This window comes from Ruditapes philippinarum, unplaced genomic scaffold (assembly GCF_026571515.1).
Source record: "Ruditapes philippinarum isolate M1 unplaced genomic scaffold, ASM2657151v2 ctg6186_1_1_1_1, whole genome shotgun sequence".
NCBI classification, from domain to species: domain Eukaryota; kingdom Metazoa; phylum Mollusca; class Bivalvia; order Venerida; family Veneridae; genus Ruditapes; species Ruditapes philippinarum.
In genome coordinates this window covers 11717-83805 of record NW_026858967.1, presented here as the reverse complement: position 1 = coordinate 83805, position 72089 = coordinate 11717, and the positions used below count along the sequence as shown (strand labels likewise).

Sequence of the window (72089 nt, the reverse complement as noted above, 5' to 3'; positions counted from 1 at the left end):
GACCATCAAAGCCCGTTTTTGAACATGACGTCGCTGCGTATCCTTGGCAACTGTAACGGGTATTTCAACGCCGTTGGCGGACAAAATATCTTAAATCCTACAGCATTCGACGGAAATTATTTTTTTCCTTTAAGCAGATATAAAATTTATTGTTATACGCCGAAAATTGTTTGAGTAATTGAAAGAAAATTGTCAATTTTGTGTAAAATTTGACGTTCAGTTTAGCCGCAATTTTCGGCTTTAAAGCGGCTTATTAAAAAATTCCTGAAATAAATTTTTGATTTTTTTCTTTAATCGTCCTCTAAAACATATACTTAGTCAAAATAACTAAAAAAATTAGGGGGTCATCGACTCAATTTTTTCGGTACACGTGGTTTTATTTCCCCCACCCCTTCGGATAAAAGTCACGCTATCACGGGGCGTTTGGTTTTTTGATGTTATTAAAACGATCGCCCTGTTTCAAAATCCCGCTTTTTACGGCATTTTACGCTATTATGACCACTATGGAAAATATATGGATACAATAAAGGGTACGGGAATTCCGTATATTATAGATAGACAGGTAAAAATAAGTGAAATTTGATGTTCGGGACAGTATATCATTCAATACGTATATGACACCGTACACTCGTAATATGCGGGAACTTTGAATGAAGTTCGTATTTACTAAAATACGTTTTTTTTTTTTAATTACACGATCAGATATTACCAAAATATGTTTTTTTTATTCTTGTAAATACAGATTTTGTATATAAAACAGTGAATAAAGATAAACTTCAGAATTACCCACTTTCTACAAGAGGAAAGAAATAATAGTCTGATCTGACATTTGTCAGAATAACATTAAATAGTAAAACTTTGAGTAAAATGTAATATTTCTCGGTTTTATTAACATGTCAGTTGCATACTGATTAAATGGTCGGTGAACAGAACATATAAAACATCGACAGATCCTCTAGAGTGCCCGTAGCCTGTACAGAGAAAAAAATGACAATATATATTGAAATATCTTTATTTTGTATAAAGATTTACGACGCACACTCATTTGTACAGTATCTAGCTCAGGGCCGCCGGTTCGCTCAAATCCGCAGACGTGTTTTTACAGCGTTTCATTATATTTCATGTTTAAAGTACTGTTTCTAAATTTTCCTGTTCAAAATAAATTCTACCATAAATTTGGCTATACAGTGAATAATGAATATTTGCAAAGGCCGATTTGATAGTAATGTTTTTAATACAGCGTTTATGGTGAATCCTCAATTAATCGTCATTTTTAACATTATGATATTCTAAAATGATAAGCAAAACGAGAGAATATGTATTACAGATACTTGTAGAATCGAACATGCTACATCTGTAATCCAACACCCACTGAGCTAACGTTTCAAGCTTGACTGTTTGCTTCACACTAATATAATTGACTAAGTTTCATTTATGAACCGTATATTTTAATTTGTCAATATTTCGCCAATTCTGTCAAATTGTTGCAATAGTTTTTGATTACAAGTGAAATTCAAATTCTGGTTTTTAATAGGTGAAAAAAAAATACATATCACTCACGGTAATGCAAAATGTATAGATTTGCAGAATTTCTTGTAGACTACGTATTAATTTATGATTGAATTTCCGTAAATTTCTAAATTTACATAAAAATATATAGTTGCTTTTTGTTCCTTAAGGCATATTTCTCGATTCAAGCTTATGAATCTTATTGTATTACAATATCAAAAAGGAACACCGCAAATGATTACTCTCAGCTGTATTTATTTTTGTTTGCGCAGCTTACGCGTTGCCGTTGAACGCACCTCATTTTCTTTACATGCGTCTGTTTACAATTCCTTATGAAGTTATTAATTATGCTTAAAAATAAGGAAAACATCGTTTGTTTTTCGTACAATTTGAAGAATTTGCAATGGAACATTGTTGTTGTTGTTTTATATGTATTAGCAAAACTGTAGAACAATTCTCCTGATAGGCTGAACATTATTGCCGCACTTTGAAGTCTCAAACGTATCTGCATACGTCGAATTTCGTTACAAAATTACACACGGGGTGGGGGAAATAAAATCACGTGTACCGAAAAAATTGAGTCGGTGACCCCCTAATTATTTTAGTTATTTTGACTAAGTATATGTTTTAGAGGACGATTAAAGAAAAAAATCAAAAATTTATTTCAGGAATTTTTTAATAAGCCGCTTTAAAGCCGAAAATTGCGGCTAAACTGAACGTCAAATTTTACACAAAATTGACAATTTTCTTTCAATTACTCAAACAATTTTCGGCGTAAAACAATAAATTTTATATCTGCTTAAAGGAAAATATAATTTCCGTCGAATGCTGTAGTATTTAAGATATTTTGTCCGCCAATGGCGTTGAAATACCCGTAACAGTTGCCAAGGATACGCAACGACGTCATGTTCAAAAACGGGCTTTGATGGTCAACTTTGACGTCATGTGTACAAAAATTGGCTGAAACTATTGAAATAAAATCAACGAAATCCAATCAGAAATATGGTCAATTTTTTGCATGCCAATTTTCAAGACGCTACTCGAAAGTTCGCAAAGTGTCGCGTTCTACCTTAAATGAAATTTCCTAAATATTAACTTAAATATTAAAATCTGTGTTCCCCACTGGTAGCATCATTTTAGTCGAATTTGTTATAAAGTACAAGGAGTCATGAGCTGCAAAATAAGTTCGACAATCAACGTTAATTGACCATGATTATTTATTTATTAAACAAATATGAATGATCGCTTGTTTTAATAATGAAAGCAAACAATTCTAGCAGAAGAACAAGTCACATCTTCCGACCTAAGTTCCGTTACAAGAAATGTACTTACTGCGAATTTATATTAGACCAGACTTTGTGTTATATAAGCGGCCGACATTTTTAAAAGTTGTGTATTTCACGGGAGGAGAATAATAATTGTGTTTGATTCATATAGAGGATACTTTTTGTTTTGCATGTAAGATATATTTCAGTGAGTGAACACCAGATGCAATATTTTCACGAATGGCGTAGCCACGAGTGAAAATATAATAGCTGGTGTTCACGATAAAATATATTTCAATCTTATACGTAAAACAAATAAATTTTCTTTTTATTTCATGTTTTTATTATAATAAGTGATTTTAAATATTGAGTGAGACAAACAAGAGCACCGCTAGGCGGAGCATAATATTTCCGAAAGTGTTTTTTTAAGTAAGGATGAAACATTTGTAAGACATTACATAAATTAAATAAAGTATTACCTCCTTCTAATAGCAATCCTCAAATAAAGTTAAAATTTTGTGGGCCAAATGGAACTTAAGTTATACTCTGTAAAATGTTTTCAGTTTTGAGGTAATAGCGACCTTGAACTTTGACCTTGTGACCCTAAAATCAATAGGGGTCATCACCCAATATGGACAATCATCCCATGAAGTTTGAACCCTAAGGGCCAAATAGAAATTAAGTTGTGTTCTGGAAACTGTTTTTAGTTTTAAAGTAATAGTGACCTTGACCTTTGATCTTGTGACCCCAAAATCAATAGGGGTCTTCTACCCAATATGGACACGCATCCTATGAAGTTTGAATACTGTGGGCCAAATAGACCTTAAGCTATGCTCCAGAAACTGTTTTCAGTTTTAAAGTAATAGTGACCTTGACCTTTTATCTTGTGACCCCAAAATCAATAGGGTCTTCCACCCAATATGGACAATCATCCTATGAAGTTTGAATATTGTGGGCCATATGGAACTTAAGTTACGCTCCGGAAACTGTTTTCAGTTTTAAACTAATAATGACCTTGACCTTTGACCTTGTGACCCAAAATTCATAGGGGTCTTCTACTCAATATGGACAATCATCCCGTGAAGTTTGAATATTGTAGGCCAAGTAGACCTTAAGTTATGCTCTGGAAACAGTTTTCAGTTTTAAACTAATAGTGACTTTGACCCTTGACCTTGTGATCCCAAAATCAAAAGGTGTCATCAACCTAATATGGACATTCATCCTATGAAGTTTGAACACTGTGGGCCAAATGGAACTTAAGTTATGTTCCGGAAACTGTTTTCAGTTTAAAGGTAATAGTGACCTTGACCTTTGACCTTTGGACCCCAAAATCAATAGGGGTCTTCTACCCAATATGAACAATAATCCTATGAAGTTTGAATATTGTGGGCCACATGGAACTTAAGTTATGCTCCAGAAACTGTTTTCAGTTTTAAAGTAATAATGACCTTGACCTTGTGACCCCAAAATCAATAGGGGTCTTCTACCAAATATGGGCTATAATCCTATGAAGTTTGAACACTGTGGGCCAAACAGAACTTAAGTTATGCACCGGAAATTGTTTTCAGTTTTAAGGTGATAGTGACCTTGACCTTTAACTTTGTGACCCAAAAATCAAAAAAAAGGTCTTCTACCCAATATAGACAATCATCCTATGAAGTTTGAATATTGTGGGCCAAATGGAACTTAAGTTATGCTCCTGAAACCAAATTGCTAACGGACGTACGGACAGACGGGCGGATAGTCAGACAGACGGACGGACGGACGCCAGGGGGTATAACATATTATGCCCGACATTCTATCGAGCATATAGAAAAGGATTAGAGCTCCACACTAAATACCGTATTCCGGTATATACCGACAACGCACTTGAATGATAAAATGTTAAAAGCTTGCCTTTTTACCCAACGGAATGAACTTTAACAGGTCTATTTCATCTTTTCACACCGATTTATGTATGATAATGAATGAGAAATGTATTTATCGGCGAAAAAACGATATTTGTCTTTTTTGTGAACATGATTTCTGCAAACGTCTAGAGGTACTGCTCCAATCCTGTATTGAGCTAAATCCTTAAATATTTCTTACTGATTTTGCCGCGTAACGTCGTGCATTCTCCTTGATGACGCCTTCACATCATGGCGTCACATCATCAATTTTGAAATATAATAGTTTTGTTAAACTTTCTCTTATTTTGTTACATTTTAACATGAAGCGATATTTACGTATGACGACATTAATTTTATTTTTGCCTGTTATTCCATTTAGTAATGATATAGAGGATAGTTGTTTGTTTGTGTGTAAGATGAAATTTTATTTCATCGAGTGGGCTTTAAACACTGATTCTCATAAGAATTGTGAAATTGACAGATCAAAAGTCGAAAAAATCGATCTTCCTAATAGGGCCTAATTTCGAAGATTTCGAAAAGTAGAACCCTTAAATGAGAAAATTGTGAAATTTTTTGAACATCAACCAAATACTTTGCGAGTATTACTCTCTGAAAGAAGCAACCATAGTTGTAAAATTGATCCTATTGTAATGTACGCTACTACCAGTTTATTAATTAAAACATTCCGAATTTCATAAGAAATATTAAACATATCCACTTCAGAGAACTTTATTTTTGCCATATATTCATTACATTTATAAAATAACAAAATATTTCACTATGAAACGCTTGAAATATTTTTTCCTTGAGCTTGCAATGTTATCGCAATAAAACGCAATTCTACAAAAGTACGTTTATTTAAAATGTAAAATTTTTGATGATTGATTTCAATTGTATGATTCCATTTATTTGTTCTTATGTTTTGTTTAAACTTTACTTCAATAATGATAATGTGACGAAAAAAAACTTTGCAAACAAACTACATGACTAAAATTTTGTGGTAGAGTCTTTTTGACAGAACATCAATTGTCTCGGACATTACGTAATCCAGTAAAAATATTCGTTGTGGGTAATAGTAATAGTTATTATTATTATCATTTTATTATAAAATATCATTAAGTGTGTTCATTTAAGCTTGAGTTAATAGCATGGGTAAATAATATTGTACAAACGAAATAAATTACGAGTATAACTATGTATCCGGCATACAAAAAAAGTTTTATTACCCTTCCAGATTTTTTCCGCCTTTTTGATTGGATATTGATCACCCGAAAGAAATTGATATTACCGAGCCAGACGGGTAATATACACATTAAATTTCCCCGATGGGTACCCCACGTTGTAAACAACATGCGCCGTGCGATGCGCGTACGGTTTGATTTTACGCGATATAAATTAAGATTTACAAGCACTTTTAAACTGTCAAATGATAAATATTTACCAAAATAGAGTAATGATACATAATCTCGTCAGTATAGAAAACAAATATGACCTTGTGAAAGCTTGATATTAATTTCAAAAAAGTGCGTTCAACAGACTACTCCTTTTCTCTTGTTTACATCCGTTATGTTCGAAAGATAATACGTCATGTATTTATGTGACGTCATGTTATGGTGAAGGGGTATCCTAAAGGGAATCTTATTTCGACGGTTCATTTGAATTAGCAATGATTTATTTTAAAATCGTCTTAACTCGGCACGGGAAGGGTAATAAAATTATTATTTTGGTTTTGGAGTGATATATGTGGATATATTACCTGCCAAGATAAAATATCACCCTCGCCTAACGGCTCGGGTGATATAAAATCTTGACAGGTAATATATCCACATATATCACTCCAAAACCAAAATAACATATAATATACCTGTCCTTATATTAATATCAATGTCATAAAACATATTTACTGAGATCTTGGGTATATATGCAGCGTACAGAATAACAAAACATATATTACAATTCATGCCTTTGATATTATTAAGGCTACATCAAATTGTGAGATTTGAACAGAACATTTCAAAAAGGGCATCTTACTAGCCAATATTGAGATAAAATGTATTATAATTGTTAATTACTATGTGCTTCCTACGTAGTTTAAAATATTTCAATTACAAAGAGACAACATTGTCTTTTCCTCTTCTACACTTGTAAGTGCAATTGCTACTTATTTCTAATACAGATTTCACTATACATGACTGTAGAGATGAAGAAAATTTTCAAGATCTGCGTGTAATGTTCGATACTAATATTGTAATGTTTGATACATCGTTGTTATATGCTGTAGACGCTATCATGTGTATAATATTGTAGATGATATTTTTTTAAACATGTCAGCAACTATGTTAATAGTATCTGACAATATTTTCAGTTATTATATGTATGTTTATAATAGTAGTTTTTTTACTAACGCGGTGAAACGTTATTGGGGTTTGAAACTGATTTAAATGATTGCCTCATGAGTATTTACGCATTTAAATTACAAACACCTATTTACTTTATTTAGACAATATATAATTATGGTATATTTTCTCAAAACAAAAGCAAAATCGCTGAAAACATTAACAAATGAAATGTATAGATTGCCATCAGTATAATTCAGTAATGTCCGATACGAAATGTAGTGAACATTACAATACCTATTATGAAAGGCATATCACTTATAATCTATATCTAAACAATTTCATCAGAAAACCTTGCATACAGATTCTGGCTTTAGAAGAAAATAAATATTAAACGTATTACATCTTTGTTTTTTGTAGTTACTAGAATCTGATATTCAGTTACTAGATTCTAAAGCCTTACTTATACAAAATTGAGAAAATTTGATTGTTACTGTAAAAATACAAAGGATGTATACATTTATGCTGCATGTATGATTAAGTATAACACAAAAATGACTATAGTCTGTCCCATCAAATTTGAATACTCCATTTTTTGTTTAATATAATAGTAACATCATTAAAATTAATGTCATGTTAACCCTGACGTCAATATCTCTAGGCATGTTTTTCATTTTTTTCATAAAGTCATTAATATGGTCGAAATGTTAAAATTATATTTTTCTCCGTTGACTTACGTTGTAACCTGACGTGACGTCCATTTCAAAATGGCGGCACCCTATAGAAGTCATTTAGGGTTCGTCTCACAATTAGCGTGAAATGTTCTCGGTTATTGTAAAAAAATGATAATTCTTATATACTTACTGATCAATAGCTAAATGTTCTCATTAAAATGAAAAATGAAAACAAAGTCGGTGTTAAAAAGACAATTTTATTAGCAAACCATTATTTAAAATAATCAAAATCATTTGAAGTGAAAATATCAGTAACCGCTTTATTAATTCTAACACACAAATATTTCTATAATTACCATGATATACTGTCGTATTTTATACTGTCGTATTTTTATATTCTTTTTAAGATAAAAAGAACAATAAAGTGATTTGATTAGATAGCTTTTCAATCAAGCGCGTATCTTGAATACCGCAACGCGTGGAAGGGGAGCGGGAGACACTAGCTAGAAGACTTTAAAATGGTTCTTCACTAATTAATGTTTAATTTACATATTTCTGTGGTTGTCTGAATTCTGTCCATTAGTATGTGTCACGTCTATTCAAAAATAATTAAAATTGACCAGGTACGATGGGATACAAAAAAATGTAACCCTTTTTATTTCGGGTGCGATGTTCGTGTGCTAAACCTTTCCTTCACAAGAAATCGCCAACAAATACTACATTATCATGCAAATCTGACAAGAAATATATAGAAAAGAGAACTGATTCACCACTATACATTCAGCATTTGTTTGCTTGTTACCACAGTGTCTACTTTAACTTACTCTCTCGCTAACGAGAGAACACAGACTCGCGTCCAAGGAAAATGTAAACTATAAGAATGTAATATCATGCTTTCTAGTTTGAGCAATCAAACGTAGGCCTATACACTTTAAGCTCGTAAATGCAGATTTAACTTTCCATCTCACAATTTAACAAAATGTCCAGAAATGCAGGCAGTGATTTGATATTATTAAGAGTAAGTTTGAATTGAAGTGTTCAATAAGCGACAATAAGTGCGGTTTTTTATTGCAGACTCAAAGTGTTAGCCTTCCTAAAATTTGAAAACATTCAGTGAAAAAACAATAGATCTAGCATATTTTTCGCGGCAGAAAAAAAAAAACAAAAACAACGCGTATTGTATATTTTGTAACTTAAAAAGTAGGATTTACAGAAGTCTTTAATAAGTAATAGATATACCATTGCTGCGTTGACGATTTCTGGGTTTGCGTAAATTATACCATAATCACGTGACCTTTCTTATGCCTTAACCTCACGAGACGAATCTGTTTTAACCTATAGCTCCGCCCAGAAACACTTACTCCTTCGATCTTCATAACTGAAAATTATACCATAGTCTGGGTATGGTATAATTTACGGTTATTGGAAATTATACTTGGAAGAATTTTACATAAGAAGTGCTGAAGAGCTATAGGTTAATAAGCGATAATATGTAGGGAAATCATTTCTGAGAAATATATAAAATAGTTTTAAAAACATAAAATCAAAACGAATGTTATATGTAATTAATGGAAGAAGTATTGTACTGTTATATATATTCATGCCATTGAGTTTAAGATTATCTAAATGTTATCGAAAGTCTTATTATAAATATATGAATTGAAGGTGTAATTTTTACAGTTAAGTTGCAAAATGTGGGTATACAAAAATTATTTAAAATGCAATCAAGGCAAATTTATCTCAACGCTTGAAATTATCTGTTTTGAGGTTACATAGGCCTAACCGCCCTCTGTCAATGCCGCAACTGGAAGCACGAGGCATTTTTGTTACGTCATATATTTCGTAAATTGTTGTTGACGTAATAAAGTTTTTTTCGTCAGGAATCCATTTTCAAGAGTTATAAACATTGTGAACTAAATTTGATGGGCCGTTCTTGAATTATGTATTTGGAACATACTGAATTATGATGTGTTTCATTTACATATTTCATTTGCTAACCCAGATAACTTCACAAATGGAACAATGCTTTAATAATGAGACGGATTAACAGTTTAAAAAATCTGGATCATCATAAGTGTAGGAGTCATGTCATTCAGGAGTTTTGAAGCTACGGAGCTGGATAGAAACTTGCAATGAAGGAATCGAAGGAATCTTCAGAATGCGAATTTGTGGTGGCGTTCATGTAAAGATCTATTTCGAAATTCATAGGGATTCTATTCAGCTTAAAAGTAAGTGCAATTTCTTGTCCTAATCCGTGTGACTCGGTGTTCTTGTTGTTTATTTTTCATTTTTTAAAGTTTTCCATCATGCATTGCAACTAAACTGTTACATCTTGTAGATAAAGCTTTGTAAAATAATCATGAAACGACCCCGAGAACCTCATGTATATTTTAGAAACATAACACGTGCTTTCTCCCGTTCATCTTCAAATGAAGAGTACTTCGGCAATGGCTACGGAAAATAAACAACAGAGATTTACCATAGAGAAATCAAAATTTGCTTTCACAAGAAAAGTAGACACTTTACTGGCATGCGAGCAGTTCCCGTACAAAAATCGTAGTTACTTAAACATTATTTTTTATAACGCTCACTCACAAAAATTTTAATGTTACACATCACTATTCAGCTCGTCACACAAATCATGGAAATTCCATCATGTTCTAAACATAGAATAACCCTTAGTTATGAGGCCTCATATGGGGTACCGAAATTATCCATTATTTTGTATGAAGAGAAGTAGTTCCCGTACATAAAATTTAACCCATTATAATTATACAATTTTGTTATATCGGACCTATTTTTCAATTATAATTGTTGAACAGACCATTTTCTAAGAGATAAATAGATGTAATTCAGGAAATAGAGCGTAGACTAAACGCTGGTATCAATTACCCGGTACCGTTACCCCAACGCATTCTCATGCAATGGCATGCTTGTATGCATGATATTTTACGCATCAAAGCCATAAAATTATTTAATATAGTAATATTGATCAAAATTCTGATAATTAAACAAGTTTTCACCACATTGCCTACTTATCTGTAAACAGATAGTATTAGTGGAAAACCCTTTAACAGGCCTCACGTGTAAGTATTTTAGCGCATGCGCGCAAGGACGGAATCCCCCAGAGAAAACAAGGTCACGTTTTGACAACGCACAGGTGAAAGTGATTTAAAATGAGACTTTTATACGTACTGCCGAACTGACACTTAGATTTTGTCTCTTTTATGCATCTGCTTGATTTGAAATGAATTTTTGAAGATTGCAAGTAAAAATCAAGCGTTTAAATGAAAAATACGGGTACTGCTTCTGTACGGGAACTACTCGCATGCCAGTAGAGAAAAATCCTGAAAAATCTCGAGGGTGACTTTTTTCTAGTTTACAAAAATAGTTTAATTTTTATTCAACCTCGTTTTGTTAATTCACACTAGGCAAAAGTTCATTTCCATTTTTAATGGGACAGACTATAGTTTAAGTCCTGGTTAATTGAAAATTAAGTATACTAAAGCCATGTAACGTTTTTGTATTTTCTGATCGCAAGATCAGTAAATACAAAGCTTACATCCACGGTCTAACACAAAATTTCCTAACAGACCTAACAACGCAAAGTAGTTCTCACTCAAAACTGCTTAAAAACCAGCAATTTAAAAGAAAGAATAATTTTTAATGTAGGCATTTAACGAACTACAGTGCATGAAAAGTTTAGATTAGTCAATAGAAATATGAGGTTACAATCACAAATTTCGCGGATGAATATCTTTTTTACCCAATGAAAAATGTTCGGTTATTTCCGTAAAACTTAATCAATGAAAATGCTAATTTTAGCTATGTCGATTACCGAATACTCCAGAGCGTAGTACACAAATAAATCTGACTGTCGAGTAGTGGAATATATACATGTCGGACTGTTTTGGCGAGAAGATTTTCGCTAAATTATTTTCATCAGTATTAAACAACAGGTTTATCGTGAACAAAATACCTCGAAATTAATAAGGATTACAAACACGAAATGTAAATTCTCAATTTAGAATTCAATGTATTTGTTTTTATTCAAGCTACTTACGTATTACTTCACTGTGGTGCAGAGGTAGCGCGCTCGCTTAGGGTGTGAGAGGCCTAAGGTTCAAATCCTAGTCGAGGCAACTTTTTTTTTTTTTGAAGTGTCTTTAGCCACGATATGCAAGGATAAAGTGTGGCTGTCATAAAAAAATGAAAAATGATTTTTGATGCAACTCTAGTCATGCAAATTTCCATATGTATCAATCTCAAATTGTTATAGAAAAAAATCTTAACGCAGTCGCTGCGTAAGATGAATTATAGTATATAAAATATGATAAACAAGATCGACAAGGAACGGCGGCATTCAAATAAACTTATACAGGAAAATACATACAGATAGTCAGTATGATTTAGATTGCAAATATCAGAAAATACCACAGAGCTTGCAGCCCTTTGATTATTGTATTGAACATTACAGTTGCGTACATTACAGACATATGTGTATATAGATATATTAAAAGATTCGTTGGCACAATTCTTTCAGATTTGGTTATTATATATCCTTCCAAATTTAAATCATTTATTAATTAAAAATTCCTTAATTGGGAAATAGTGCATAGAACGTACTAATTCTTAAGTAGCGAACATTACATGCTTAAGTCATCATCTGGCACAGGCTGTCAAAGTAATAGAATCTCGGTTAATTCTTAGAATTTATCATAAGAAAGATAAGTCTGGCTATAGTAGCATAAGTATTTAATTGTAAATAAACATATAAACGACTTAGATTACTAAGTTATTTTCAGTTACATGTATGTACGGCACTTAATTTACAAGTCGCGTACATTACCGATACAAGTACATTTTGGCGACAGTTCTAAAACATTCTACTTATGACAAAGATCAGTCTTTTCATGTGGGTCAAGCTTCGAAAACAGATAAGAAGACATACATACTCCTGCACAAATTAATTTTTTGCCGAAATTGTATAGGTTTTTGGGGTTACACTAGCTCAAACTTTAATAATCCAAAATGGCGACAGTCTAGAACATTACATTTCCAATTGCTTCCCTCATAAAATTTTGGAATCGAATGTGTTATCAATGAAGTCTATGGATAAAAAAATTCCCTTATATACTTTTTGCACGCTATCTATCAAATAGCAAGTTTTTCTGAATCGATTATGTTCAGAGTGTGCAGAGACATCAATTTCACAATTCGCGTGAGAATAAGTGTAAAAACAGTATACTGTTTTTAAAGTTCACGAGATGAAATAAAATTACATCTTACACAACAAACAGACAAATTTTCTTTTTATTTTATGCTTAAAAACAAGTTAAAACGAAATTTCCATAATTCTAACGATAATATTAAAACTGTTTCCCCCATTCAGAGACCCATTTAGTCTGAATTTCTCATTAAAAACAAGAAGTCTTGAGCTGAAAAATAAGTCCGCCAATCAACGTTAAATGACGGTGATATTTATTCATTTTATTAAAAAAATATGAATGATCGCTTGTTTTAATAATAAAAACAAACAATTCTTGTAGGAGAAAAAGTCCAACCATCCATCCATATTTCTGTTACTTATTGCGAATTTATATTAGACCTGACTTTGTTAATTGTAAGCGGCAGCCATTTTTTAAAGTTGTGTATTTCATGGGAGGAAAAAAATGTGTAAGATTCAGGGGGATATAATTTGGATTTGTTAGTCATACACCTTTTTAAAAGAAAGACAACTTATTTGAGGATTGTAACAGACAAGAAATAAGTGTTGACAGATGTGAAAACATTCATAAAAAGGAGCTAGGAAAATGGAAAACTTAGAAGCTTGCTCTAGAACGCTGGGTTGTTTTACTTATTTTTCGAGTGATGGCTGTCAATGCTTTTCAATTTTTCAGGAGGCATATGACAGTTATTGCTCGTAGGATACTTTAATATGCCCAAATGTCATCAAGAGCAGTTTTGCATGGGGAAGGAATGTATTTTTCAGACTGTAAAAATGAAACAAGAAAAAATTTAGAGACGAAATTTGGTGATTGGAATTTGAATGTATCGAAGTATTATTTCTTCTTTTTATTACTTTTGACATTTAGGTTATTTATCAATTTCAGCTTTGCTTTTTCTTTAAACAGCCTGACATTGTCAGAATTGTCAGCAAAAATAAAATTGAGGTACCACATGGGGAAAATCTTAAAAAAGTAGTTTCGTCATTGAAAAGAGTGAAATTATATTTTGATAATTTTCACTGTGAAATTACCAAATATAATTTTCACGGATAAATTAGTAATCCACTGAAAATCATAAAATAAAGTATTTTCATCCGCATTAGATATAGTCCAGCTACAGTGAAAATTATATTTTATGAATTTCACTGGTTGTTTATCAGAATATAATCATCTGATATATAACAGTTAAAGATTGGCAAGCATGAAATAAAGGATATCATTTGCATCTGTTAGTCATACATCATTTTTTAAGAAAGAAAACTTATTTGATGAAAGTTACAGAAAATGAATAAGTGTTGACAGTTGTGTAAACATTCAAAAAGCGGCTAGGAAATTGGAAACAGTTAAATTGTTAAAAAGCTGCATATAGTGGGATCATATGGTGAAATAATTGTTCACTTTGTGATAAAAGCAACAAACTTGGCATGTTTGTTGATGAACCAATTCTGTTCAATTTCAGCTATGGACCCATCTCCAATTTTCAAAATGGCCGCCATTTTCAAGATGGCCGCCAAGATGGCTTCCATAAGATAAAACAATTACTGGCAATGAGAATACTGTTTAATAAATTGATAAATTGTTATTAAATTTACCTATTTCATGTTGCACACATATATATCGTTGTTTATCTCTAATAAGATTTGAATTTAAGTGCTGTATTTATTTCAAAATGGCTTCCAAAATGGCCGCCAAATGCACAAAAAAGTGTTTTTTATGTACCAAAGTATAATTGATGTATTCAGTACTTCTATTTTGATTGTGTATCACTTGAAGTCATAGTAGATAGGTTGAACAAACCAAGATATACCAATATTACTAACAACACCATAAATTACACAGACCCTGAACCTCGCCCATAAGTCTATCCTCGGTCACAATCTCCACCACACAGACAAAGAGCTGTGCACATCAAGTCAGCTTTGATACATTTGCACCTCCCACGACAACCAATCTGGGGACTACAGCTACACTTCAGTAACTCCTGGCAAGACTCGGAGGCCTGTTGTAGTGTTGTCCAGAACGGCTCCCATGTATTACCCTGACCTTTCACCCAACCCCAGTTACTAGGACAAGGAAGTTCTGGGGAGGGCAAAAGCGCCTGTCCCCAGCAGTACCCAGCCTGATATGCAGTTCGTCTAGTGTGTTGTAAAAGTGCTGCATGGGTTGGTGGAATTCCATCAATAGATCTTCCTTTTCGTGTGAAGAGGTCTTTTCGCGCTTCATTGACTCCTGTAGCAGCATTTGATCGGTCGTACATAAGAATTACAAATCGCTCCAACGTTGGCATAACAGTGGCAATAGAGTCTTCTGTTGGAGTTTTACTAAGAACTTGAAATGCTTCGACAGCTTCACTAAATGCTTTTAAGGTACCCCATGCTGTCTTTTTACCTTTGCCACAGAATGATGAAGTTTGATCACATCCAGTAAACGCATGGAATGCCGATAAACAACTTGCTATATCTTGACCAAGAGCATTACAGAGTTTATGTACAGGTATATATCTAAATTGTTTTCCAGTGCCAAATGCTATCCATAGCTCTTGTACATTTATATGTTGAAAGACTGTTATAGCTATGACAACAACATCTGTGTCAACAGTGCGTACAAGGACTTTTGTATTGTTCAGCCTTGCAGCATGAGCAACATGAAGTAAAAGCCTTGTATCTGCTTCTTCGTGTGTACATGGAGATATGATACTACTATCTTCTATTGGTGTATTGCTCAGAACATCTGATCCTTTTGTGGTTATGATCTGCTTATTGTTGTCACATGTTAATGTTATCACCTGATCTGCTAAATACCCAAATAGCTCTGTTTTGTTTTCATCAACTCGAAGAAAGGCTTCCCAACTTCCAGGAATTCGTGAATCTGACTGGACTCTTCTACGAATACCTTGTCCACGTTTGCCTCTTGTTGTAGCTTTTAGACTATTTGTTATGTATTCATCCCAAACAATGTCCACTCTAGAAACACTCTGTATCTGACGCTCAACGAACGGTATAAACACATTCTGTGAGTACTCAAGGAATGTTTGACAGCCATTAGGTTTTAATATATTGATAATGGCTGCACCATCGAAAATCTTTACATCAACATCTGGTATTTCATATTCAGATGGACATACTTGCTCGAGGCAGTTTAACAATTCAGATTTACAACCAAATCTTAAATGTCCGAACTGTGAAATTGAAGGAGGATACTTGCTATTCTCATGGAGAAAAAACTCATCAAGGTCCCCTTTGCGCACCTGACAAGATACATATAACTTTGAAAAAAGTGAACAAGTGTCTTTAAGTGAAGAAATTTGTTGTTTCTCCTTGCTTTTTTCTTTAATTGCAGGCCTACTAAAAAGCGGGAATTTATTCTGCTTTATAGGATCAGTGACAGGCTTTTGTCTGGTATCAAATCGTTCAGTAATGAAGGTTTCAAATTGTTCTTTGCCAACTCTTTCAATTTGCTTGACGGTGTCCTTCACCTGATCATCGAGTATGTTCCGAGTATCTAATACTAAAAGGTCCTCTGTGTAATCATTAAAGGGATTTCCAAACTCTTCAATGACTGCACACAAGTCTTTTACTTGTTTTCCAAATCTCACTTGCGTGCTTTTGTTCTGTTCATGGTGCTTAACATCTTTATCATCGGTTAGTGAACTGTTCTTACAATTCTGCCCTTGCTCGAATTCTTGGAGAGCTCTTGCAATCTCTGGTCCTGATACCATCCACCGTAATAGCTGGTTTGAGTTTTCAGTAAGGCCAATAGCACCACCATCACCTTTAACTAATTTATTGTTTTGTTCATGAGCTTGGTCAATGGGAATCGAGGAGAAAGCATGATGAGTTTTGCGGATTACAAAGCGCCCATTTTCAAACTGCTCAGCAATATTGGGATGAATGTGATCTAAATTCATCAAATCACGAACATGTACTGATAACCATCGTGCATAGTTTGGATGATCCAGGGCAAAGAACCATGGTAAAAGGTTTGTAACTGTATCTTTGTATAGCTTGAAATTCCCTTCTCGTAATGATTTCACAAACATTAAAATTGACTGTTCTAGTTTTAATGTAATCGACCAAAACAGAAACTGTGGACTTTCATTTTCTCTTTGCGTACGCCAAGCACTAAACTCAACAGCTGTTGTACCTTGGTCTCCAACATGTGACTCAAGAAAGGACTGGTACGCCTGATACATCAGAATATACAAGGCACATGCTGTTACTTGATGAGCATGGCGGGATCGGGCAACATGAGACGCTTTAAGGAACGAATCTGCTGTACCTGCAGAAGCAATATTGGCTTGCACAAGTGCATGTGTCCAGCCACTATCCTGTAACCAATCTCCTATCGTTTTCAAAGCAGCAATCTCAATATGAAGACCTCCAAGCAAGATTACAAACTTGGCTTCACCATATATATCAGGCCAGTCCCACTGTATTTGTTTAGCTAAAGCATAAAGTGGCTGATCGCATGTCATTACTGGGATTTGTCCAGGGTTAAGGTGATGTACAATACCTGCTATGATACTCATAGAATGACGTATCATGGACACAGACTTGGCTTCATCATTGAATAGTGGTAATAAAGCACCAATGTCAACAGGAGAATCATACTCTTTCTGAGTGGCCACATTGGCATGAAATGCTGACCATGATATCGCTGTATCTTGTGATTCTTTTGACTCAACCTCATTCCTCACATGTTCCAACCACCTAAAATGGACAACAAAGTTAAACATAAGATACCTTGATTAACTTCATGACTCTTTCAGATTGAAAATATTGTCTACTTATGACACAATTATGTACAAAATCAATTATGAATACCAAACATGAAGTGTTTTTAATGTAACAGAGCTTACTTAACCAATAAAGTCTAAAAGTATGTTATAACTCTATGATGATCATGTCATTTAATGCATTACAAACTTAAACTAGAATTCTTGTTAATCAAAAAACAATTTATACCTTTCTTCGGTTTGAAGCGCTGGTAGAATTTGTTGACAGTCACTTGCAAAAGGTCTGTTTGCCTCCGGAATTCCAGATTTTCTCTGGATAGCAACAGGCGGTATGTTAGCATAAGAATCTGGAAGTTGTTTTAATCTAGTTTGTTGGTCACCTTTGTTGATTACATTGACATTGCGGGCTTCTCCAGGACACTCTCTTGTCGGATGCTGGAAAATAGAAATTCCAGTTCCATGGAATGAACCATGAGCTGTAGTGGAACTAGGATTGTGGTCAATGTTATCTACAGCAGCGGTGGTAAATATATTTCTGCGAAGAACAGAAGGACATACAATATTCTCCTGCTCAAACTGATCACAGACACTATTGCCCATCTTGGTTGAAAGTTCCAGCACCCTGTTATAGGAAATTGAAATTCCAAGATTATTGAGTTTATCAATGATACCACGTTTTCTAGTCTCGGCATGGATCATCAATCCAATATATATTGGCAATGCAGGTTCCCTAGCTATTGTGTGATATGTGGACACTGACTGATTCCTGCGACGACTGGTTGAATTAAATACAATAAGTTGTGCTATACTAAGTACATTCTGGGCATTAGAAATTTCATTTTCTTGATCGACGATATTTGGACCCCTAAGTATCATTTCAATTAGAGCTTTTAATGATTTTGGGATTGAATCTTGTTGACATTTGTCAGAAAATGTCCCATTAAAGTCATATGAGTAACTTTGATTGAAAATGTCTCTTCTTATCATCGATGCTACCTTGCTAAGAGCAATTGCTTCATCATCATATACCTTCTCAGATGCCTGTTTTATTACCTTGCCAATGTCTTCATTATGTACTAACAACACATCTCTGCCCTGTTTATGAGACTCAATGTCTGGAATGTGTTCCATTATGCGCTCCTTTAATCTAGTTGTATTAACACGGCTGGTAGTATCTACACCTAAATTGGCTAAACGTGAAGAATACATCTTGGCAAGATCTGCAAGCTTATGTATGGTTATTGAATCACTGGACTTACTCTCTTCTATATACGACACTAGTTCTGCAAGAGCAATGCCATGTAATTGTTGACAAGATTTATTTGAATCATTTTCTGCTTGCAGCTTCCTGGACCTATTGTAAAGGGTTACCAAACAATTAGAATGATACATGGCTTCTTGTGATATGAGGTCTCCCGCACTAAGTTTTGCTAAAAGAACTGTATCTTGTAAATCTAAAGCACATTGTCTAACTTTTGTGTCCATTTCAAATGTGGAAGCTTGATGAAGATCTCCAGATTCTGTATTACAAAAGAAACATTTTTTACAATCAGCCACTGTAGCTGCACCACAACTCTTACGAGTTATTTTGTTTGGTGTACTGCTGTCAGTTTCGGCCTCAACTTTTAACTTGTGCTTATGTAGCCTTGTAAGTTTCAGTTTGCTAAATTTGTTACGACAATTCTTGTGCCATTTAGCTTCATTTTTTAAGAGAAGTTCAACTACATCTTTCTGTTCCCCTAATAATGTTGAATTTATCGGTACTGGAAAATATCCAACTTCATGATAACTAGATATATCACTTAGCAGTGTCTCATAGCCTGCACCTTTAGAAACATCATTGCGTTTAATCAATGCGGGACACTGAAGCGCTTCCCTTGAATGTGTTTGACAGAGAATACAATGTAACCAATCTATTGGACAGTGTACTAGTTTAGACTTTGGTGATGTTTGTGGCACTTTAGGCGTGACGTCATATAACCTTGAACTTGAAAAAAGCACTGGGTTCTTTGTAACATTTCCCACATCTCTCTGGAAGCTTAGATTCTTACCTGAAAATATATTAATTATAGATAACATATTCAATATGTCTGTCAAATGAAGTATTTTTTCTGCTTTTGTAAATTTATGTTATCAAAAATTTCTAAAAAAATGCTTATTACATTACTTTTTGTTCTAGACTAGACTAGACAGACCTGGACCAGACTAGACTGGACTTGACTAGATAGATAGACAGGTTTGTAGGTAGGTAGTAGGTAGAAAGGTAGGTAGGTAGGTAGGTAGGTTCACAGATTCATAGATTGATGCATAGATACAAACATAGATATATACATAGACAGATACATACATAGAAACATACATAGATAAATACATAGATAGATGGATAATATCTAGACATAAAGATAGATAGATACAAAGATACGTAGATACATACATAGATAGAGGGATAATAGATAGACAGATACATGTATAGGTTCATAGATAGATATATGCATATAGATACAAAGATAGATACATACATTGATTCATTCATAGACATACATAGATACATACATAGACATACATAGATACTTAGATACATGTACATAGATACAAAGATAGATACATACATTGATTCATTCATAGACATACATAGATAAATAAATAGACATACACAGACACATACATAGATGTGAAGGGATAATAGATAGACAGATACATAGAAACATAGAACCTGAAGCTTACCATCAAGTGATTCCATGTTAATCATACGATGCCTAAATACATGAATGTTCTGACGTTACATGGTGTGGCTGTTTCAATTTATATAGAGCTGCTATACTGGATCTTCCTAAAAAGATAAATAAACTTTTTTATTTACGTGTCATTGTCGATGGAATATTACTTTATAAATTGATTTTTTTTGTTTGTTAAACATTGAAAAATATAATCTAATTAAACTGCAATGGTACCGACATATGATAATCATGTATTATAGAAAGCATTGCGGGTATTTATTTCCTTAGTTCGCCAAATTCCTATTAAAGTAACGCGGTTCTGATTCAAAATAAGAAAAAAACGATATTAATTGTAATAGTTGTACAAAACAAGCTGTTGATTAACATTAATTCGTCAATTTATCCGAACACTATTATATATCCGAAGACTATGACAGTTTTTAAAATTTTTGAGCATGACTCTTATAAGACATATCTTATGTTAAATATAATTTTAAAAGCAAGGCTACAACATCAAGAAAGTAATCCACTTACCTAATTTTCAGCAAATATTGTAAAATCTTGAAACTTTTCACACAACAGTTGAAAAAAACCTGCACAAGAAGTTTTCTTCTGCTACACACAAATGGGGAATATCAAACAAAGGGAAGTAACTATGCTAAATTCTTTATTTACTTAATCATAAAAAATAAAGCAAAACATTCTGGAAATTATCAATATAAGTATAACGAGCAATTTTGCACCGTACGTATGTAATGCACATTTTGAAATATTTTGAAAACCTAAGAAATGTCTGCGTGCCAATTTCGAGATTGTCCTATGAGCTTTCTTTGGATTTGAGCTTATACGTAGCACATATCAGGCATGCAACTCGTCAGTCAGACATGTACAGTACTGTGTTAAGTGTATAAACAACTAAAGAGTATTACAGTATTTCAAAAAGACAACAACGTGTGTAAATCTATGATTAAAAGGTAAAAATATGTGATTTTTAAGGATTTTTACCATATTTTTTTCACCTTTTTACCTTAAAACAACACAAAATTGAAAAAAATATCTCAATAACATATTTATTTTTTATCTAAATTTCAATTTCAAGACAATAGATAATAAAATATTGTAATATTCCATTTGTATTATCAAGTAATCACCACAAATATTCAACAAAAGGGCATTTTCTTAATTTTCGGACATATTGGCAGCCATCTTGAAAAATGGCGGCCATTTTGAATTTTTCAAATTGGGTCCATAGCCTATATAACCTTATATACTTTGAACTACCATTGTGCAAAGTTTCATGCTTTTATCACAAGGTGAACAATTTCACTGTTTTCAAGCACGAAATGATCCCACTAATAACGGACACTGGGCTGTTTACTTGTTCTTCGGACTGATGGATGTCATTGATTTTCAAGTTTTCATATTGCACTAGGCAGCTATTGCTGGTAGGATACTGAAATGTGTCAAATGTCACCAATAGCAGTGTTGCATGTGGAAGGAATTGTAATTTTCAGACTGTAGAAATGAAACAAAAAATTTTGAGGAGCTATTTGGTGATTAGTAATTTGAAAGAATTGAAGTAAGTTTTCTTCTTTTTATTACTTTTGAAGTTTTAAGTTATTTATCAATTTCAGCTTTGCTTTTTTTCTCTAAACAGCCCTGACAATGTCAGAATTGTCAGCAAAAATATAAATGAGGTACCACATGGGGAAATATTAAAAAGTAGTCTCGTCGAAATTATATTTTGATATTTTTCATTGATTGTGAAATTTTCAAATTTATTTCATGCTTTTCGGTGGTTTATAGAAATATATCAGTGAAACAAAGACTGATTACTTCACTGTTTGAAACAATGAAATAATCATTTTGATAATTTCACTGTTTTGAATATTTGAGCCCGTTACGTTGTTTCCTTAAAATACAAGCGTTCACAGTACTGGAAACCAACTTAATGATGTCCCGTCGTAAATGACGTCACGTTGTATTATTACTTTTCATTTAAAGTATTAGGTTAAACTGTCCTTTTAAACGTTTCTTTGCATATAATATAGAGGATATATTTTTAAAAAGACATTCAACCTAATACTGAATGAAAAGCGCGCCAAATAATAATACAGCTTGACGTCATTTACGACGTCACGTCATTAAGTTGGTACCCAGTTCTGTGCACGCTGGTATTTCACTGAAACAACGTAAGGGGCTTAAATTCAAAACAGTGAAATTATCAAAGTGGTTATTTCACTGTTTCAAACAGTGAAATTACCAGTTTTTATATCACTGATATATTTCTATAAACCACCGAAAAGCATGTAATCAAAAAAGACAATTTGTTTCGTTTAGTGTAAGATCGAATTTCAAATATATTTCACCTCGTGAACACCAAAAGTTCATATTTCACTTGTGGCTGCGCCACTCGTGAAATATACCTTTTAGTATTCACTCGGTGAAATATATTCCGATCTTACATTAAACTTACCAAATATCCTCTATACAATTTTCACAGATAAATCAGTAATCCACTGAAAAGCATAAAAGAAAGGTTAATCTATTAATGTGTGACTGTGTCACTGATTTTGTCGTATGATCTTGTTGTTTTTAGCAATACTCACAATATCAAAATCTTCAGATCCCTCTGATGCCAAAGAAACTTCAAAAGCGGCAACATGCTCAACATCAATATAATATGCCATTGTCTGAAATAGATGATACAGCAATTAAAATTATACCTACAGATAGTTTCCGTTTTTTACAATATTTACCTCCCTTGCCAACAGTGGTAGCCATTATTGGCGTCCGAGCCGAAGCGCGACGCCCCTTCTGGAATGAAACAAGTTTGCTTCTTTAAAATGAAGCATGAGAGATGTCTTTTTGCTGCTGTGGTTCGAAAATATTTGGGAATATTTTTTATAAATTACAATTATTTAACAAAATAGAATTTATTAAATATATTGAATATAGTATCATAATGAAAGATTGTTTTACACTTCATTTTTTAAAATGTTTTGAAAGATTATATGCCGGAGAAATGGACTTTTTTCATGGCGCACCCGCACTCAAGAGCAAGCCCATTGATCGGCTAATTTTTGCTAGGGTTTACTTATTGTGACGGCGGAGAAAGGGAAAGCGACAAAAATATCATATTCAGACGCTCGTTCATTGGTTGAGGTTCCTTTTTTTCCGGGGTTTCAAATTGTAACAAAAGGGAACGTGTTTTATGTTTGACTATGATACAAAAGAGAAAAAACATCAAAACACTCGACAATCTGATTAATACATGGGGGCTACGCCCCTCATACAAATCAGATGGTCTCATGTTTCGATGCTCTTTCTATTGCTAAATTTAAAATAAATTATATATTAATATATATGTTAAAAGTAGTTTCAAAATCAAAAGTTTCTTGTAAAATTCAATAAGCAAATTTTCGGTTGATGTTTCGGTAAGTATATGGAAACATTTCTACTACATTTTCAAAAACGGGCATAAAGTATTTTAATCAAATAATTTTAAGTCCAGGATTTACATAGAAAATGTTTATATCATTTGATTGGAATAAACAGTATATATAGCTGCATGCCTCCAACCACAATATTTGATGAAAATCAAACTTGAGTAAAATGTGTGCCATTTGCGCCAAAAAATCTCCGTTGCGGCCCCTATGCAAAAATCGGCCCCTATACGTTTCGGCCCTTTTCCGCGAGACATTTCGGCCCTTTTTTAATTACATTTAAAAAGGAATTTTAAACTTAAAATCGTTAGAAAAATGAAGTATATTGATTGATTGATTGCACACAAACAATATTTATTTTATATTTAGGTATGTTTTTTTTTCAAGGTGTAACAAATTAATTATCTAATTATTGCTAATTAGAGGTTAGTAATATCAAAGAAAACTTCAAAAGTTTTAAACTTATGATTTGATAATATTTTAGATTATCATTATAACGTTCTGATTGAAAATCTGTCACTTTTATTGTAAAAAAGTGTTATTTGTTAAAAAAAAATGCCTGTTTACAATGTATTGTTTGTTTTATTATAATTTAATAGTTGTTAATAATAAATGTTTAATTTATGTGTTGTTCTTTGTCTTGCTTTTTAAATGTTCAAGTTAAAAAAAAGCTTGTTGATAATAAGCAGGTGAAAATCTTTTTCAGTGTTTGTGTACTATGTTTTGTTTAATAAAGTTTATGTTCTGTTCTATTTCTTTTGATCACTACTATTTTAAAAGCCTCATTCAATTACAAAATCATAAAATTTAATTATTCAATTAATTCTCTCATTCCCTTATTTCATTCATTTCTTGAAATGCTATTAAAATTCTGGCATAAAACACGTAAAAGTAAGACTTATTCTTAACCAAATATTGGGCCGATTTGGTAAAGGGCCGAAACGATGGGGCCGAAACGTCTTTGGAAATTTGAGGCCGATACGTCTTGGGGCCGAAATAACTCGAAAACGTTCAAAAGTTTAAGGAGCAGCAAAATTTTGGCACACGGTTCACTCGGTCATAATTTTTATAATAGTTCATGGTGATACTGTAGCTATAATGTTCACTGTAACTATTTATCGGAACATGAAATAGTAAAGCACTACTAGTATTCAGAAAACAATACGGTAATCGACTTATACAGTTTAAAATATTAAAACGGTATGAGACATTAACGTGGGCTAAGTAACGTATTAAATGATATTTTCTGATTTTTCTATGTACCGATTTGTTCACTTCGATGTTAATTTTTCGTTTAAGTTAAGTCGTTTTTTGAAACGGAGCATGCGCATAACAATTTTTGTAGACTGTTCCTAATGACTTTACGCTTTACATGAGATTAATTCACTACAATCAGATACGCAAAAATGGATGCCGCCAGCAATCAGTCTGAACACTGTGGAGAGGTCTGATGACCTCTCCAAGCAGATTTTGTAAAAGGGCGACAGCAACTTCTCGGGCCTTTTCGACGGTCATAATAGCCGATTATTCCGATTGGTATTTAGGGTGTTTGATTATCAAAAATGAAATGTCCCGAACAATGAATAGCAAACTTTATTACATGCTTTTCGGTGGTTTATAGAAATATATCAGTGATATAAAACTGGTAATTTCACTGTTTTAAACAGTGAAGTTATCAATTTGATAATTTCACTGTTTTGAATTTAAGCCCCTTGCGTTGTTTCAGTGAAATACCAGCGTCCACAGTACTGGGAACCAACTTAATGACGTGACGTCGTAAATGACGTCACGTTGTTTTATTATTTGGCGCGCTTTTCATTTAGTATTAGGTTTAATGTCTTTTTAAAACGTTTCTTTGCATATAATAAAAAGAAAAATTTGTTTAGTTTAGTGTAAGATCGAAATATATTTCACCTTGGTGAACACACCAAAAGTTCATATTTCACTCGTGGCTGCGCCACTCGTGAAATATACCTTTTGGTGCTCACTCGGTGAAATATATTCCGATCTTACACCGAACTTAACAAATATCCTCTATATGTTTCGTGAAGTTTGCAGCCTAGCAGCCTGGCAGTCTAGCAGCCTGAAGTTGGTAGCCTAACAGTCTGGCAGCCTAGCAGCCTGTAGTTGGCAGCCTAACAGCCTGGCAGCCTAGCAGCCTTAAGATAACTAAGAATAGTACAAACATGAAAATAGTCGGAAATAGACCATTCCACGCCTTTTTTCAATATCGTGATCTTTATTTTTTAAGATGTTGAACTTTATCTTAACATCTTTTTTTTTATTCTGACGCTTCGAAATTTGTGAAGTAAGCAGCCAAACATCCCAGCAGCCTTGCAGCCTAAAGAAAACTAAGGATAGTACAAACATGAAAACCGTCGGAATATACTTAGACCATTCCACGTCTTACTTAAATATCGGGATCTTTATTTTTTAAAATATTGAACTTTATTTTTTTTTTTTCATTCTGACACTTCGAAATTTGAGAAGTTAGCAGCCTAAAGAAAACTAAGAAAAGTACAAACATGAAAACGGTTGGATATACATCAGTAGCACTTCCTTAGATCATTCCACGCCTTTTTAGCAATATCGTGATCTTTATTTTTTAAGATGCTTAACTTTATCTTAACATATTTTTTTCATTCTGACGCTTCGAAATTCGATAAAACAGCATATTAAACCCCGCCTATTAAGTAAGCACGAATTTCTGATAAAGCGTTATCATCCTGATAGACAATAGTGTAGCGGAAATGATCAGTGTCCCTGTGAATATGACTTGTAAATAGTGCATATGCTTAATCCTCCTTATAAATATATTATATGTATGTCTAAAATGGAAAAAGATTCTAAAGTCTTCAGGACATACGAAGGATGATCAAAAATTAACTGGACTGGGGCTGTCAATTCAAACTTATATCACAATCAATCGGAAAAGTATGCCATATCTAATTTGATAACGCAAATAGCTAGTACGTTACAGCGAATAAAAAACCCATGGCAACGCACACCCTGCGCAGCGCATTAATTTGCGCTGAAAATAGGCGCTTTATGAAGCGTATATTTTACAATATGACACAATAAGATTTCAAAATACGCCGAAACGTCATGTGCCACATTTGACGTTGTCAGAAAAATTGCTTCATTTAAACCACACTTATCTCTGCAATCACAATTTATATGTCACATGTAAAAAAAATGCGTTAAAATTATGCCGTGGGAACGTCACGAAATTCGATCAATAAGAAATTGTGTCAATAGTAAGTCGAGAAACTGTCTAAAACATATAAATAGAAAGGGATAATGGAAAAAGGGACAAGGTTAAGGTAGCAACAGCTAAGTTTTTGATTGAAATAAATGTTTAAGAAAGGGTGATTGAGAAATTGAAAATAAGAAAAATAAGGGAGAGGCAGAAAGAAGAAATTTTCAAGGACGTTGGTGACGTCAATCGCCGAGAGAGACGTTGAAAAATGGCAGGCGAGTGACTGCGGACATTATTAACGATGTTCGACAGTAGTTACGGGACTGATTAAGGAATTTAAAATGATAAATATTAATATTTATTTATCACACTGGCAAGCGGTTGGTTTATGGAGAGTTCGTCACAGAAGAGGTGGATAAAATATAGCCGTTTGCTGCTGTCGGTAAAGTTATGACTGAATTACTTTATGTTTTAATGTTTTACCGGAAACACCTAGTGAGACTGGAGCCCACATAATGTACTTTTCCAGCTTATTACACGCACACGGTGCAATTCATTGCCATTTTTGCTAACACTTGTACAGTTTAACGTGGGGACGCCACTTTTGCCTATTTTAGGTTAAAACAACTACAATTGTGTGCAAAAACGGCACCTTAGTATTTAATTCTAGTATTATGTCATGCATGATGTTAGAATATGATAAACATTTCAAGCCAAAAAACTTAGGCGTCACCGATCTCATTTTCTGCTCATAAATTTCATTTGTGTTTACTTATTTGGTAGTAGAGCAGAATAATTCAATTTTAAGAGGTATTTTGGTAATGAAAACTGATGGCTGAAGTGATTACAGATTTGAAACCTATGTGAATACTGATGGCTGAAAATAACAAAGGGCAATAACTGAAAAAATAATGCAGGGTAAGTTATCATTTTTGTGTGCTGCACGCCTCCTTAATGAGATCTATCCACCTATATATGAAGTTTCAAGTTGATATCTCAAAGGCTTTCATAGTTATGCTCTGGACAAAAATTAAGCATGAAAAATAATAAAGGGCAATAACTGAAAAAGTATGCAAGGTAGAGTTATCATTCTTGTGTGCTGCACTCCTCCTTAATGAGACCTATCCACATATGAAGTTTTATGTTGATATCTCAAAGGCTTTTTAGAAATACTCTGGACAAATTTAAGCATGAAAAATTACTAAGGGCAATCACTGAAAAATTATGCAGGGTAGAGTTATCATTCTTGTGTGCCACACTCCTCCTCAATGAGATCTATCCACCTATGTAGTTTCAAGTTGATACCTCTAACACTTTTTGAGATAAGTTCCGGACAAAAAGTATGAAAAAATAACAAAGGGCAATAACTCAAAAATTATAATGAGAAGAGTTATCGTTATTGTGCACAGCATTCCTCCTCAATAAGATCTATCCACCTATGAAGTGTCATGTTGACATCTCAAAGACTCTTGAGTTATGCTCCACACAGGTGACAAATTAAGTATGAAAAATAACAAAGGGCAATACGTCAAAAATTATGAAGGGTGGAGTTATCATTCTTATGCATTGCACTCCTGAATGAGATCTATCCACCTATAAAGTGTCATGTCTATATCTCATAAGGGTTTTTTTAGTTATGCGCTGGACACAAATTTAGTTTGAAAAAATAGTAAAGGGCAATAACTGTAAAATTATGCAGGGTAGAGTTATCATTCTTGTGCACTGCACTCCTCCTCAATATGATCTATCCACCTATGAAGTTTCAAGTTGATACCTCAAATACTTTTTGAGATATGCTCCGGAAAAAAAAATGTCGGACGGAAGGACGGACGGAGACTATTTCTATATCCCCCGCCGCCTTTCGGCAAGGGATAAAAATGGATCTTATTTACTTTTCATGTGATAAACTTGAAACCCAGATCGGTGAATGGTTTCCTCTAATTAAGAACATTTTTAATTCTGACTCCTAAAATGATATCGTTTCAGTTATTTCGTTTTAGTTTTGACTGTAAACTATGGAAGCGTCGTAGTGCCAAACCTGAAATATTTTTATCTCTTAATTAGTAGATACTAAGTCATAATTAGTAAATAGTAAGTACTAATTATTAGATAGTAAGTGCTAATTAGTAGATAGTAAGTTATAATTAGTCGATACTAAGTCATAATTAGTAGATAGTAAGTACTAATTATTAGATAGTAAGTGATAATTAGTAAATAGTAAGTACTAATTAGTAGATAGTAAGTGCTAATTAGTAGATAGTAAGTTATAATTAGTAGATACTAAGTCATAATTAGTTGATAGTAAGTACTAATTATTAGATAGTAAGTTATAATTAGTAGATAGTAAGTACTAATTAGTACATATTTAGTAATAATTATTAGATAGTTAGTACTAATAAGTAAATGCTAAGTCATAATTAGTAGATACTAAGTCATAAATAGTAGATAGTAAGTGCTAATTAGTAGAATAAGTCGTAATAAGTCGTAATTAAGTAGATACTAAGTATGTACTAATTAGTACTTACTATCTACTAATTATGACTTATTATGTTCTAATTAGTACTTACTATCTACTAATTATGACTTATTATCTACTAATTAGTACTTACTATATACTAATTATGACATAGTATCTATTAATTAGTACTTACTATCTACTAATTTTGACTTATTATGTTCTAATTAGTACTTACTATCTACTAATTATGACTTATTATCTACTAATTAGTACTTACTATATACTAATTATGACATAGTATCTATTAATTAGTACTTACTATCTACTAATTATGACTTATTATCTACTAATTAGTACTTACTATATACTAATTATGACATAGTATCTATTAATTAGTACTTAGTATCTACTAATTAGCACTTACTATCTAATAATTAGCACTTACTATCTACTAATTATGACTTAGTATCTACTAATTAGTACTTACTATATACTAATTATGACTTAGTATATACTAATTAGCACTTACTATCTCCTAATTAGTATTTACTGTCTACTAATTATGACTTAGCATCTACTAATTAGCACTTACTATCTACTAATTAGCACTTACTTTCTACTAATTAGCACTTACTTTCTACTAATTAGCACTTACTATCTACTAATTATGACATAAAAACATTTCAGGTTTGGCACTAGGACGCTTCCATAGTAAACTCTACTGATTTTGGAAATGTGATAAACATATATTTTCTATTACTTAATTCGATAAATGAAGTAGTAATATTTTATCAAACGTGTTCAATAATTCAGTACTGAACCCTAAGTGACATTGTACTGCACAGTATGAGTTAAACCTGGAAACTTAAAGACTGTTGTTTCCTTATTTCTTATACATGTATTATGTTTTTTTAACCAAATGTAAGATTGTAAGATATATATATCAAATATTTACATATACTGGGATCCTACATATTACCGGACAAAATATGAATTTTACCCAAATAATTTTGGGTTCTTTTTACAAGTAAACATTACTTTAACAAACATGAAATTAAACATTTGACCATAGAAATGTGTCTTTAAAGTAGGGCATTATAAGAGAGAAAAAATCGTGTAGACAGCTCAATTTACCGGACATAGCGTTTCAAATTTTTTGAAGTCGTGAATTGAAATTAATCTTTAAATAATCAGCCAGGAAACTACAACTATTGAAAGGCAAGGTTGAGATATTTAACAAAAACAGTATGTCACTAAAACAAGACACTGCAGTCATGCTTGTTACGAAGAGGCCAATATATGGGGTGTTATTGAAATTAACACTATTAACTCGATTAACGTATTGATTCTTCATGAATCTTAAACGTATGAAACATTTTGATATTTAAATGGAATTCTGTTCTTTGTCATACAGTTTCCTTTTGGTCATCATTGTAGCATGTTACAAAAGCCATACAATTTATTTTATTACATTTCATGTAGAGATTCCTCTCATGGACGTAACCCGTTTCCTTATATGTTTTTAATGTGGATTTCTTTGTAAACGACAACAACGAGGACTTAATTTAAAATTATTTTTATCATCAAAATATGTTACGATTGTATCCTGAGATAACGTGGAGAAGAATTAAAAGTTAAACCTATCTAATATAACCCATTTAGGGCCTCCTTATTCGGTCATGCGCAGAACAGATTATTCCCCCCGCATGACCAGGTCATGAAACAACTAGTAAACAAAAGGGCATGTTAGTAAATAAAGAACTGAATCAACCATATTTACCTGAGAGTGGTTTTGTTGTTATTTACTTTGAAATGGAAAGTATGTGTACAATTCAGACCGGATGATTTTTGAATCAAAGCAAAAATAAAAGCGCTATTCAGCAGGAATAGCTTTTGTCCGGTAAACTGATTGTCCGGTAAACATGTAGGATCCCAGTACACATGATGCGCACGGTTTATAACAATATCATTGTGGCTAAGCTCTTTTGTATCATAGGCAGAGATAAAAACACGTTCCATGTTGTTGCAATATGAAACTCTTTTATGAAATATATGAAAGTGGGCGGAGTCAAAACTCATATTTATTTTTAGGGACTTCTTTCGCCATTTTGTTTGAAAAATCTGATAAATACAAAACAACTTTTTGTTGAATTTGTATTGAAAACTATCTAGAATGATAGAAAATGGTCTAACTAAGAAAACAAATCCGAACACCAATATCTTTAATTCAGTCATTAACGCTGTACAGACGTTTAAAGAGTTGTTTACGCGACGTCACAATATATCGCTAAATATCGCGTGTAAAACAAGACAATATTTATATTACGGCGCGCTGTACAATTACAGTTGCGTAGCAAGCAAAGGTGTTCGTAACCGTTTTTCTTTGATAAACGGCTCGTGAAAATATATTCCATATTTCACTCAAACGAAAAATTATCCTCTTAATCTCTGAAGTAGCGTGAGTGTTTTAAGTAAACTGAGAAGGGAGCGTACTAAATATGACATTTCTATCGTTATCCCTTTCACTGTCGTTACAATAAGTAAACCCCGGAAAAATAATCCAATCAATAGACATGCTTTCGAGTGCGGGTTACTAAAACTGCACTCCAGTTAACGCACTATGACTGTATATGTATACGATGTATACACCCCCCATGTAAGACAAGTCGCGTGCTTTAAATGTCGTCATTGACGCGCGACTTTAATGAATGAATCGCGTTCTTTGGATGACGTCATTTTTCCGTTATGAATGAAGTTGTATGTTCATACGCTACTATAAGAAAAAAGTGCGTAATGAGAATATCAGTTTTCATAAATTCTGTTCCGAAAGAAATTGACATGTAATATGCAAGAAAAAGAATCAAACACCGGCTGTTGGTACAGACGGGAATATCTAGCTCTCGGGAAACTGTTTAGCGAAAACTCGGCAGAGCCTCGTTACCGCTGTAAACAGTTACCCTCGAGCTAGATATTACGGTCTGTACCGGCAGCTGGTGTAAGATTCTTATAGTTTTTCATGTTTAAGAAGCAGGTTCTGTTATTCTTACGGGAATTTCTTTTTTGTGTTTGTTGTTAAACCTCGAACTCAAGGTCTTTTTAAGTCCCAGGTTGAACGTAAACTAATCTACCAAAGGAATTACAATGGAAGGAAAATGGAAGCGCAACTCGAAAATCTCTTTGCATAAATAATCATATTATGTTAACTAAACTAAAGAAACACGTTTCTCTGATGTCAAAGTGCTCTGCTTTGTAAACAATTTTTGTCAATTCTTCTATAAAAATGGTAATAGCAATTATAAAAGTTCCAAAATATGGTTGTTGTGTGTATTTATCATACATTCTATGTAATGTTGGCGTATTTAGTGGTCGTTTTGCACACATTTGTACGTGATTTAACCAAAATTAGGCAAAAGTGGCGTCCCCTTGTCAAACTGTACATAAGTGATTGCGCAAATGGCAATGAATTGCACCGTGTGCGAGTAATTAGTTGGAAAAGTACATATGTGGGCTCCAGTCTCACTAGGTTTTTTCCAGTAAAACATTATTTAAGCATAAAGCAAAATTCAGTCGTAAACTTACCGACAAAATCAAACGGCCATATTTTATCCACCGCTTCTGCGATGAAATTTCTACCCCGGCTTCGATGGACCCACTGCTTCTGCGAAAGCTCTGGCCAGTGTGATTATTATGTTTTTGGTTTACAATTGTATAACTCATTTTACTATTCTTCGTAATAGTCTTATCGTCATTTTTTTTAACAATTTAACAGTCCCATTCAAAATTGGTTATGCGTTATATGTTTTTTTAAATAATGACAATTTTGTTCTTAGTTGTATTTTTTTTTTATTTTCTCGTAAGTATGATACATTATCATGCAGCAAAATTATATTAATATAAGACATATATAGAGGATATTGAATTAGTGTAGTTTAATACTAAATTTATTCAACGAGTTCAATAAATTTAGTATTGAATCTACACGAATATAATATTCTATTTATCACATATATAAAATAAGAACAGTAAACTGTTAAAATGAGTAATCTTTCAATGACGCGCCTATAGTGTAATGCTAACATTAGCGCGCTTTAACGCTATGTTTATATATAGCGCAAATGACGTCACGTCAAAGTGTTATTACACTAGTGTAATATCGTTTTTATTAAATAAAGGATATTTGTTTAGTTCATTGTAAGATCGGAATATATTTCACCGAGTGAGCACCAAAAGGTATATTTCACGAGTGGCGCAGCCACGAGTGAAATATGAACTGTTGGTGTTCACAAGGTGAAGTATATTTCAATCTTACACTAAACTAAACAAAGTTTCTTTTTATTATATGCAAAGAAACGTTTTAAAAACACATTTAACGTAATTCTGAATGAAAAGCGCGCCAAATAATAATACAACGTGACGTCATTACGACGTCACGTCATTAAGTTGGTACCCAGTACTGTGCACGCTGGTATTTCACTGAAACAACGTAAGGGGCTTAAATTCAAAACAGTGAAATTACCAGTTTTATATCACTGATATATTTCTATAAACCAGTGAAATTACCAGTTTTATAAACTGATATATTTCTATAAACCACCGAAAAGCATGTAATAAATGGCTTTATTATATACTTATAAATGAAATATTGAGAAATATTGATGAAATAAAATGCGTATTTTCATTTTCCGTATTTTCACTGTAAAAATTTATTTTTCACTGCAGTGAAACATATTTTCCGTATTTTCACTGGTGTCTTGCCGGACTACTTTCTTTTAAATTCTGCCAGTACTCAATATTTATGGGAAAGTCTTTCAAATTTTAATGTCCAGAAAGAGAAAAATGTATATAATAAACCGAAAATTCAAGTTTTTTCTATAAATACATGATTTATTTTCATCTTGTGGTATGAAAATTACCATATTTCACTCGTGGCTACCGCCACTCATGAAATATTTATTTTTATACCACTCGATGAAAATAAATCATGTATTTATAGAAAAAACTTGAATATCCTCTATTTATTACACTCCTGCGCCGCGGTTTATGTGATAAAATAGTTTATTTCATGTGCAATTTTCCAGCAATCAAGTTACAGAAGGAAAGAACGGAAGTTTGAGTCATTACAAGAGCTCATTTATTATCATACAGTCTATAACACCGACTTATACAGGCAGTGAATCAGCCGCAATTAACATGTGAAACACGTATTGGCCTACTTCGAGCTGCTCCGTTAAAGACTATACACTTGTGACGTTGTTAACGTCAAATTTTAAAGTTATACCGTGCGTCGGGTCGCTTTACATGTTCATTGCATTAACGGCATAACATTTTCAGTTGTTAATGTTTCTTGTTGGTATTTTTCGTTTCATATAGGGGATATGATTTATGTTCCGTGTATTTTTATGTAAATGCACCTTACATGATATCCCCACATATAGGTTCAAATCGTCACGTGGTTAAATTATTAGGTATATGAAAATCCATTATTATACGATTGCATGTCCTGAAGATTTTAAAATCTATTTCAATTTTTACATATACATTTATAAGGAGGATTAAGCATATGTCTTATTCACCGTGTATATCCAGTAACGCCGGGATGTGAAAAAAACCGCACGATTCGTGCAATAAGTAACGCAGAATTGTGCAATAAATGGCTGTAAGTAAACTGGCCAATATATTTTTTATTTAATCGAACTGGTAAAAGGAATAGCCGCATACGGCTGCGAAGACCTCATAAAAACGACTTGAATCACATTTTATCAGCTTATTTCAATTTTCTTTATCACCAAAAGTTTAGTAAATGTCACTTGCAAATCGAAATTATACGTTATAATATGCATTGCTGTACTTATAAGAGCCATCAAAAAGCCAAAATCTCGCTCAAAACGGTGGTCAAGTCATCATTTTCACGAATGATCTGCCATATATTGCACAATTTTGCGTTACTTATTGCACGAACCGTGCGTTATTTTCACATTCCGGCGTTACTGGATATACACGGTGTTATTTACAAGTGACATTCACAGGGACGCTGATCATTTCCGCTACACTAGTCTAGTTTAATCAGGATGATAACGCTTTATCAGAAATTCGTGATTACTTTATAGGCGGGGCTTAGTATGCTAAGTGTTCTGTCCCATGATTCAAATTATCGAATAAATTTTTTTCAGTAGATCTATACAGTAATTGTTTTAAATTATACAATATATATTTTTATAAGTTATACCGTTATACCAGACATCGAAATCCGTATTGTATACTTCAGAATCCGATATATAATTAACAGTCATCGAATATTTGAAAATATATACGTTTTAATTATTGCATGAAACAATGCAATTCTGGCGTAAAACTGCATGGTATCTGCATGGTATCTGCATGGTATCTGCATAAAATAATATTCTTCCGCGCTATCGAAAAAATATATAATTTAGTTGAAATTAATATTCCTGTCGTTACATACGATATAGTTTACGTTTAATTGCTGTAGCGCCGATATATGTCCAAACGTCGAAAATGTCCAAACGACGATAAATGTCAAAAAAATGACGATAAATGTCTCAATCGCCGATAAATGTCCAAAACTCCTTTAACGATAAATGTCCAAAAATTAACGAAAAATGTCGCAACAAATTAGGTGCTCATAAATGTCCAAATCGGTTAACGATAAATGTCTATCTTTTCATATGTTAATTGCACTTATTTCTATGATCAACAGTAATGCATCAGCCAGTTATAAAGGTTTACATAGGGATTAAAAGTACCGATTTAAGTAGCGTTCTCACCAGCATCCCGGCAAAGCCCAGGACCACCCCAGACGATCCGGGAAGAAAATATTGTTGCAGTCTCAATAACCCCGGTAAAATACGACGATACCCAATTTCCATACCTATAACAACCAGGATGAACTCCGGGCCATCCATGCAGAGTCCAGTTGAAACTACGGATAATGCAGATAGTAAGTCAACGACGGATGACCTTACACGATATTCAAACGCTGTTAAGTCTTCGATCAAAGAGATCATAAAAGCTGAGATCCATGCTAGCACAGCCCCGGATGATGTCGGCAGAGTCCCGGATGATCCCGGCAGAGCCCCGGTACGGTCAGATAGAGTGCCGACAATCACCGGTAGAGCCCCGGCAGAGCCCTTGATCATCCCGGACGTTGCCGACAGTTACGGACGTACCCCGGTCGTTCCTGAATCACCCGACCGACCACCGGGACTCTCTGCTTGCTTGTGAGATTGTTAAAAAAAGTTTAAAAAATGTATTTGAAAATAAGTTGATTGTTGGATACAGTCTATCTCCCTTACTTTTTAAAGGGAAAAAAATAAGTTGAACCGAGGTGCATTGTACTGGTGCTTTACACCGGGCACTTAAAAGAACCAGGGTCGCCTCTGGAACGGGGCGTCTTCTGTATCATACACTATCCCCCCTCCCCCCCCCCCCCGAAAAATAATATACTAACAATCTTCAGGGGACGTTTGTCATATGGGCAACCGGTACCAACGATAAAATAGTCAAATAAAATAAGTTATTAATCCCCCCTTCGAAGAAGTGGGGGTTTATTGCTTTGCCCATGTCGGTCGGTCGGTCCGTCCGTCGGTCCGTAGACCATACCATTTCCGCTCAATAACTAGACAATGCTTTGGCTGATGGTCCTCATATTTTTATCAACTGTTTTTATCAACAGATTAAAATAAATATTACACAGTATTCGAATAGTAACATTATAATTGCTATATGATGGTGTCATTTAAACATTTATAAGATTTTATGCCCACATAAAATAATTTATGTCATTGGTCCGTCCCTATTCTCATTACTGTACAGAATATAACGGGTCAGGTTTTAGCCAAGTACGTCTTAGCCAATCGATATCAAGACTTAAATCATGTGATGTTAAGTAACCAATGATTACATTAGATCTATCACAAAGAAATAATTTTGGCAAGGAATGATTCTCGCCTTTCTGTATTACTAAAATCCACTCCTCCAACTCAATCCTCCTCTTTCAATTTTTGATGTTGATATAAATACCATTTCATTTATTGTTCAGTCGTTTCACTTATTGTTTATCTCAAAATACTTGTGCAACTGTTCATGCAAAGATTTATAAAACTAGTCGATGTTATATTATCTCTTTCAAATATTTTTCTATTTGTTGTCATAAATACTTATGATCTAGTCATATGTAATACACTTATTCATGTATAGAATGTTTAAAATATTTTTCAAGGATGGAGCCCTACATCAAGTGGTACTAGACACAAGATAAAAGGGCACAGGTTTCCAAACTATGGTTTTTCCTGGGCGAGTGATCAGCAATCCATTTTATTATATTTATGTAGATGGTTTTTGGTTCAACTTTGTCATCTTTTATAACTTTTGCTAAGATTGTTATCTATTTGAATTACATTACAATGTTATCATAATCTGGCGGTTTTTACCTCCAAGTTTGGTTATTTCGATACAAATATGTACATGCCATGTTTGTTATTATGTAACATTTGTCATGTTTGTTATTATGTAACATTTGTCATTTATGGCATTTAATAAATGCCCTATTTCATTTAACCTAAGTGTTGTGTTTTATCTCATACCAAACAAGTTCGTCTTGCCAGTTATATTTGCTTGACCTGGACAATACATAAATATTATTATACCTCAATATGTCCTTCAATGTAAAACTCCCATAGGGCTACAATGTGTTCTGATCGAATATCACCCTCCTAGAATATTTTCCCCGCGGAATATTTCTTATATCACCTTGGAGCACAAAACTCTTACATAACTCATTCATAAAGCGATAATGCCTTAGTACCCAGTTGGCATAATGTTATTAATTTCCTAGTCTGTCTGTCTGTCTCTTGTTTTTATCTATAAACATTATACTATTTTTGTGTATATCGAACATTTACAGATCAAAATCGCTATAATTGTGAAGTGATGATCTGTATTTTCTTTCAGGCAAAGACTGCTGACCTAAGAGTTTTTTTTTCGGTATAATAAATAAATAACACATGGCTGTCGGTGTGATAGAGGATATTGCCAACCCTTGAACGGGCATATTACCCTCGGCTGCGCCTCGGTGTAATATACCAGTTCTCGTGTTGACAATATCCTCTATCACCCCGACAATCATGTGTTAATTATATATTATTATACCTCAATATATCCTTCAATGTAAAACTCCCATAGGCCTACAATGTGTTCTGATCGAATATCACCCTCCTAGAATAATTATATTCCCCGGGGAATATTTCTTATATCACCCTGGGGCACATAACTCTTACATAACTCTGTATTCATAATAGCGATAATGCCTTAGTAACCAGTTATTGTTTGATTTTATTAACCTGTCAATTCCATACTGATTATACGGTCAATGCACAGAATATATTAATATTCGATAAATGTTCGGTAAATTCCGTGAGATGTGCGCAGTAAGATGTGATTAAATTCATCTTGTTATTTTGAATTAGTTACACTGACCGTTATAGTGCAATAGGGTAAACCACTGGTATATTTTATCTGAATGTTCAACGTGTTGTAGGATCGAGACAGAGTATGTCCAGTATTTTTTTTCATAACTATTTTCTACATGTTTTTTAAGATATGGTTGTTCCATTTTTAATATGTTTTGCACCATTTTGTAAACACTATACATTTGTATATAACAAGAATTAATACTGAAAATTCATTCCGATTAAAATCAATAAATGTAATTATACAATATAAAATGTGACAATTCAGTGTTTCTTAGTTGGTTCATATCCGTGTAGACAAATTGCAAGCGCTTGACCATTTTCATTAAAATATACTTAAAAATAAAGAAAGAATAAGTCTAAAAACAATATCAAAAATGGGGATCGAACCTCGGACCCCTCATGCATTAGGTAATCACTTAACCGACTGTGCTATTGTGGATGTTACAAGAACCTACATTAATCTAGTGAGAGTTTTCCAAACGTAAGTGATACACTCCATATTAATTCTCGTAAAATAAACGGAAAAAACCGCAGTGGGATCGAATATGTAAATGAGTGCTATAATGTATTCATAATTAACAGGTCAATAAAATCAGACTAACATAATGCAAAAATATACATACTAATACAATTTAAATAGTTTATAAAAAAAATCTTTATTTAGCAAAGAATCCCACGTGGAAAGCGAAAAGTTCGTGCGAAACCGTTACAAGCTTGTACATGTTCACGTGTATAAAAATTACTACATATGAAAATTTTATAGATACATGATTAAAAATAATTGTAATTTTGCATCCATTAATAATAATTATAAAAATTTGATTTTGTTGTTATTTATTTTCTAATGAAGAAATAACGATATGCCTGTCTGTCTGTTTGTCTTGTTTTTATCAATACATTTTTGTGTTTACAGATCAAAATTGCTGTAATTTTGAAGTGTTGATCTGTATTTTCTCTTATGAATGTTTTGGAACCTAAGTTTGTTTTTTTTCGGTATAATAAAATAAATAACATATGGCTGTCGGGGTGATAGAGGGTACTGCCAACCCTTGAACTGGCATATTACCCTCGGCTGTGCCTCGGGGTAATATACAACTTCCGGGTTGACAATATCCTCTATCACCCCGACAGCAATATGCTATTTATATATTATTATACCTCAATATATCCTTCAATGTAAAACTCCCATAGGCCTACAATGTGTTCTGATCGAATATAACCCTCCTAGAATGTATTTCCGGGGAATATTTCTTAAATCACCATGGGGTACATAACTCTTACATAACTCTGTATTGATAAAAACGATAATTGCTTTAGTAACCAGTTAGCATAATGCAAAATGACAGCCATGTGTTATTGAAATAATATTCTTAAGTTAATATTTGACATATAAGTAATTTTTAAATGTTTAGTTTGTATCCAACCAGCACAGCAAGAAAACATACTATTACGTCAAGTGTCTATTACGGTGGCACAGATGTGACACATGGGTGTCTTTATTTATCTTGTTCACACGAGATATTATCTTGTTCCCACAAGATATTATCTTGTTCCCACGAGATATTATCTTGTTCCCACGAAATAATTATCTTGTTCCCACAAGATATAGAGGATATTTGTTTAGTTCAGTGTAAGATCGGAATATATTTCACCGAGTGAGCACCAAAAGGTATATTTCACGAGTGTCACAGCCACGAGTGAAATATGAACTTTTGGTGTTCACAAGGTGAAATGTATTTCGATCTTACACTAAACTAAACAAATTTTCTTTTTATTACATGCAAAGAAACGTTTTAAAAAGACAATTAAACCTAATACTGAATGAAAAGCGCGCCAAATAATAATACAATGTTACGACGTCACGTCATTAAGTTGGTTCCCAGTAGGGTTTCTTAATCGGACAAAAATCATAATCGATCATCGAAAATAATCGAACAACCTTTTTCGATCAATCATCGATTATATAATCGAAACATTTATGATAACAAAGTAAAAAAGTATAATGTACATAAATAAATTATCATGCTTTAATATTTTATAAGAATTCTATTTCCATGTGACCACCACTTTATCAACTGAAATAAATTAATTTTAAGATAATCTATGCTCATCCTTGAGTAAAATATTTTAATCAAATAAATTCATTAAAATCTATGAAATTATTATGTCTCACTTTCTAAAAAGGAATGAATAAACTATGTATGGGAACAAGTTAAGTTGGTCGATCTGTTCTTAACAAAACTGCCAGTTTTTTTTAATGACACTATATATTGATATTGCAACCACCTTTAGTGTGTAGAATAATTTTATACATAACATATCTTTTTGTGTGAAGTCAAAACAATGTTTATTTTATATTTACAAATAGAAGGTATAACAATTTTAAATATTTTCTAATGTCAAATTTGAGCATAATATACCTTTAAAATAGCATGCCTGATTGTCAACTATTAACTCAATGGTCACTAGTATGCTTTCATATTCAATTGAATGAAAATTATTGTTTCAAACAAAACTGGCTTTAATTTAGAGTGTTGTTATAATACAGTTAGTCACTTAAGTAACAGCAAGAAAATAAATTGCCGATGATCGATTATTAAACTTTGTAATCGATCATCGCCGATCGGTTCTATAACCGATCAATTTTCGATTATACTCGATCATCGTTTAATCCCTAGTTCCCAGTACTGTGCACGCTGGTATTTCACTGAAACAACGTAAGGGGCTAAAATTCAAAACAGTGAAATTATCAAAGTGGTAATTTCACTGTTTCAAACCAGTTTTATATCACTGATATATTTCTATAAACCACCGAAAAGCATGTAATAAAATATCTTGTTCCCACGAAATAATTATATTGTTCCCACGACATAATTATAGCCAATTAGAAGCTGTAAAATGGTAATATAGCAGTTACTTCCCCTTATTTAGTTGAACATTTACTTGATTATATATACATTATTTTCATGTTTAACCATGTAGGTTGATCTTGAAAGTGCCACACTGTAGGGACATACAAAACCTTAACTACCAATGACTGGTGTTTAATAGCGCATACCCTCATCTGGTGACGCATTTGCGTGCAAACTGATCTGGGTCGACACTGGAGGGATACATGTAAGTAGCCTTTCAAAACTCTGTATTTATAAGGTGGTGGCCCCGCAGTGGCGTTCAGTCCACCACGCGCGAATGAGTAATAATCAAATACAAATGTCTTAAATCAATGTAGCATGAGAAGGACCGTCTTCGCAGCACTTAAGAGAAAAGTCACAAAACCCATTTAACAAGTGTTGCGTATATGCTTATAACGACCGTTGTCGAACCATATCCCCCGACAAGCAAATGCGTCATTCTGTCAAGGTCTGCACTGTTCGCTGTTGAATCAGTAGGTCAGATTTTAACTGTCAATGCAGTTAACCTCTTGATTAGCTCATATGGTTTATACAGGTTAACTGCTTTGTTTGCCAGATAGAGTTGCATATGTTTCTTAACTTTTGACCACTTGACAGTAAAGGAATATGCAACTCTGTCCACGCCCCTATACCGTTCACAAACTTTCGGGACGGAACGCTATATGGGACACAAAAATATTGAAGAACACAAACGATGGTAAAACGTATTGCTTCGGTGAGTTAAGAAGGCACATACCCCCCGCGCCCCATCCGGATCTGCAACTGGCCATGCACAATAAATTATAATGAATGATAATTTTACGTCGGGGGTAAACCAGAGGGTAAAATCACGGGTTAGTTGGAATCCAATACAATAAATTACAAATTAACAAATGAAAAGTTGAGACATTTATCGTTAACCGATTTGGACATTGATGAGCACCTAATTTGTTGCGACATTTTTCGTTAATTTTTGGACATTTATCGTTAAAGGAGTTTTGGACATTTATCGGCGATTGAGACATTTATCGTCAATTTTTGGACATTTATCGTCGTTTGGACATTTAAATTTCGACGTTTGGACATATATCGGCGCTACAATTGCCTTTCAGTTCGATAAAATATAAACAAAAAGATATTTTATTAGTTTTCTTTATGCATCTAATACGATTCCGGATCCCTACCGTCATACCGTTTTGGTAACCTGTGCGACGGAAATATAAGGAATATAACGAAGACGACGATTACCACTATTTATTTCAATAAATGTGCCGCTTAAGCATAAATCTATTTTGTGATGTTCAACCTAAACTAAACTATTGAACATTGACAGAAAGGGCCAAGTTTAACCCTTTACCAAGAAAAAATTAAAAGGTTTTGAAAACGACCTTTCGAATGATTTACAATATGAAACTGATTAATGAAAGATAACTTTGTAATTATTTATACATTTGCGTCTTATCAGCCGCCATACCTTTTGCCAACTATTCACAAGTTACTTGTATGTCTTATCAGCAATCTGTTACTATTAATAGATTTTATAACAATAACATACAACGTGTAGTCACGTGATTCTTACAAGAGCACAGGGAGAATCTGTTTATAATTAGATAAAATAATGAAATATAATAAGTGGCTGAAGATATTGCAACAAAATAATGGATTACCTCTTTTCTTTCAAATCTGAACTTTTTAACTGCTCCATTTTCCATCATGTGAACATACTTAATATGCGGAACGTGATGATTTCTTTTTAGATTTTGAAAATGTTCATGCAATTCATCTGTTGATACGTCAACATCTAATTGGTCAGGAAACTGGTCGATATACCTTCTTTGTCTTTTATCTGTATCTACGACCTTCACCTTAACTGAAAAGTAGTACTAAAAGTCTTGGATGTACAATCACTCTATGGCACAATGGGCACACATTTTCCATAAGTATTTCTTACAAATATTAATAAAAACAATAAATGTATCATTTTGATTAAATATATATACATGTATCTTAAAAAATTGATAGCTTACAGAGTTATTTATTATGGATATTGATATGATTAAATAATGATATTTTGTTCTAGAACAATTTATTATCTAATACATATTGAAATGTCATTTGTGATCATGTTAGTTACTCACACTAAACCAAGGACATCCATAAGTAATTTTTCACGGTTTGTTGTCACGTATTATACCAAATACTATCAACATAACTATTCATCGTTTACAGACATTTTATTGTGGACCAAATCACTTAATTAAATAATCAAAGCACAGAAGGCGCTGAAATTGTTAGGGTCTCAGAATGTCAGAAAGGTGAAGGTTGTGAGATTATAAACCAATTTGTTTTTGTGTAGTGCCAGCAATGCTGTTTCCAGTGTTACCCAAACAAATAAAAACTAGAAATTGTCACAAGTGCCAAATATCCCCTCCCACACCACACACACACACATGCGCGCGCGTGCTTGTCAGAAAACGTGTTTTTATTTAATAATTTTGCACATAGGATGATGATAAGCAGAATGCAGTTGTTTATAGATATTTTTCAAATATTTGTGAATTTTTGTCCTACATCAATAAAATAAATTAAAGTTTGGATTTGAAGTTTTCTTGACTTCTTTAAGGGCAATACGTTCTTTCTCCCTGATATTTCTGTATTTCTACTCAGTGAGATCTATCTATTTATATAGTGTCATGTTGATACCTTTCATAGTAACTCTCATGGTATATCCTGGACAAAGTTCAAAGTATTTAAATGAACAAAGGCAATAACTCCAAAATTAGGGTAGAAAGGTTAACGGTTCTTCCACACTGCACTTGTTACATCTATCTACCTACACAGTTTCAAGTTGATACCTTTTATAGTTTTCAGGTAATTTCCAGGACAAAATTCAAAGTGTAAAAACTAACAAAGGTCAATAACTCCAAAATTTGTGATGAGAGGGTTATGGTTCTTATTCACTGGATTGCTCAGTAAGTCTATATGCCTACAATGTTTTTAGTTGATACCTTGTGATGTCCCGAACAAAGTTCAAAGTGTAAAAGTGAACAAAGGGCAATAACTCCAATTTAAGGCAAGGCAGAGTTATGGTTCTTTTTCACCGCACTTTTCCTCAATGTGAGCTGTCTACCCACAAAGTTGCTTTTTTATAGACTGATGTCCCGGACAAAGTTCAAATTGTAAAATAAACAAAGGACAACAACTCCTAAATAAGGGAAGGCAGAGTTACGGTTCATTTGCAGTGCACTCCTACTCAATGATTATATATACCTACAAAGTTTCAAGTTGATACATCTTGTCGTGTCGTCCCGGAAAAAGTTTGAAGTGTAAAAATATGGGACAATATCTCCAAAATTAGGCAAGGCAGTGTTACGGTTCTTTTTGGACTGCTTTTCTACTCAATAAGATTTATCTACCTACACAATTTGAAATTGATATATCTTGTAGTTTTAGAGCTATATCCCGGACAAGAAATCTGCAACGGGTCGACCGACCGACTGACCACCAGCTGACTCCAGTATACCCTCTTTAACTTCGTTTTTCTGAGGTATAATGAAAATAACATTTATAAGTAACAATTTGTAGAAAAAAATCCCACCTGTTGCTGGCTTCTCTACATTTCCTTGAGGATAGGGAATGGTTTTGGCGATGCACGACTGACGATTCAAGCTTATAACAAAAATCATTGCAAGGAAGATGTGATTTATTAACGAAGTCTTCATTTCTCCAGCGGATCATTTATAGCAAGTGTATCTTCTTTGTCAATTTAGATTCTGAAAAAGAGTTATAAGCTGTTTTTATTGTTGTATATGAATATTAGATTATTATTTTAGATACACATTGTACATGGTATGGAAGTTCAACTTCCAAGTATCAAATGAAAAAGCATTTATAAAGAAATAAACATTTCTTTTTAATTTTCTTATATACATAAATGATAATAACAGTTCAAACTGCGATTGACATTACGAAACTTCGGTAATCCCAAAAAAAAACAGTCTAAAATTCCCCTTCTGGCAAATATTTCCCCTTTAACTGAAGTATAAAACTTTCTAGTTTAAAAATAGATAATAATATTGTTTTGTCCACTGAAATAACCCAATAGAGGGATACCTTGATTTAATACAATTGATGTTAACTCAGAGCCTCAGTTTGAGTTTGCAACTTTCTAAAAACAGCATGGGAAATCCCTGCTGCCTTATTTTTTAGTGCACATGTGATTTGTTACAACAATATGGCGACCGATACGATGTCACAGTAGACACTAATGTAAACAATGTCACAGAACAAGAAGAAAATACGATTGAGTGACGTTTGTAATTGTTTATTAAAAATTGGATGAATTGATGACCTTGTTAGTGCAAGCCCATGTGTCCGAGTAGCACAACCACAGGTGGCAGTATCAGTGTTTGGACACCCCACCCCTATCTGCCCCTGGATCTGCCCCCTACTACAACCCTGAAAAAAAATAATTCAACACTCTAAAAGCTTACTAGAAGGTACCAAATACAAAACCACCGATGAAATAATATATAAAAAAAAAGATTTTCCACTATCAAAATTATAGTTATAGAAAGGTGAAAAGCCTACTATATGTTCATTTGCCAAACAATGTGTGTATCTTCTTTGTCAATTTAGATTCTGAAAAAGAGTTATAAGCTGTTTTTATTGTTGTATATGAATATTAGATTATTATTTTAGATACACATTGTACATGGTATGGAAGTTCAACTTCCAAGTATCAAATGAAAAAGCATTTATAAAGAAATAAACATTTCTTTTTAATTTTCTTATATACATAAATGATAATAACAGTTCAAACTGCGATTGACATTACGAAACTTCGGTAATCCCAGTTTGTTTATATAAATAAGATTTCTACATTATTTTTACTTGATTTATTGGAGAAGGAAGAAATAAATTATAAACGAAACTGTTCTGTTTCAGTTCGTTTTGAAGACGCAAAAGTTAATTTCTTTTATGATTTCCTCCACGTAGGAAAGCCAATGTTAGTATTTTACCATTGATTATTTTATTAGTTTTATCATGAAGCTAAATATAAGATTTTTCGGGGAAAAAAATCCTTAATAAACCCTTTATGATATTCAACTAATTAAAAAATAGTGACAATAAATTGACCCTCTATACCTGTAAAAACATACTAGGTACCTTGTTTTTTCTGGTATATAAGGTAATTTTTTTTTTATAATTATTTCTTTATCATAAAGAGTTGATCTAGGAGTTTTTAAAAAAAATCATTTTTAAAGGGATGGGATGATGGCAAAACCCTTTTAAAAGGAAACTTTATTATAAAATATAACTAAAAAAAGTCACTCCGTAGTTTACAATAAACATGGTCACTTAGGCGCTTGCAATTTATTATGTAAGCATGCACATTAGTTTAAAATTATAAATAGACTTCCTTGGGTTCAATTTAGTTAAAATTTTAAGTTATATAAATGTACGTAACGGAAATATAAACATTCTACAATCTATTCTTTAAAAGGTGTTATCGTGAAATTAATATAATATAGGCTATTAGCACGCTGTCAAAAGGCAAGCACCTCACTATGTAAAGCCGAGGAAGTTTTATATTATTTATAATAAATGTGATTCATTCCGTAAAAAAAGTGCTCACACACTATCCCAAAAAGTATTCCAAGCCCCATTTTCTAAATCATAAATACCTCCGAAGAATAACCCTCTTCCCGGGAAAACTTCCCTTAGAATAGCATAATAAAATGAGCTGCGTCACGACAAAACCAACATAGAGCGTTTGCTACCAGCATGGATCCAGACCATCCTGCGCATCCGCGCAGTCTGATCAGGATCCATGCTGTTCGCTCACAAACTCTATAACAAGTAGAGAAACTGATAGCTAACAGCATAGATCCTGATCAGACTGCGCGGATGCGCAGGCTGTTCTGGATCCATGCTGGTCGCAAACCCATTATGTTGGTTTTGTCGTGACGCGGTAATATTTCAATTATTGAAATAGTTTCGCTCTCTCTATATATAATCTTGTTATCTGCCCCCGTGTGAGATAATAAACCAGATTATATATATGGAAATGATTTTTTTTTCGTATGTTAATATTTATGCTACTGAAAAGGGAAGATTTCCCAGTAAGAGGGTTTCATCGGGGGAGGGGGAATGTCTGAAAAATACTTTCTTACGAATGAATAATATTTAATACAAGAAGGCAACTTCCCCCGAGACGTTTGCGTATGCTTGTTAAACTGTGTAGACAATTCTCCCGAACATTTGCCTTTTGAACTCTTACTATGTTATATGAATTTCACGTATTTGAATACAATCATTTTTAATAAGCATCGGTTGTCGTCCTGGTAATTTAATGTTAACAGTACAATATCAATATCATTTAAATCAGTGATTTAAAAAGTAATTTTTATTCACATAATTTACTGTATTCCTTTTGTGGCCCACAAAAATGAAGAAAAAAAACAAACAAACAAACGAAAATCACGCGCTTCCCTATAGAGTCAGTGTACCCGGTGTCGTACACTTTTTTAAGGAAAAATAAGAAAATTATTTTATAGTTAAAAATTCTTCTTATATTTGATATAATTTTGAAAATTACATCCTTTGCCCATAAAAACTGATGACCAAAACGTTTTCATCTTAAGTCGGTCATACTTTTAGGCGCACTTGATTTTAAGCAAAAGGAATGGGCCAAATTTAATAAATAATAGACTCGGTTCCGCACACAAGGCCATTTTATACTGAAAGGTTATTTTACATCTAAAACATGTTTTAATAAATTATTTAACATCTCTAAGTCCAGATAAGATATATTTTTTTGCAAATTTTCAGGACTACAAATAAATTTAATGCACATTCTTACTACAGTATACAAACATTTTATTTCCACAGGAAACATGTAACAGCAATGGAAACATACTTTTTACCACTTGTAGCTAGTAAAACAGACATAAAAATAATTATTGAAAGTTTTTTTCATCTATTAGTTATGATTTGTTCGATTAAGAGTTTGGTATTATTTTAAACAAAAGAATCAAGGTGAAATGACTTGGTGTTTGGTAGTTAGAAGAAGTTAATTCATGTGCATTATGGGCCTTTTTACCCTTCTTTGCTGTAGCCTGTATCAGGCTACTTCCCCAATCCAAATTACTACCTTTTTTCCCCAAAAAACAGTCTAAAATTCCCCTTCTGGCAAATATTTCCCCTTTAACTGAAGTATAAAACTTTATAGTTTAAAAATAGATAATTGTTTTGTCCACTGAAATAACCCAATAGAGGAATACCTTGATTTAATACAAATGATGTTAACTCAGAGCCTCAGTTTGAGTTTGCAACTTTCTAAAAACAGCATGGGAAATCCCTGCTGCCTTATTTTTTAGTGCACATGTGATTTGTTACAACAATATGGCGACCGATACGATGTCACTAATGTAAACAATGTCACAGAACAAGAAGAAAATACGATTGAGTGACGTTTGTAATTGTTTAATAAAAATTGGATGAATTGATGACCTTGTTAGTACAAGCCCATGTGTCCGAGTAGCACAACCACAGGTGGCAGTATCAGTGTTTGGACACCCCATCCCTATCTGCCCCTGGACCCCTACTACAACCCTGAAAAAAGAAAATTCAACACTCTAAAGCTTACTAGAAGGTACCAAATACAAAATCACCGATGAAATAATATATAAAAAAAAAATTCCACTATCAAAATTATAGTTATAGAAAGGTGAAAAGCCTACTATATGTTCATTTGCCAAACAATGTGGAACACGGGAAATCGTCGCTTCGGCGACTGAGGCGCATTCCGAAGGCATTTTGCTGCATCATTCATTTACATCAATAAAAAGAACTTGAATTCCACAGCTTACTTAATTCAAGTTAAACGAATATCAATATTATATCGATTTTTTCTATTTCACGGTAATTTTTGACTTGTCGCTGCCATTTTGGATTCTGATACCTGTGTGTTATATGCGATCTGATTGGACGTCAAATTTAGCTCGTCCAATCAGATCGCGTATTTCAACCCAGGTATCAGACTGCAAAATGGCTACGACAATTCAAGAAATACCACGAAACAGAAAAAAATGGGAATGATAGTGATATTCGTTAGACTTGAATTAGATAAGCTGTGGAATTCTAGTTCCTTTTATTAATGTTAATGAATGATGCAGCGAAATCCTGCCGGAATGCGCCTTGATCACCGAAACGACGATTTCCCGTGTTCCACATTGTTTGGCAAATGAACATATAGTAGGCTTTTCACCTTTCTATAACTATAATTTTGATAATGGAAAATTTGTTTTATATAATTTCATCGGTGGTTTTGTATTTGGTATCTTTTAATAAGCCTTAGAGTGTTGAATTATTTTTTTTCAGGGTTGTAGTAGGGGTCCAGGGGCAGATAGGGGTGGGGTGTCCAAACACTGATACTGCCACCTGTGAGCACAACATGCTCAACTGTTGGAAATAGCGAGCCTAGCACATCAGTGCCAGTAATACAGTGTAAACTGATAATAATGTACCCTCTGAATCAAACCAAGAACGCTCACATGACCAACGTAAAATACTATAAATAGGAAATATGAGTTAATATAGAGGGGCAATAAATTGATCTGTAAAAATGTCTTTTACTCCTGTTGGACAGAAAGCTTAGTACTATAGTAAACCTTAAATGCGATTGGAGGAAGATATGCAAATAAATTATGATATTTCCCCGAAATGTGTGAAAATATGATATTTTCCCCAAAAGTGTGAAAATCGCGCATTTTTTCCCCACAAAAAGGGCTAGGGCGCCTTCCCCAAAACTAGTGAAAAGGCCCTGGCATATATTTCATAACTTACAGCAAATTTGCCATAACAAAAACATACATTTCTTTTCAAATATATATTTTATAATAATCTTAACATTAAAATAGAAATTAGCATGGTTTACTTGCTGAATAAGTTGTTTTTATGTGTGACCTACACAGCCATGTACATGTATTAACATTTTCGTCTGCACTCTCCAGGGAGAGGCTGGGGTGCAAGATCCCAGATTATGTTATATCTTGTTGAAAACATGCCAGTTCAGTGAAACACAAAAGAAAACTGAATAAATTCATTTAAATTTTCAAGAAAAATGAAAAATGGGAAAGTGTGCGGGACCGGATCCTGTGCGGAACCGGGTACACTGACTTTACTTTCATATTCACGTAAAATATTCATTTTAAAACCCCAATACATAGATTTTATTTATAGTTGCAAATAACAAATATCAAAAGCTTTTATGTAATAAATCTTTTTTCAATAATAATGTCAAAAACAGAATATTAATATCATTTCTTTGAATGCCAATAGTGTAAAATATCTCTCTCTTATGAAATAACTTTGAAATCATTTCAAAGCAAAAAAAAAATATTATACAAATATGGACTTTTTAGCTGTTGAATATGATGTGATATGTACTAAAAAATTAATATTGACGGAGGCGATAGCCGAGGTCAATATTAATTTTTTAGTACATATCACATCATATTCAACAGCTAAAAAGTACATATATCTGTTTTATTATATAATTTATAAATAGCTTTTATATGGCTTATCACATCTGTCATTGCATACGACGGAAATCATTATTTTTCAGCTTGTCTACTGTTTCCATAATTTGGCCTGCTAATCCCTATTGTTCTTAAAAATGAAAAACGGTAACTAAAATAGACTAATTTGACTCTTATGTACACCCACACAAAGTTTTTTCAGAATAATAACAACAAATTTGGCGTGACGTCACGTAAAAGTCTCGCGTCTTTAAGGGATTTCCAGAAAATCTATTTTTAGAAGAAAAACCGGTGAATATACTCTGAAAATCTATTTTTAGAAAAAAAAACAGTGAATATACTCTGATATTGACCTGTTATTTTTTACAAAAAGTTGCTTGTTAGCCAATCAGGGAAAGGCATTTCAAAGCTATTTATAGATTATATAATAAATTTAGATATTTTACTTAACAGTAGATCTAAAACTTAAAAAATCATTTTCCCTTTTTTTTAAAAAATCAATATCTACTGTACATTCAATAAAAATCAATGTTCCTTTAAATAGATATTCTTTACTTCTGGCACCATTTTTCAGGTCGGTTTCAAGTCAGGATTATAAAATATCTACAGCGAATTTGTAAAATAGTAGAGAGAAATACAGTAAAGAACATTGTATAACATTAAAAACATTAATTATTTTTAAACTTTTACTTTAATAATAAGCAAATAGAAATCTACATGTAGAACTATAAACAGAATAAATATTTCTTCGTGTACCTTTAATTCTGTCAATTTCTTTATCTCAATGTTTCAACTATCTTTATTTGTTATATTTTCTGTTATCTTTTCGTTACTTTATTAAAAATTTGTTCTATTTGTTTACATGACGTCAAAATGAAAAAGTAGGTTTTCCCGTAAAAACTGGGTTAATAGTGACGTCACGATATATTAATAGTTAACAAAATGGCGGGATATTCTGTGCCTGGTATGAATTAACAAAACGAGGTTGAAAATAACATAAACCGTTTTTGTAGATTAAAAAAAAGTTTCCCTCGAGATATTTTTCAAAGATTTTTCCTCTAAAGTTTCTACTTTTCTTCTAAAAGCAAAGTTTGATTTCTCTACGACAAATCTTTGTTGTTTATTTTCCGACGCCATTCATATGAAGATGAACAAGAGAAAGCACGTGTCATGTTTTTAAAATGTACTTGAGGTTCTCGGGGGTCGTTTCATGTATATTTTACAAAGCTGAATCTAAAAGATGTAACAGTTTAGTTGCGACAGACTCTATATGATGCAAAACTTCAAAAACGTGAGTAATAAGCAATAAAAACATCAAGTCACATGGAGTAGAAATTGCACTTACTTTTATGTTTTAAGCGGAATAGAATCCCGTTGAATTTCGAAACAGATCTTTCTACGACAAATTCACATTCGGAAGATTCCTTCATTGCCAGTCTTCATCCAGTTCCGTAGATCCTATTTCTGACTTCTGAATGACAATCATGATGACTCCTAATTTTAGGAACTTTAATCCAGATGAAACATTGCTCCATATGCAAAGTTATATCTGTTAGCAAATGAAATATGTTAACGAAACACATCATAATTCAGTATTCAAATTCATAATTCAAGAACTGCCCATCAGTTTCTGTTCTAAAATCACAATGTTTATTCTCGGAAATGGATTGAATGACGAAAACAAATTTGTTAACATATGACGTAACAAAATGTATCGCGCTTTTAATAGATAATTCCGCTTTCGGAATTGTACGGTCGGTGGCATAAAAGTGACATTTGCAAATTTTTTGTTTTTGTTTTTTACTTGATTTATTTTTTATATATATTTTAGCGTCTTTGTTTTAGCGTTTTCGAAAAGTAGTAAATCTAACAGTGAACATTACTCAGTATATAGATCTAGATACAATATCACCATGCACTATATTAGATCTGTATATAGATATGACCGAGTGAACCATGAACAGAATTTTGAAGCTCCTAGATCTATATATTTTTTGACCGGTATGACTTGATCTAAATTACGCAATGGTACATTTTTTTCAAGTAATATTGTGTTGGAGGCATGCAGCTGCGGTGGCACAGATGTCACATGTGTTTGTTTTTTATTTATCTCGTGCGCACGAGACACTATGTCATGGCCACGAGTTACTAAGTCATGGCGACAAGATAATTCAGTGGTGCGTACGAGATACTATGTCATGGCCACGAGTTACTAAGTCGTGACCACGAGATAATTCAGTGGCGCGCACAAGATACTATGCCGTGGTCACGAGTTACTAAGTCGTGGCCACGAGATAATTAAGTGGTGTGCACGAGAAACTATTTCGTGGCCATGAGATACTATGTCGTGGAAACGAGTTACTTAGTCGTGGCAATGAGATAATTCAGTTCTGCGCACGAGATACTATCTCGTGCCCAAGAATTACTAAGTCGTGGGAACGAGATAATTAAGTCGTGCGCACGAGATAATTGACAAATCAGATTAAACTATTTGTACAAATTTTCTGCCTGTCAAAGTGCCATTTAAACAATTTTTTAATTGGACATTGATTTTACTTTTAGCGTTATTGTGACCCTGATCTTTTACCCAATGACATCAAAAATAATTAGGTGTCATCTACTGAAATCTTTTTAGGTTATAGACCTTTTAACAATACGATTTTTCCATAGCAACCGATGTTGCATTTCGCGCATGCTGCGTAGGGCAAAAGCGCAATAACGATAGACTACATTTAGCGTACTTGAAGGCTATGAAAGACGTGATTATAGGTTATGTCACCAAGAAAACAGATTTGTTTTGATGAATAAAAGCGGTCAGTACTTCAAACGTGAATAGTTTTCAGTATCATTCAACCGGTACGTTTTAGTACCATGACATATTTAATCACATAAAATTATGAAATTATCGTAATTTAAGTTACTTTTTAATAATGCCATCAGTGTTTATTAATTTTGTGAAGTGACAATTAAATAGTGTACGTGGCGTGCATTTTAATGTTTTACGATAAACCGGATAAATTGTGTGTTATTTCATAACCCATCTTAACCTATCAAGAGTTTCAAACATTATTTAAATATATCTATGTGTTTTAAAAAATTTCTGCTTGGCATCACAGTCAAGTCGGATAAAGGATAATATTATGTAAGCTGAAAACTAAAAATACATTAACTTTCACGTGTTCCGACTTATTTTCAGAATAATAATTAATGCACCTCTATTTTAAATGTTATAAAATTTCTTTAGTTTTTATAAGAACAATTTTAACAACAATTAAATTGACTTCTCTATTTGATAATATATATTTCGACATTTTTTTACAACAATTATCTCATTGTCATGTCCGTGATCGTAAGGGGGGATTCTTAAACAATCGTCTTTTCCGTGCCTTTTTGTAGCAATTTGGCCACAAAGCTATAAATGTATCTTTCATGCTTGTGTAAAAAACTATTTTATATGATTTTCAAATTTTTACTCGGAATTATCAACGACCTTCTACTACATTTCTGTTGTAGGGCAACGCCCTTTTGTCCTACGCAGATTGCACATGCGCGAGAAAATACTGCTTCCTGTCAATTTTTCATACGTAAAAAGGTATATATAAACCATGGCTTTTTTCTTCAAAATAATTCATCAGACAAGGATTTTATATGAAGTGTCATTGACCTCAAACATCCTTAAACATGGGCAATGTCCCTGTCATATAATATAAACCAGAACTTATTCATTCTCAAGTTATCGTATAAACAAGGTTATCAGGCCGTTGAATTACAAACTGACCAATTCTATCACAGGATTGTCCAAGAAAGGGCTATAACTTTGTCAAAATTAATATCTGATTTATGGGCCTTGGAAGGTGACTTTCTAATATAATCATAAAGACATGTATCAAGTTTAAAGTGAATATCTTCAGTAATTTCGAAGATGAATGATGCATGTTAAACTTTAAACAGGAATTTAAGGTTAAAGCTTAAAAAATTCCTATATATATAGTATAATCTGATTGCTTATCTTGTTCCCACCACTGAGTAACTCGTGGCCACAACATAGTAGGTCGTGCGCATCCCTTTATTATCTCGTGGCCACGACTTAATAACTCGTGGCCGCGACAGAGTATCTCGTGGCCACGACATAGTATCTCGTGCGCACCACTTAATTATTTCGTGGCCACGACATAGTATTCCAGGCGAAAGAGATAAATAAAAACACGCAAATGTCACATCTGTGCCACCGTATGCAGCTGTCTATACTTAGGAAATAGATACCAATTCTGAGTGCATTGTTTAACAAATAAAACATGGCCTTTCGGGCAAAATTCAAGTTTACGGACTGGTTGGTCAGAATGAGAAAGGTAAATGCGCTTCGGGCAAAATACCTTTCGAGATCTGACCACTCAGTCCGTAAACTTGAATTTGCCCGAAAGGCCATGTTATACATGTACCTAATCTAAGGCCCGTACTTAATCTCAATCTCGACTTAAACTTACGAAAGGTCGCCTCAAGTAACGTTGGAGTAGACTTACGGTAAGTAACTGACAATGTGAAAAGTGGTATTCGTTTTGTTTACTCAACCTTACATCTCGTGAGTGAGACTTCAAAAGTTGACCGATCAGTTTTATTGCATAACATCACTCAATATACATTGCAAAGTGTAACCATGTCGTTTAAAAGAGTGTGTATCACCGAAGTGGGATGTTTGTGTTAAAAAACTACATTGTAATTATTAAAAATCTTAATATAAAAGAAAAAAAATAACGATTTTAAATATATGTCCGATAAAACAAAAGCAAGAAAGCATGAGGAAAGATTTAAAGAGAATTCAATAGTTGTCAAGTAGTAAATGCCAAAATAGCAAAATTATGTTAGAAAACCTGAAAGACAGGACGAAAAAAGAAGCTAAAGAAAGTAGTGAAAGGCTTATGACAGGCATTTAGAACTGAAAAGTTACATTTCAATAGCGTTGACTTTATTTTGAAAGTAGCATCCAATTGTTTATGTCAATGATTTTTTTTTACAATACACAATTATGTTTCCTTTTTTTAAATCATCTAATGACATTTTAAAGGCCCATTATTCCTAATAAATTCTATCAATTTTATTTCTCCAATTTTCAATGTATAATCATATAGCATTATCTTTTATATAGAAGTCAAAATACTACATGTTCTGTTCACGTTCAGCGCAACTTTAAATAGGTTTTAATTTTTTTTCTGAAGAATTGAAATAGAAAGAGGCATAACGTGCCTTTAACAAGACTGTTTTATTTATATAAACCTAATCTTTTTAATTTCTTGAATCAAATTCAACGATTTTGTACATTACCCCCCCCCCCCCCCTCCCCTCCAAACGAAACAAAAACAAACAAACAAAACAACCCTGTTTGATTGTGATGCTGGAATACCTAACGACTGAAGCGGTAAATCATTATTTCAGCTGTTATTAAAGTTAAAAAACTGGATGTAAGTAATAAAACACCATACTCGTTTAGTAAATTGTATTTTACATAAATCATGCTAAACAAATGTTCAAGATATTGGGTTTGCTACTTGGATTTTGTTTGTTGTCTTTTAATTAAAATACTCAGAAGGACTTCAACGCTAACTTTATGTAATGGTTATTCATGACGTCACGCCATGAAGATAGTTTTTCTGTCATGTTTCCTTTGAAATATCTTTCAAATATATAGATTGGGAATTCTATGTCAAGTCCAAAAATTCAAACAGTGTGATATAACTTGTATCTAACTGTTATACATATGCCAATATTTAGACGCATACGACAAATCATCCGACGACTTGAGTTAGTCACATTGACAAACACAGGAACAGTCATTTTCATGGATAAAAGGAAATTCAAATATTTGAAATCATATAAATTAATTTCTTTTTGGCATAAGTACTGGTATCCCGCGAGCTGAATACACTCCTAATAATTTATACTACAATGTACTTGCATCACACTGGGTACAGCCCTTTGAAAATCAAATTTTTTGATAAAATTCAACTTCTGACATAAATTTAATAGGATCATCTCTATCCCTAAGTATCTGTTTTTCAACATTTATTTTCTAAAATACTGTCAGTTCACGTATATGATGCACTTAAATGTATATGGGACGAAATTAATTCAAAATCAATACTCAAAACTAAGTGGTATTCAGTATTATTTTATCGAGGACACCTCAAAGTAGCCCTCTCCTAATCTCACAGATTCTCAACTTTCAGTTCACTCGACACTTACTTTAGAACCTGAATACCACTTTACTGAAAGATGAGGGCTGTCTTAACCAAGGGGAGGAATCACGCCGTTCGTTACCCAAACAAACAAGATGGCGGATGCGGCCAAAAAGTAGGATTTTCCCTTTTTTCTCTGAAATTCGTGATGTTCATGTGTAAAGGTACATATAACAACATTCTCCACAATTTTCCTGGCACACAGAAATTTATTTCATGGTGTTTCGTCCCGTACTTCTTCTGAAATGCGCGTCACCAGATTCGAAACGAGAGAAATTTCCACCGGTTTGATCGTGGTAACGTACGGCTTCTTCACTCAAATTCGCTGTTTCGTTTACATATATGTCTATGAACTGAAACCACTGACTTTAAAAAGTTGTAATATGTTGTCAAGTAATCATTCATGCCCATTTTGGCTAGATTTACTGGTGTGAATATTAATATCGGGGCATTTTCCGGAAATGATAACGTATGGCGCATAAAATATCAATGATAACGTACGGCGCATTTTTCTACTTGGTGGATTTCTATTTGTCCAATCAGTTGATAATAAATTATTTGTATGTAGGAAATGATAGATATTTGTCATCTCAGAAATAAATTATTGAACAATGCTGCACCATAGGGTATCAATATCTTTCTAGCTGGTGGCATAATAGATATTCGTTGTAAATATACCAAGTAAAACACACGTTTATAGTTTGAGAATATTTTTGTATAAAATGCAGAATTTGTGTATTGTTGTCTTCACATTGAATTTCGCCAGTGTTGTGCGATAATTATGGTCTTATCCCCTTATCAGAAAGAAGAAATGCATTCACCAGAGCAAAAATGTTAAAATGGTACGGAAGACTTGATATATTTTCTTTTCCAAAATTACTAAGAAAATCTTAATATTTGAACCACGTCAAACATAAATCAAAGCACAGAAGGCGCTGAATTTGTTTGGGTATCAGAATGTCAGAAAGGTGAAGGTTGTGAGATTATAAACCAATTTGTTTTTGTAAAGTGCCACCAATGCTTACCAGCGTCTTAATTGTAGTAAATTGGCTATAAGACTAATTTAAACACTGATATTCAATCCAATGTTTATTTGACTTAAACAAATAGAAAAAAATGAGTTGCCTTAACTGGGATTTGAACTCTAGACCTCTCGCTTCCTAAGCGAGCGCGCAAACCCAACAGCCACGGTGAAGTTATTTGTTAACAGCCTGAAGAAAACTATATTATTCTATATAGGATTTGTAACGACGCTAACTTTTGTTTAACACAGATGTAAATAATCATGGCGCTTACTATAAGCATATATATCTATAAAGAATAAAACAATATTAGAAATCTTCGACCATTCGGGAATTATTTTGCTTGAAAATTAATGCGCCCTTTACGCAGTGACCTCCCCTGAATTTTTCGGCGTTAGTTTACATATAAAGGGAAGTAACCGCTTTAAAAAAAGCGGACTACTTTCGGCACTTGCAATTAACAGCATTAGAGTCTGAAATTTCGCTACCATTATTTGCTTACAAATAACAAAACGAAAAGTGATTGCGACTAGCTTACACCAAGATGAGATGAGCCTGTGTTTATACAATCTGGTCGCTCATTAAAAGAAAATTCATAAAAGAGAATAATGAATGAGTATAGGTTCTATATTGAATTTATTGAATTAGTTAGAAAATAATGTTTTGCGAAAAAGTTCAATAAATTTATTAAATAAGAAACTTCCAGTTTATTTGACGAAACGTTTTCTATATAGCGTGACGTTGTGCCACTATGACGTCAGATATATTTGCACGACATATCCGTACAGTTTTTTATTATAATTGATTTGATCAAAACAATTACATCCAATTCATAAATTTGCCTATCATATTTTGGCGTTTTTTTCTCGCAAACGCCCCAACAAAAACAATCAATCTCTTACAAAATAGTATTGCAGGTATCAGCAATAAAAGAGTGTCATTGAAATTTGCGGTAAACATTTTACCGACCATGATAAAGTTTCAAATCGGATTTGGATTTCGATGTTTTATCCATGTCCGAGAACCCGTCTGAAATCATTAAAGCTAGACCGCTCATGAATGCGCTCAGATGACGTCATTATCTTTATGAAAGAACACCTGTAAAAATTACTACGCTACTATGATAATAGTGTGTACGAAGTATATGTTAGTAACATATACTTCGTAAACACTATTATCATAGTAGCGTAGTAATCAGTTAGTGTTCATCTGTGTTGTTCTACAGAATTTAGAAACTTTGACAGGAGCGATAGCGGCCGGAGAATGTTTCTTATTTCCGTAGAACAGCTACGGATGAATACTAACATACTTAGTGTCAAGCTTTCTTTGACTTCATTAATATTTACTTTCTTTCGTCACTATATTTGTCTATTTTACGAACACGGTTCTATTAAGCACTATGAAAAATAGAAGTTTATGTAGTGTCCAAATTTATTTCTCACCCAATGAATGCGCTGTATTTCTTAAAAAAATATGTGCGTTAATTTTCATTGAAGAACAAAAGACGATACTTTATTGAATTCCGTTCATAGTCGATTATAATTCATAGAACAGCATAGTGACGTAATAAAGTGCCAAAAAAGCTTGACACTTAGTATGTTAGTATTCATCCGTAGCTGTTCTACAGAAATTAAAACATCCTTCTGTCACTATCGCTCCCGTCAAAATCTATAATTTCTATACAACAGTACGGGTGAGCACTAACATATACATAGATATTTGAAATTTGCGATCAAGTTTCACTTTTGACGAAACTTTAAGATCACCAAAGGTGGAAAAGTTGCTCTATATTCGACTATGATATGCAAGAAAATATATTACTGGTGATTACCTATCGGATTTTAATATCCATCCCACTGGCACCTGCACAAGGGCTTAAGTTAGCAAGCATCGTTACAGCCCATTGCGAAAGAGCCCTCGGATCGGATATTCGATTTTTTTTCTTCAGAAAATGTCTTCAAAGAGGATTACCCCCTGTTTACATTGAAAAATTCTCTGTTGTTCACGCCACTGACACATCCATTTTAAACGAAATATCAAAGTAAAAAGTGATACGATACAAAAACACATGACAGATATTATGCAAACACTAAATAATATTCAGTTTCTTTATTTGGTTCTAAACATCCTTTTATGTCTGGTAACTGGTAATATAACTTTTCTCTTATATAGAAAATCAATTAAGCAGACAAAAATGCGCCGTACGTTATCATTGTTATTTTGTGCGCCATACGTTATCATTTCCGGAAAATGCCCCGATTTTAATATTTTCAGCGGTTATTCTAGCCAGAATGGGCATGAACGCTTAGATGCCGACATATTACAACTTTTTAATGTCAGTGATTTCAGTTAATATACATATATGTAAACGAAACAGTGAATTTTAGAGAAGAAGCCGTACGTTACCACGATCAAACCGGTGGAAAATTCTCTCGCTTCGAATCTGGTGACGCGCATTTCAGAAGAAGTACGGGACGAAACACCATGAAATAAATTTCTGTGTGCCAGGAAAATTGTGGAGAAGGTTGTTATATGTACCTTTACACATGAACATCACGAATTTCAGAGAAAAAAGGGAAAATCCTACTTTTTGGCCGCATCCGCCATCTTGTTTGTTTGGGTAACGAACGGCGTGATTCCTCCCCTTGTTAACCGTTAGGCAATTATATGGGATTTACTCATTGAGTGTCGATTCTGAATACGGACCTATGGCCTATTTTCAAAGGAGTGATCACATTTTATACCCGAAATGATACAAGTAGTATATGAACTAATAATAGTGTATTCGGCTCGCGGGATACCAGTAATTATGCCAAAAAGAAACGAATTTATATGAATTCAAGTTGGAAATTTCTTGAATTTCCTTGTATCCATAAAAAAAGCTGTTCCTGTGTTTTTCAATGTGACTGTCGATGATTCTGGACTCAAATCCTCGGATGATTTGTCGAATGCGTCTAAATGTAGGCCTATGTAAATATTTATGTTTTCAACAAATACCATTTTGATTTAAGTATTTATTGTTTTGTTTATAAAACATTAAAAATAACAGTTAGATACAAGTCATACCACACTGTTGAATTTTGGCCAATCCATACTTTTTTTAAAGATATTTCAAATGAAACATGACACACAAAAAATTCATGGCGTCATGAATAACCACGGCATAAAGATAACATTGGTGAAGTCTGAGTAATTTAATTAAAAAAGAAAATCAAAATCCAAGAAGCAAAACAATATCTTGAACATTTGTTTAGCATGATTTATGTAAAATACACTTTACTAAACGAGAATGGTGTTTCATCACTAAGATCCAGTTTGTAACTTTAATAACAGCCGTATAATGTTTTACGGGTATTTCAGCATCATAGTCAAACAGGGTTGTTGTGTTTGTTTGTTTGTTTTTGTTGGATATTATGTACAAAATCATTGAATTTGATTTAAGAAATTAAAAAGATTAAGATTCTATATTTGCAAATACTAACGACAAAGATTTAAATAAAACAGTCTGGTTAAAGACACGTTATGCCTCTTTCTATTTTAATTCTTTAGAAAAATAATTAAAAAACATTTAAAGTTGCACTTAACGTATAGTAATGTCTTATGATCGATGGTTAAAATGTTAACAATGTTGTATTTTGACTTCCATACAAAATGATAATGCAATATGATTATACTTTGCAAAACTTGAAATTTTGATAAATAAAAATGATAGAATTTGTAAAATGTTTTCATTGGTCATTGCAAATGTCACTCCTCCTTCTTCCCATTGCGTACACCGGTCTTACTGACCGATATTTGAGAGACCGGTGTATACAATGCCTTCTTCCGGAAGTTTACATTTATAAATAACAACAGCAACAACAACAACAAGCCTGCGCAGTCCTAAGTTCTTATTCTAAAACTATCACACATGAGGAAGTGAGAAGTTTTTTATTGTAAAACTATCACACATGAGGAAGTGAGTATCCATAATTTCTTTATTTGTAATTTAATTAACAAGGTAAGCTTTTAAAAAAGCTAGCAGCGACTCGCTTCGTAATTTTTTTACAGGGGTGTGTTTAAATGTAAAATGACAGTTCTGTTAGCTGAAGAGACTTCAGCGAACATCAAAATAAAAGTGACATATAAAGTTATGGAAGCCAGTTCTCTCAGTTTAACAAAGAGGAATATGAGTATATATGAAGATGCATGTAAACAGATAGAATGAAGTCCCTATGTCTATGCACATTTACTATATGGCCTGTTGACCTTGACCAAAAAATGTTAGATAGGTAGAATTCATAAAGATGTCTCTTTATACGAAGTTAAGTTGTAATATGTTATTTAGTATTGAAATGAGTGACAGACACAAGTCCTATACGGGGATATATTACTGAAGAACTCTCTTGGGTGTGGGCGAATTTAGATTCATGGGGCATGATTAACATTTGATTTGTACAAGTTCTCAAGGCATTGGTACATATTCAATATTAAAACTGGAGGCATTGAAGTTTATATCAATAAAGCTTAAACATATTTTCCCTAAGCATTTTAATAAAAATTATGTCCACTTCATCTTGGTATGTGAAACATTTTAAACAAATGGATATGATGTAGATACATGAACAAAATTTTAAAGTGGTCAACAAGGCAATACCACATGTCAAATATTTAAGGTTTAGGCATTAATAAGGTATAAAGGTGTGCGTATGTGTTTCTTTATAAGACGTGTCCTTGACCTATGTGTAGAACAATATAAACAACTATGAAAGAGGACTCCTGCAGCCAATTGTATAAACGATGGTTAAAATATACCACGGTAAGTTAATTACCGCGGTATATATTGTGGTTAGGTAACCGCGCAGTTATTCCATTTGTATAAACAAATTAACCACAAGGTAACCTAACCACGCAAAACTGAAAATTTAACCATGGTAATATTTTCGCGGACAAACTTCAGACATCGTTTGTCTTATTGAAAAGTACTTTTTTATATGTCTAATTCTTGACTTTGATATTATGAATTAAATTCTTTTGCTGCATTTATTGCTAGATAATGATGAAATGGAACAAGAATGATCTAATTCTACTTTATTTTATCATAACATGTGAAAAGATATACCGCGGGAAATTACCGGACTGGTTACCGTAACCGTGTGGTACATGTAACCGCGCGGTTACATTGTTTATACAATTGGTATTAGATATATAGCGATCCCGGGAATTAACCACTGCCATGTCATATTTAGAAAAGCCGGGATCGTATTAACCAATTACGCGATATACACGCCTTTTAACGCCCTTTTCACGCCCCCTTTTTTGTTGTCTTATATGGTGAAAAAATGCCTTATTTAGGCCCCCAACACTTGTTTTTGGTTGAGAAAGGTTGTTTAAAAAATGACCACTTTTTCGGCGCGGCCCCCAACCAAAAGATACATCAGGGGATGTGCTCCTTCTGTTTGGGGGAGGGGGTTGAAGGGGGCGACAGCCCCCCTCATCGCCAAGACAATTTTGGACTTGTGACAGGCTAAAAATGACCCCAGATCGATCATAAGGTAACGTGTGCTGAAAAGCATTTGACTCTATCTCAATCCATTAAGAAGTTGCAGCACTTTGAAATCAATTTTATTATGTTAAGTATATCTTAATTATGATCTTTTCTAAAAATGATATTTAAATACATGAACATAAAATTTAGCCAAATATTATATTAACAAAAACTTTGATTTTTATCAATTATAGGTATATAATAACAAGTATTGCGATTTCCGCATTTTAAGTTTGTTAATAAATAGCTCTAAATATATTTAAATCTTAAGTTAAATTAATTTACCATTCATTACATACAATAAAAAATAAAAAGATATCGTTCAATCGCCTTTCATTACGACAATAATCAACACAAATATAGTTTATTCCTTTTCCCTATATATCCCATACTATCCCGGATCCCGGGCGTCCCGGATCCCGGATCCCGGGATTTATTCCCCAACCTAAATACCGGAAAGAATAAAATGACCGGAAAAAAAGAAGAAGAAAAAAATGCACAGAACCAGATGTACACTTATGTAAATAAACCAAACGAAAACTTACTACAGAGAAAACAGCTGAAATCGCTAAATCAAAAGTCAGTGTAAACATGATTTATTGAAAAGAATTCATGAAAAAAAAAACATTTTTATCATCAGTATATCTTTGCGCTCAGAAAAAATACTTGCTGCTTTTTAAAAATGGCGTGAAAATTGAAGGTTGTTTCTCAGTAAAATCCTAACGTTCAGGGTCAGCTTGGCCCTGAAACATACCTTGACTTATCCATCAAAGTGGATAGATGTTTTCCTAAATTATAATTGCATTTTTGGTAAATTAATGAGAGAGTTTTCAATGATTTGGGTAATAAAAACTTATTACAATCACGGATTTATATTACTTGTATAAATAAACAAGTTTTTATTTCATTTTTTATTGAACGGTTGAAGATTAGGCTACTTTACAAACAAAACACACCAAAGGGAACACATTTGTATATTCAAAGTCATTGAATAGGTAAAAGAATGCACAGTGAAAGCTGTGATTGCCACCGTGATGGAAAGTTTTTGTCCCGATTGTGGGTCAAAAACCGTTGAGAAGAAAAAATGCAGCAGAAGTGATGAGCAACTTCCATCAGACCACTTGTTCTGTGGTAAATCACAGTGTCAAGGGTATGCGCATCATGTTTCCACGTACCGTAGATAATTTATCATCCTGCGTGCAGCACCGTATCATTTTAGACAAACACAACATGCATCATGGAAAACGGCCTGAAAGTCACTCTATTGAAGTAAGTGTATTCATAAAAGTGTGTCTACGGAGTGTTATGATCATTGAAGCTTATGTCTTCACCTAGTTTTTATCAAAGACTTGTATGATTTCTTTGTTTTAATGAAAACAGCTAGAGCTGGCTTGGGTAAAATGATCATTTGGAAAACTTTTAAAATGAGAAAATTATGTTGTCAATCAAAATATTTATTTGATATTACTTTAAGCATTAAAGATATTTATACACAGAATATTGCACACAAATTTAAGCTGTGTAATTTCTTAAAAGAAGTCATAAAAGTGTGACAACTGACCGAGTTCCCGGTACCGTATCATGGGTCCGCGCCGAATATTGTGGCACCGTATACATTAGCGCAAGACTTCCGCATCATGATGATTAATCTAATGATGAATAATCTTATTTGTATTTATTTATTGTTGCCCATCTGGGCGAGGCCTGTACATGTATATTTATTATTTACAAACCGGAGGAAAATGCATAAATACTAGTCAGTTTTAGAAGCAAACCTGGTTCTTTTGTATGCCCGGCGTAAACACATTGGACCACGGTCAAATTCGAAAGAATTTGAGTCTATACAGTTCGATATGGACAACCAGAGTGCAAATTGCTAACTTTCTTGTACATGTAAAAAAGCAAATTTATAGTGAAAATGTTAGCTATATTTAACACAAATATGCATATATAATTGTTACCATTTTACACATACTCTTTGAGATTGTGCTTACGGAGAGAGTTTCTAAAAAACTTTTCAAATTTCCTACTCAATCCGTGCATTTAATATTTGTCAATTATCATGTAAATGAAATTTTTATATATAAAATATTGTTTAAACTAAAGAATTTGAGTAAATACATTGGAAGTGTAAGGAATCGAACCCGTGACTTCTAGACTGAAACGTCGACTTGGAATTCTGGCATCGCTCGTCGAGGCGTGAGCTCGAACCCTGACAGCGACCATCCCATGTTTCCTTGAGCAAGAAAATTACATTGTTGTGCTAAAAGTTATCTATAAGTTTTATAATAGTCTATCAATAACTGGAACTACAAGGAAAAATACAAGCATGCCGACACAGATATGTAATGGATACAGTACGAGTTTTCCTTCAAAAGTGTCTTCTTACAGATATTAAGAGGATATTTTTTCGTTTTTCGTGAAATATGGAATATATTTTCACGAAACATGATAAAATGCCACATATTTTCACGAGCCGGGACGGCGAGTGAAAATATGAGACATTTTATCATGTTGAGTGAAAATATATACCATATTTCACGAAAAACGAAAAAATAACCTTTTTATTTAATTTCATTATCAAAGAAAAATGGTTATGAACCCTCTTGCCTGCTACGCAACTGCAATTATACAGCGCGCAGTAATATAAGTATCGACTTGTTTTGCACGCGATATTTAGCGCTAGATTGTGACGTCACGTAAACAACTTTTTAAACGTCTGTACAGCGTTAATAACTGAATTAAAGATATTGGTGTTCGGATTTATTTTCTTAGTTAGACCATTTTCTATATTTCTAGATAGTTTTCAAAACAAAATTCAACAAAAAAGTTGTTTGTATTTATCAGATTTTTCAAACAAAATGGCGAAAGAAGTCCCTTAAAATAAATATGAGTTTTGACTCCGCCCACTTTCATATTTATATTTCATATTTATTTTTAAAAAAATATGAAATATATTTGACTGATATAGCACCATATTTCATAGGTAAAATTAAATAAATAGAGGATATTCAAGTTTTTTCTATAAATACATGATTTATTTTCATTGAGTGGTATGAAAATAAATATTTCATGAGTGGCGGTAGCCACGAGTGAAATATGGTAATTTTCATGCCACAAGATGAAAATAAATCATGTATTTATAGAAAAAACTTGAATTTTCTGTTTATTATATATATTTTTCTCTTTTTTGATATTAAAATTTGAAAGATTTTCCCGTACTGGCAGAATTTAAAAGAAAGTAGTCCGGCAAGACACCAGTGAAAATACGGAAAATATGTTTCACTGCAGTGAAAAATAAATTTTTACAGTGAAAATACGGAAAATGAAAATACGCATTTTATTTCATCAATATTTCTCAATATTTCATTTATAAGTATATAATAAAAGAAGATATTTATGTAGAAAATACGAGTAACTGTATCTGACTTATACGACGTTTAATTCTAAAGAACCGATAAATTAATAAACACATTTAATTATAAATAGATATATGTATGTTCACGTTGAAAATATAAAACTATAGAAAATATTTGCATGGCCTTTAAGATTTGGGCAGTGAAAGGTGTAGGTAAATTGTATTCGCACGGAACTTTCGTGCACTTAGTCAATCGGACATAATTCACTTTCATTCATGATAAACAATGTTTAAATGGCTGCCATTGATTAACAGAATGTCAAATTTACTAAAATCGATTATGTCAGTTATCATTGAAATCGTCTCTATCTTGTTTTGCGTCAATGTTATATGGATTACGTTTGGGACCCCAAATTAAGGTAAGTTTCGCTATTCAGATACTTACCTTAACGCAATGTTTAGTTGTTTTTATAGAATATCAGACTCTAAACAAAAAAACAACAAAACAACTAAGTATTTTACCATCTTTCAACGAACAACTTGTTTTACTATCAAGTAGCGCACTGGCTCTTCTTAATAGATAAGAAGCGAGATTTAACATTCTCTTTCGAAGACTTTCTCTATAGTCACTGGTACTGTTAATAAGTTACAGCATGCAAAAATTAAGTTTAATCATCACGAAGATTTTGATATTTCGATTCAATTGAGGATTTAAGTTAAGCATGATACAAATTCAATGTTGAATGGCGCGAAAAGTATCTTGTGAGAAAGTAAAATATAGCTACTTTATCTATTAAAATACAGAAAGGCGGACAAGGCTTTTAGAAAAAAATCGTCAAACAGCACGTTGTCGTGGCGTGTTATCGCGATGTCGTATTGTCGCTCGGTTCAAATCGAAGGATTGGCTTATAAAGCCAAGCACCAGGGCGACATCGCTACAACGCGCCACACGACAACGCGCCGTTTGGCGTGCTTCGCTAGAGACAGGACGACAAGACGAGAGCGCAACAACGCGCCGTTTGGCGCTTTGTCGTGTTGTCGCTAGCAACAAGACGAAAAGGCGCTAACGATACAGGTATCGACAACGCAACGCGCAATGTACCAAATCAGCCACCTTATCTTATAGACTTAAGAAGACTCTTTTTGAATAGCTCTGCTGGGGGTATAGTCGTATTTTAATACAAGGAGGATAACTCAAGCACATATTTGCCACCTTTCTTGAATTCAGTAACATGCGTATACTAAGTTACGTGTCAAGTCAATTAGTTAAGTAACTAAAATCCAAATGTGAAACAGAAATATTATTTTAGAAATATGAGCTTTGGCTTGCTTGTGTGTTGTATAAACAAATTTGAGAGTAAAAATTCAATTACTGACATCAGGAAATATAATGCAATTCCCGAGTCCACAGAAAAGTTTAACTTCACAACAGACATAAAATGCAACTGCTACGAAAGCATAGAATTGTAATAAGAAATTATCTTTTAAAAAAACCAGTCCTATAGATGTCCAGATTGCTTTCAGGCCCAGGTAATTCACTGCCCCGCTTACTCTAACCGGTAACCAAACATTTACCTTTTCTTGTCAATCCTGCAAAAAAATAACAATACGCCCCCCCCCCCAAAAAAAAAGGTTAAACACATTTTAAAGTACATGTATGCATTATTGACGCGCAAAAAGAAGCGGTGCCATGGTTCTGCATGATGCGGTACGATGTTTTCTTGATTTTACAACTTTATTTTGCATTTTTTGTGTGAAATTGGTATGTTATCAGCTCGTGTCAATGCTTTCTGTGATCATTTGACATCTGATACTTCTTCCGACAACTTTACTTTCGGAAAAGGATGAAAAATGTTCGCATCAAGAACACAAATGTTTCACATGTAAAAAAGTGTTTTCATTAGTTTCTGGTTATAACAGCCGAATAGTGTTGCAAATGGTTTTGTATAGGGTTAACGCACGTTTTTCCGTGTTATAACGTCTGCAGAGTCCCGAGGAACGGTTGGTGCCCGAGCCCGGTATGGCGAGGGCTCCAACAGTTCCGAGGGACTCTGCAGACTTTATAACACGAAATAAACGTGCGTTAACGCTATTATAGCATAAAATTTTCAAACAGAGTCGTGATGTATAGTTTATACAAAACACAATTACATTAAATTCTTGTGCTTGGACGGTATTTATCCAATTCTATGTTTTACGTATGCGTTTCATTTTTCCGGGGCCAACAATTTGGAAAATTCTCGGAACCGAACGAAATTTTGAATTTTAATTGATTTAACAAAGCTTGGCCTTTGGAGATTTATTACCTAAGAGAAAAAAAACGTTACATTACTCTACCCTCTACCCAAGACAAAATATGACCCTCAGAAATTCTTAGAATGATTTCATATTGACGGTAGAAAAAGATCAGTGACATCAGAATCGGTTTTTCTTTTCAAGCAAACAAGTTTACAAAAAAAATCAGGCACTAAGCATTATTCTCTCAAAGAAATATAAAGAGCATTTATCAACATAAACATAAATGAAAAACATTTTCTCATATTAATTTTGTGTTATCTAGTTTTGTAAGTTAATCGGAGTGTTAAACTGAATGACAGGTAGATTCTACTGTATTTGTTTACATTGACAACTGTCCGTTTCTTAGAAAGGGCGACAACCAAGATTAGCACCGATGTCTATACGCCGTTTTCCCGGCATAGTTACTTGAATATGCGACTGAGGCCCTCGAATCAATAAATTTCAATATAACAAGAGCGCATGACTCTTTGGCTTTGGCAAACAGGCGAAATCGTCTTTTTTTGTTTGTTTGTTTACTGGGCCCTGTATGTATTGCGCATAGGTGAAACCGGGCTATAAACAAGAGCGCGTGACTATGTTAACACATGGTTTTGGTCCCGTTATAACATGGGCAAAAGAGGGAAAAACAGCCGATTTTATGCTATAATACACATATATGAATCATTAAAAAATTTCCCGTGGTGTATCCCAAACCCAAAAAAATAAATATTTGTAAAAATTTTTTTAAATTTTTAATTTTACCTTCTTGCATTTTTTCGGGAAATTTTACGTAAGAATGATACGGTATTTTGCGCGCGGGAAAATGAAAAATTTTTGGGGCGGTGGGCCCCAAAAATTTTTCGTTTTCCCCTTTAAATTTTAAAATTTTAAAAATTTTTTTCCCCAAATTTAATGCTTTTTAAGGTAAAATTATTCGTTTTTGCCACTTTAAATTTGTTAATTTAAATGCATTTGTTTTGGGGGGGGGGGGGGGGGGGGTCCGGGGTTTAAAGGGGTTTTAAGGGGTTTTGATTTTAAATTTATTTTGTCCCTCACCATTTAGGTTGGAATGGGGGAAGGATTTTGGGAAATTTTTTAAATGAAAGGAAGTATCCAGCTAGCTAACGGAATGGTGGTTGTTCTACTCTGGTGCCCGTTCTACTAGAAAGTATTGATAATTGCTACACCTTAGTCTCTTTTCAAATATAAAATAAACATGTTTTTACTTCACACAAGGTTGAAATGCTATGTTCAAAATAGTACAATCTATATATATGAAAATAATTATAGTGTGAATAGAAAAAGGTGGCAGATTTTTTTTTTAAGAAAAGACATCTTTACTTGACCTGTAATAGGGAAGTCAGCTTTCAATATGTATTGTACTAATTTTGTCATTCAAATTAGATATATTCAGTAAGAATTTCATAGATTTCCATAAATTTCTGTGATCAAAATATTAAACTCATAGATGAGCATAGTACGAGGGTTGTCCCAAATCTTATAGACGGTTCATTTTTAACGCCAATAGATAATAATTCACACATACAACCTATAAGTTTATTATTTTATATTTAAAAAAATCATTTACAAAATATTTTCTCTACTTACACAAAAATTTTCAATATTAACGACATTGGTTTGAGTTCTTGGCGCAGTCGTCAAATAAATTGCATTTTGTTTATAAATCATGTAAATGGCTTAAATAAATTATGTATATTGCAAATATCTGATGATGTGTCTGCACTTTATCACGTTGACTTCCTCTGCTGCTATGCTGACATCATCGTAGAAAATTTCAATTAAATAACTTAAGAAACGAACAAGATACAGAAAAATGAAAATATCTCATAGAAATAGGAAAATTAAAATGGTGACGTCCAAAGAATTTGCTGCGCAGCGAACAGTTATCAGGTGTTTCGGGATGACACCTGTTAAGATTATTCAACTAATGTCCCGGATAGAAAAGTTAAATAACATAATACCGAGCATTTGTTTACAAAAAGATACGAACGTAGCCAGAGTTCTGTACTACAGAAAGCGAAAATAAGGAAAAGATGAATAGAAAGACCTAATTCAGTCGCCTATTTCCCACAGCTAAAGCAGATGCAAAGGCAGCGGAAGCTCGCTTATAGCAAGAAATTAGTGTATGCCGTCCAAACATTCAAAAGAAACTAACAACCCCATAGTATCAGTCCGTAATTGACGATTAATGAGTAAAACTGCACCGTTTATGCGTTGAATGCTTTGGAGAGTATTTGAGAAAGGCGCTTAAATAGAGATTTAACATCGTCT

At 33.2% G+C, this 72089-nt stretch overlaps 2 protein-coding genes across 2 annotated transcripts; both read right to left on the bottom strand.

The window, feature by feature from the left end:
- Positions 1–14448: 14448 nt before the first annotated feature.
- LOC132754808 (uncharacterized) lies at positions 14449–21646 on the bottom strand. The gene is made up of 3 exons (XM_060745520.1): positions 20361–21646; positions 17866–19687; positions 14449–17610 (listed from the first exon to the last, which is right to left on the bottom strand). Exons 1-3 carry the CDS (start codon positions 20383–20385, stop codon positions 14763–14765), a joined length of 4695 nt encoding a protein of 1564 aa, XP_060601503.1. The 5' UTR covers positions 20386–21646; the 3' UTR covers positions 14449–14762.
- Positions 21647–21659: 13 nt separating this feature from the next.
- Positions 21660–52925, bottom strand: LOC132754809 (uncharacterized). Its single transcript, XM_060745521.1, has 5 exons — positions 52729–52925; positions 45437–45611; positions 43506–43708; positions 22963–23046; positions 21660–21806 (listed from the first exon to the last, which is right to left on the bottom strand). Exons 2-5 carry the CDS (start codon positions 45558–45560, stop codon positions 21660–21662), a joined length of 558 nt encoding a protein of 185 aa, XP_060601504.1. The 5' UTR covers positions 45561–45611; positions 52729–52925.
- Positions 52926–72089: the final 19164 nt, after the last annotated feature.

Coding starts and splice junctions, on each gene's coding strand:
- LOC132754809 (XM_060745521.1), bottom strand. CDS start 45,560: ATGAAGACTTCGTTAATAAATCACATCTTCCTTGCAATGATTTTTGTT. Junction 23,047..43,505: donor TCAGATTTGAAAGAAAAGAG/GTAATCCATTAT, acceptor CATCTATTTCAG/ACAATGGCATATTATATTGA. Junction 21,807..22,962: donor GATCTGAAGATTTTGATATT/GTGAGTATTGCT, acceptor GACACATTTCAG/TATCCTACCAGCAATAGCTG.
- LOC132754808 (XM_060745520.1), bottom strand. CDS start 20,385: ATGATTAACATGGAATCACTTGATG. Junction 19,688..20,360: donor TAACATGGAATCACTTGATG/GTAAGCTTCAGG, acceptor ATATATTTTCAG/GTAAGAATCTAAGCTTCCAG. Junction 17,611..17,865: donor GCGCTTCAAACCGAAGAAAG/GTATAAATTGTT, acceptor TGTCCATTTTAG/GTGGTTGGAACATGTGAGGA.